Here is a 72,089-nt window from a genome sequence, read left to right on the forward strand (position 1 = left end):
TATAAAAAGGAAACAGCAGAAGCATCCTGTATTTCTCTGCAGTTCAGCAATACTCATTGCCAACACCAACATCATATACTTTCAAAGCAATGTTTTTCTTACTCTTACACTGCGCCTTTTGAGGTTACATCAAGCAATCCTGCTTGGTATCAAAGTCCTCCATACACGTTGGTGATATGAATTTGGATGTTTTTTCTTCCTTGTTTGTCCTTGTAAAAGCGATTGCAAAACCTTTATCTAGTTATCAGTCTTACTTGTAAAGAAAGGGACATGATAAACCCTCTTTTTCATCTTTTGAGGAATAGAGAACACCATAACATTCAGGTAGTAAATAATGGTGTAAGAAATCATTTACACACAGAAGTGGCTAATGGTTGAGAAGTGACAATAAAATGTTTCTTCCATGTGTGTGCTGCTTGTTTTGGTTAGAACACATTTTGAAATATGCTTTAAAAATCCCTCAAGGATGGATTTGTTTTTGATGTTGCAAGAATCCTCCGTGGCTGCCCTTTGCACAAGAACCTGATGTATTATTGATGATAGGAAATCCTTGCTTCTGAGAAAGTCTTGAAAGGACATTTCAAGTGTTGTTGTTGTTTTTTTTTTTTTTTTTTGTTTTGTTTTTTTGGCATTGGGGAGGAAGGTGATGAAATTAGAGTTTAGGTCATATGACCTGTGGAACATCTCTGGCAGAAAAGGGAGCTTTCAGAACAGAGATGAGATTGCCTCATTTGCAATGGCATTCTTCCATTGTTTTGCTCATTTAATTCTATTGAAATCATCTGCATGACATCCAAGAAACAAGATAGCTAAGCAAAGTGGCCAGTCATAAAGATCTAGATTTAAATTAAACAGAAGTAAAATTTTCATTGATGATGAGATGGAAAAGACCAGATGAAGAGCTCTTTAACATTAGAATTCAATAGTGCTTTATGTGAGTGTGGTGGGATTATTCTCAAGGGTGTGCAGGCAGATTGAGGCATTCAAAATTAAATGTTGTTTTTAATTTCTTCAAACATAGCAATTTTTTATTTATTTTATTTTATTTTATTTTATTTTATTTTATTTTATTTTATTTTATTTTATTTTATTTTATTTTATTTTATTTTATATTTTATTTTATTTTATTTTATTTTATTTTTTTTAAATTGTGACCGCTACAATTAATGCTTATTCAAATTATTAAGGCATTTATTTCACTTGGGTCATAAATTAACTTATTTAATTTTGTCTGGCATCTCAGAAATTAACTTTCCTTGCATTGATTTTTCAGTTATATCACAATGTTATATGCCTAATTCCACATTTTCTCTAACTATTTACTAGTAACTACTAAAGGACTCAGGTTTTTAAAAGCTTATCTCAAAATTATACCTGTGATATTAGGCTATGTTTTTAGGAAAAAGAGAAAATAGATTAAACTTAATTCTAGGCTTCTTTTCAAACTGCTACAACTTCATGGGTTTCAATAGACTTGTTCTGGATTAACACCAATATAACGTGGAGAGCATTGGGGGCCTTGGCTAACATATGGCTGTTTTGTGAATCTTGTAAACTTGGTAAACATTGTGAATCTTTGTAAACTTGGCTAAGTTTTGTGAATCACCAGAATTCATTCTTTCTTGAGGCAAATATTAACTTTAGTTTCATCCTGCATCAATATTTACTTTGTAAATCTATAAACCTTGATGTTCAATCACTCCAGTTAAAGCTAATGCCTGTAGAAGTCGAACATCTCATAAGACACTATCATTACCGTCAAGAGTAAATGTAAAGCCTCTTTTTTATTGAAACGTGACAAGGTGTCTTATGATGTTAACGAATATTTGGGGAGATTATTTACAATTAAATGTAGGCTTCATTAGTGATATTACTCTGCCATCTTTGTTTTTCTATAATTGATGGAACATGATGTAAAGATACATACAGAGGACTCTTGTGGTTTAGGGATAACCAGGTTTGACAGCTCCAGGAGGCTGCCTGAAGAGTATTTGCTAAGGTAACCTCAGCTTAGTGTCTGTAGCCTCTATAGGCTTTCTCCAGAATCCATGGAGGCAGATGCTTCCTTCAGTGGACAGCTGGATCTTCAGTGAACAGCTCTAATGCAGACATGCCAGCTTTGCTCTCAGTCATTGGTATGGCAGACTCTGTGGTAGCTTGATGTATCAGGCTGTCAAAGAATCGCAGAATCATAGAACAGCTTGGGTTGGAAGGGGTCTTAAAGATTATCTAGCCCCAAACCCCTGCTATGGACAGGAATGCCACCTACTAGATCAGGTTGCCCAGGGCCCATCCAGCCTGGCCTTGAACACCTCTAGGGATGGAGCATCCACAGCTTCTCTCGGCAACCTGTTCTGGTGCTTCATGTCCCTCTAATTGAAGACTTTCCTCCTAACATCTCATCTAATTTTCCCTTATTTTAGTTTAAAACTGTTCCCCCTTGTCATATCTGTCCATGCAAAGAGTCACTCTCCATCTTTTTTATAAGCCCCTTTTAAGTACTAAAAGGCAGCAATGAGGTCTCCCACAAGATTTTTTTCTTCCAGGCTGAACATCCTCAGCACCTCCAGCCTTTGTACATAAGAGAGGTGCTCCAGCCCTTTGATCATCCTTGTGGCCCTTGTCTGGACCTTCTCTAACAGCCCCACATCCTTCTTGTGCTGGGGGCCCCAGACCAGGATGCAGCACTCCAGGAGGGGCCTCACAAGGGCAGAGCAGAGGGGCACGATCCCCTCCCTCCACCTGCTGCCCACCCGTCTGTTGTCACAGCCCAGGACACAGTTGGCCTTCTGGGCTGCAGGCACACACTGCTGACTTGTGTCGAGCTTTTTGTCCACCAGAGTCCCCAAGCCCTTCTCTGCAGGGCTGCTCTCAATGAGTTCTTCTCCCAGTCTGTGTTCATGTCTGGGATTGACCCGACCCAGGGTCAGCACCTTGTTGAACCTCATTCAGTTCATGTTGGCCCACTTCTTCAGCTTGTCCAGCTCCCTCTGGATGGCATCCCTTTCTTCTGTTTTATCAACTGCACTACTCAGCTTGGTGTCATCTGCAAACTTGCTGAGGGTGCACTCGATCCCACTGTCTACATCGCTGATACAGATATTAAACAGTACCAGTCCCGAGACAGATATCTGAGGGACACCCCTTTACACCAGCCTCCACCTGGACATAGAGCCATTGACCACCACCCTTTGGGTGCAAGTCCCATGTTCTGTCATGCTCTGTCCTCAACCTTTGCAAATTCTCCTTCCTCACAGACATCTCAGTTTATAAGGGATATTAATTCTGGTATTACCCCCAGCTAAACCAGGACCAAGATTGCAAAATGTTCACATGCATCACTTGCGTAAGAAGCAGTATTCAGCCATCAGCTTATCCTTTACTACGTGCAGGAGAGAGAGAGAAAGAGGGAGAACTAAGAAGACAGCTTCCATTCTAGGACAGTCGAAATTTAGGTTAATCTCAGGGCATAACAGATAAACGCAACAGGAAATAGGGCATTTATACAAACGTAAATATGAAAGAAAACTGGTTAGGGAATTGCATAGAAATGTAAACATTTACTAGCCATTAGAGTCTACTTTGCTTTAACTCTTTATCTGCTTTAGGTTATATTTATAATTCTCTTAAGAACAGATTAAGAAAGCTAACTCAATGCTGTCTCATTTCACATTTCACATAGGAGACCACCATTTGGTGTTGTATAGGTGAGAACAAAAAAGCTGTTGACATAAAATATATTTTAATTCAATGTATTGTATTATACCCACAGAAAAATATCAATAATGAATATTTGTTCAGCCACAGATAAGACTGGAATTGGTTTATTTCCTGACAGTGCAAATGGAAAATTGTGGGGCCACACTTGTAGTGTGAATCAGCTATGTTTCATTCAGCCACTTTCAACCAAATCTGTTGCAAGTTCTTCCTTTCTGAAAATGGTATTTTTATTCAGACTACCTAGAAGAAGTCACAGTTCCCTCAGAATCAGAGACAAAGACTTAATCTTTCAAATCCCAAATACTATTTGAAAGAAGATGAGTATAATTGTTTCCATTTTGCAGATGGGAAAACAGAGAGATCAATTAGATTCCCCAAAGTCTCACAGCACATCACTAAGAGCATTTCTTGACTGCCAGATATAGACCCAAAACCTGGTAAAGTCACAAAATATTGCCACATTTATTTAGCTGTTTGAGGCACCAGCCTTGTTTTTCTTCAATCAACTAGTTTCTCTTCTATTTTTAAATCATTTCTACTTGTATGTGAGTGGTGTCATAAAGGCAATCCAAGGTGTTTGTCTCACCATCTAGACGGTGAGAAATCCTGTAAAATGTGAAACAAATGCCATGCTCCTGGGTAATCTGAAAACCTACTATATTTTCACTTTCTTCTCTCTCTTCTTAATTTTGTTTAATTTTCTTTTTCTCTCATTTCTCTTCATCTTCCTTTTCCTTCCTTCCTTCCTTCCTTCCTTCCTTCCTTCCTTCCTTCCTTCCTTCCTTCCTTCCTTCCTTCCTTCCTTCCTTCCTTCCTTCCTTCCTTCCTTCCTTCCTTCCTTCCTTCCTTCCTTCCTTCCTTCCTTCCTTCCTTTTTTTTTTCTCCTCTTTTCCTTTATTCCTTCCTTCCCTCCTTCTCCTCTTCTCCTTTCCTCTTTCTTTATGTCTTTTTCATTCTGCCCCCCCTTCCTCCCTCTCTTTTTCTAGTCCCTTCTGTACATGTGTGTCTCTCTATCCTCTTCCTTGTCTCCCTGTCTCTCTCCAGGCTAGCATAGTACAGCTGTTAAAAATAATACAATATTTGTTTGACTAAATATTTAAACAGGGTTTCTTTCCAGTAGGCAGAGGGAAGAACATTGCCTATGGGGCACATAATACCAGCTCTCCTAAGACATTCCTTGTGATTTTTCAGCAACCTGCACAATGATGTGGTTGAATAACTTTAAATGAACTAAGATAAATATCACAGTACACCTTTGTCTGAGTCACAGAATTCTTTTCATGACAACAAAAGCATTTTATAAAATTACTTTCACTCTCAAAATAACATGGGAAGCAGATGACTACTACTTCTTGTTTAAGTAGTTATTTTGTATGGTCACAGTTTCTTAATTCTTAATGATGTTGTGTAAAAAGTTCCAGATTTATTTATTTATTTATTTTCTTCCAGAATTTGCACACATATAAAAACAACAAAATATCAACAAGGCACAAACTGTCATTTTGAGAGGGAATAACTACAGACATTAACACAAATTTCTTTATAATGTTACAACCAAAATGTTAATGTTGTCATCCTTGCTGAAGTAAGCCAGGTGCTGCTAAGCTGCAGAGCTTTCCCTCACCGTCTCTGTCACAGCAGGGAGCTCTGCTAGCTCTTGAGCTGCTCTGAGCTGTAACTGCAGTGCAAAATAGAAATGTCGTACCCTGCTCTCAGTGTACCATGATTCAGGATTTATTCTGGCTCATCAAAAATGATGATTATTCTTTGTTTTATGAGATCTATGGAGGTGTTTAGTCATTTCAGACCTCTTGTATTAATGTTCCTCTTGCTGAAACCAATAGACACCTTTTATTGACTTAACTATGGGGAGACTAGAGCCAGTGGCTGTTTTCCTGCACTTCTGTTTCATTATCTTGACCAGTCATTTTTTCTCCTACTGATAAATGTTCCAGGTCATGTTAGTGACATCAAAACATTTTTCAGCACTGAGTAATATCAGTATCTGCCATCATTTTTAAATGACAATGTCAGAGCATTCAATAGCACCAAAAGTAACACTTAGTTGCCTCTTTTCTTCCTCTCTCTTCCACCCATTGGTGGCTAAAGTACTGAGACTTGGAAGTCTTACCACCTCCTGATATTGCTGCCTTGCTGCTTGCCAAAATCCATCCCATTTGCCATTGGCAAAGAAGGCTAAGGAACTTTTGGTGACTCATCTGGGGGTGGAGTGGATGATGGAAGTGAAGAGTGAGAATCATGGCTGTAGCTCAAACACCAGGCCTGGGATGGAGCTGATGTTTTATTTCATAGTATTTAGCATGAAGGTGGTGGAATTGCAACACTGACCATCTTGGCACCTTCCAACTCACCCTGAATTCTGTGGAATTTCAGTATCAATTTCTGTGGCATGCTTGCATGTGCTAATGAGGGTCTCCAAAACTAACAAGAAAGGAGTCAGAGAAATGGAGAAGGAAAAGACAAGCAAGAGGACCAGTTGAATACTGCTGCCAAGTTTTGCTAGAGCTGTGTAGCTGGCTCTGTTATTCACTTCCCGTGGCATTTACTGGTGGGCTGTGATAGACTACAGGGCTTAATTATTAGCACCAGCACATATGGTTTCTGGATGGCCATCTGGGAAATGTAAATGAAACACTAAAAATATATCAATTAGCACATTTTTCTTACCGCAGGATTCTCTGACAGATTGTATGGCAGGCTAGAACCAGAACAGGCTGTGGTATCTTCCCTAAGAGAAAGACAAAGAAGGAAAAGTGGATGATGGCCCTATCATTTGGTGCTCAGTTTTTGGGTTCAGCAAAAATAGCACTGTTGCAGGGGAGGGAGGTATTGAACCAAATATGTCTGGTTCCAATATACCTCCACCTATTTCTGTTGATGCCATCTGAGGTGAAGGCCCATGGCAGCGGTGGTGGCAAGAAGTGCCAGGAAAGTGGCAGTAGCTTGGCAGCAGGAGAATGCAGGGGGGCTGGAAGGAGCCAGGGGACAGGGGAGCTGGCAGGACCAGGGGCTGCACCTGTAACAAGAGCAGGGAGCTTGAGCTCTGCAAGCAGTGCCAGAGTCCTGACCTCTCTCAGCACATTTCCTGCACATTTAGGCAGCAGTCTGTGCCTTGCTTCTCTGCTCTGGACTCCTGTGTGCAAAGCTTTTCTTGGCTGGACATGCTACTGCATGGTTAGTGTTCTCTGGCCACATGGGCTTGGGGGATAGGTTCCTGGTGTGTAGGCTTTTCTTGGCCTCTGTCACAAGGTAATTATATTTTGACCCTGATGCTTTGACACACTTCTTGCCTTGGTCTGCAAAGGCCAAATAGACATGTATTTAACAGCTGAAACACAATATGTTCAGACCTGTTTAGGTGGATCTGAGCAGATCTTTTTGGATAGGTGTAGATTTTTTCCTATAGCTGGGAAAATGTTTTCCTACATGTCCTCTTTTCATTTTATTATCTTATCTTTATTATCATTCAAAAGCACAAGCATGCAGGCAGAAAGATATCATGGGCATGTGCTGGGCAAAGATTTTCAGGTGTTCAAGGCCTCTGCAAAATACTGATATGTTTGCAAAAATACTTAGGTTGGATATTATGAGAAATTTCTTTACTGAAAGAGATTTGCAGCATTGGAACAGGCTGCCCAGGGAAGTGGCTGACTCACCATCCGTGGAGGTCTTTGAGAAACAAATAGATGGAGAACTTAGCATGGTGTAGTGGTGGACTTTAATACTGGGTTAAAGATTGGACTAGATGATCTCAGTGATCTTTTTCAACTTAAATGATTCTGTGATTCTATGGTTCTATGATCCCTTTCTATGACCCCCTTTACTCATCTGAACTCCCCACATACCTTTTGTCCCTCTGTGCCCACTCTTTCTTGCTTCCTGGATGTGTCTTGATCCTGCAGCAAAATTGAACACTATCACACCTATGGTAAGGACAAACTGTGAGTAGTTCAGACCCACACAAGTTTGGGTACAGTGGCAGAGTGTAACCCTTAGGCAGGGTAAGGAAGTATGACACATCACTTGAAACTGGAGCGAAAGCATTGACTACATTCTATGGAAATAAAATACTCCAGAGTGGAGTCTGAATGTCTGCATGAGGATGAAGCTTTCTCACCTGCCTGCTCTGCAAGTGAATTTCCAGCCTGGTGGGCCATGATTCTCCTTGCTATCTCTTTATGAATCTTTCCAGGCAGATGTGCAACCAGAATTCCGCCTCCCCTTCTGGGTCTTCCAGCTTGTCCTTCTCTCTGCACCCCTGTAGCCCCAGATCCCACCTGCTTGGAGCCCTCTCCAGCAAGGCCTACTTGTGTGTACATCACCTCCTCTTAGTTCCCTACACTTCAAAATGATCTCCCACTTCAAATCATCATATGGCACACTTCAAATCATAATGTAACTCACTGGTAGCTGCATGAGGTGCATGCAACTCCATATGGTTCAGTTTCTGAGATCACACATGAGCTCAGGAAATATAAATAGATACTATCCCTATCAGGTCCTTGCTGCTCTGCAGTATTAGATATAGGTTTTTCCCCTGTTGCTTGATCTTTTAATTTTTCTCTCAACTTTTTCTCCATTACTGCTGATTAAGCAAAACCACACAGACTGTCAGAGAGAGGAAGCCACCATTATTTACATTAAATTTTGACAAAGTGAACGCCCTGATAAACCAGGTCACAGAGGACACAGATCCTGCTTGGTTTTTCTTGTGGATTTTCTTCTTTGTTTTGAAGGACATTTACAAATGTACTGCTCTTTCTACACATAAATGACTTTCTAAAAATCCTAGACCTGTTCAAATGTATGTCAGCAAAACTCTTAAGAGGAAATATTTACCAGACAAAGGAGATGGTGGAGATTTAAATGCTGCTTCTTATTAGCTCATTGGTTATTAGTAAAGGCTGTGGCTTATTTCAAATAACTACAAGTAACAACAGCAAAGGTGACTGGTTTCCCAGAACTGCAACAGTATTTGCTGAAGGAATAACAGGCAATGCTGTGACAAAATTAAGCCTTGTTAAATGCTTGTTAAGCTCTTCACTACATGGATAATTGCTTCATATTTCTCCTGTGCTAATATTAAAATATATCTTAATTAAATTTTTGTGTCATATGTGTAATTAATTTTTAAAAAGAATGTTTCATCCTTTATTCATTTAAGATTGTTACTAAATCAACAACACACACACATATTTTCACCTTTGTTAAGTAAAACTGGTCCATACATGGGCCACTACCAAGAATATAAACCTGGAACTTCTTGAAGCCTCAGACCCAGTAGTAACCTACAGCAGAACTGAGCCATCTGTAGGTCTCAGCTGGCCGTTTACTAATTGATTCTTGACTCACAGAAAGAGCAGAATAAAGTATTTAGCATACATACCCTCTCTCCTGTCTCTTATGAGGGACTGTTGGAGAGGGCTAATTTGATGACCAGGTTATAAACAAAACAACAGAATTGGAGCTAGGAAAAATACAAAAATGTGAAATACACATTTTGATCTCATCAATGTGTATAAATACCTGAGTTGTGGGAGACAGAGGGATTTGGCCAACCTCTTTTCAGTGGTTTGCGGGGACAGGACAAGGGGTAATGGCCACAAGATAGAGCACAAGAAGTTCTGCACCAACATGTGAAAGAACTTCTTCATGGTGAGGGTGATGGAGAACGGAACAGGCTGACCAGGGAGGTTGTGGAGTCTCCTTCTCCAGAGATATTCAAAGCCCATCTGGAGGCCTACCTGGGCAGCCTGCTCTAAGGAACCTGCTTTGGCAGGGGGGTTGGACGCAATGCTCTTCTGAGGTCTCTTCCAACCCCTATAATTCTGTGATTCTGTGATTCTGATTCTGTGAAAATATCTTCCACGTTGAAGGTTTTGTCACAGGATATATGAACCCATGGTGGGCTGTGACAGTGTTCCATAAATTATGTGATGTGGCATCCACACTGCAACAGTGATGGTGAATTCTCCTCTTCCCATCTTCTTTCTGTCTTGTTTGGTACTAAGAAATACTTTGGCTTTGGCCATGGCTTTAGGTGAGGCCACCAGAAAAATCCAAGACCTCAGAAAAAGCTGAGATGGTTTTACATCCTGGGGGGTTTCATCTTGAGACAGTCTCCGAATCCCAGAGTTGTCACAGGCTATTATCTGTGACTCTTCATGCTTTCCCAGTGGTTGGGCAGCCAAGAAAGCCACCCATATCCATCAAAAGAGTGTAACCGGCAGGTCAAGGGAGGTGATTGTCCTCCTCTGCTCTGCTCTCATGAGACCCCTACTGGAGTCTTGCATTCAGCTCTGGGGCCCCCAGCACAAGAAGGACATGGAAGTATTAGAATGAGTCCAGAGGAGGGTCATGAGGATGTTCAGAGAACTGGAGCACCCTGTGTAAACTGTCTGTGGGAGATGGTGTTATTCAGCCTGCAGGAGAGGTGTCTCTGTGGATGTCTTATAGTGGCCCTCCAGTACCTAAAGGGGGCCTATAGAACAGTTGGAGGAGGACCCTTTGACAGGGAACATACTAATAGGATACAAGGAGTAATGGTTTTAAACTGAAAGAGGGCAGATTTAGATTGGATATAAGGAAGAAATTATTTACTCAGAGGGTGGTGAGGCACTGGAACAGGTTGCCCAGAGAAGCTGTGGATGCCCTATCCCTGGAAATGTTTAAGGCTGGGTTGGATGGGGCTTTGGGCAACCTGGTCTGGTGGGGGGTGTCTCTGTGCATGTTGGGGGGGCGCGGTTAAAGCCCTTTCCAAACCAAACTATTGTATGATTCTATGATCTCTTGTTACTGGCTTTGTTATCAACCAAAATATAATGAGAAGAAGCTATCTCTTTCTTTCAAAGAATGGTATGCAGGATTTTAAATAAACAAGTGTTTTAAAGTGAAAGGACAGCTAAAACCACATCCAAAAATCTGAAGTAAAGAGTTTTGTCTATGCAGTCAGTATGCACAAAGAAAATGTTCTAAACATTTTCTGCAATTATACGACAATAATTTTATTTTGAACTTCTATCCACAGCAAAATGCCTGTTAAAGGACGATATGAAAAATGCTTATTGCAGTATACTGGTGAGTAGACAGATGAGCTGAAAAAATATTTGATTTAAGCTTGTTTTCCTTATGCACACCACTTGAGAATCACAAACCTAAACAGTTTGTGACTGTATCATGACAAAATTAAAGTCTTTTTATGTCAGTGCTTGTTAGTGGAGTGTTAATTTTTCAGATATATTATTGAGGTTTTCTTTTTCCTCTGAAAACAATTATTCTGGCCAAATACAGAACAGATAAAACAATAATTTCAAAATTATTCCTTAAATTATTCTAAGCAAAGTGGTTCTGTCTTGGTGATGGTAGGAAGAGCAGCAGAACCAAGTGAAATAGTGTTATGTTCCCTAATTTGGATTAATAACTTCTGAGCAATGAGGTATCATTAATTTGCCCGCCAATCTAGTTCTTGTATATTCCCTGCTTATATTTTTCTTGATTTTGCAAAACTTCTTGTACATTGCAGCTATTTGGAATCAATATGAAACCTACATTTCAGCTGCAATGGCATTTGTAATTGTGACTTCTTAGGAGGACTTTATAGAAAGCAGCACATGACAGTAAAACCTGAGGGCTTTTATATATACATAGAACCTGTATGCTGGTTTAGTAATTCCCAGACTATTCTGAACACTAATGTGTTAATTAGTGGCAATACTAATCAGTTTCTTAGGAGAACAAACATCTAATACACATAGAAAGCAGTCTGTGATTTCAGAAGATGAAGTCTTTGGCAATTATAATAATTTAATTATACCAGTTCATGCATCACCCCTTCAGATGTTCCAACACAGAGGTTTGTGCAGCTGCTGATGAATCAGACTAAGGAGATCATCAGCTTCAGAAAACAGTTTTTGGGAGTGTTTCTAAAAATGGGATCTGTTTATAAGCTGGTTCACAGTGCCTTATGACATTGCAGCACAAAGAGCTGTGCCAGCACAACTGGCACAGGGTAGGAATGAGTAATAGGTGGGATGGATAAGAGTATTTTACATTGGCATTACTGCCAAAGACTTTGTATTTTTACAGATAAAACATTGACTTTGTCCTTTACAGCCACATAGTAAATTGTATAAGGCACTGCAAAGTAGTATGCAGAATGTGAAGAATGGACAAACAAAAGCTATTAGACAGTAAATATACCGGTTTTCCCTTTTCTGTCTCCTCTGTATTGCTTCTGTTGTGCATATTCAAATACATAGTTTCAACACCACATTTATACCTTTGTACTTTAGCACAGATACCTACATTCCTCACTGATCTTTGTCCAGAGCTGGTGTCTTATTCTTGACAGCATGTCCCAGACATGTTGTATTTGTCATTACAGACAGCTAAGAGCTTTTGCAAAGGTCTCAGTTTTTTTCCTTTCCTTAGCAACTTGGCGACAGACACAGCCAGCAGCATTCCAGCCTCTGGAGTAACTGGTCAGTATAGTCACAACAGAAATCTGTAGTCTGCATTCAAAGTGGAGAAAATATTAGGATCAGCCCATAAAATATCCCCAGATTTTTTTTTAAGCTATTCAGTCTACAAGGCATTTTTTCCTCCTTAAAGGGCATCTTGGTGGACCAACCATTTCTCCAATGCAAGCTGTCTCAAGTCAGAAAGCCTAGAGGTGTAATACTAATCTAGTGGTGCGACAGTGGCACAGATTTGGAATTCCAGTTTCCTACTGGAGTTACATATAGTTTTGCATTAAACATCAGCTTTTGCACATGCACATGCACACACAAAAACACATACAAATACACTTCTCTCCTTCTGTATATGCAATCTAATTGGCTTGTTTAGAAGAAATCATGTCATATATGAGCTGCTTGCAATGCTACCTACTTAAGTGGCTTCCACACTTTCTACTGAACATGTCTAATAACTGCCACTCCCAAATGTAGATATTGCTGAACCTTCCTGAGTTGTTAACCCTGCCTCATCTTTCATCATATGTGTAGAGATGCAGAATATCCTAGCACCCACATATCCTCCTCACTGCTTTTCTCTTTTGTCCTCATGTTAGAAATTACATTTAATGTGGGCTATATACACAGAAAGGGTATGCTAGGTCAAGAAGTTTCCCCTTCCAAATAAACAAACACATTGCAATTCCTTCCTTTCTCTCAGTCAGTAGAAAAAGTAAACATAATTTGATTTCAGCTTGGAGGATCAGAGACTGAAGTATTAAACTCATCATTTGTTTCTCAGTTTGCTCAAGTCTCTTGTCTTCTGCATGTGAAAAGATGAGCAGAACTGCACCTGCTTTCCATAATGTTTGGACCTAAGAATAGTGTATGAAGAAAGAAACAAAAAATGCCATTGAAAAAAAAAATAAATGGAAAAATCAAAGCTGGTGTTGAAGTCTTTAAAAATATTAGAACATTTCCTTAATGAATATAAACATGTGTGAGCATTTTCTTTCCAATGCTGGATACACTTATAATATATGGTTAAATTACAGTCATATGGGGTTTGCTGCATTCTCTTAAATATTTCTATTATGTACTGAATGAAGTGTCAAGCTCTGTAATGAATTGGTTTGTTCTTTAGATAGTGTCGGACATACTCATGTTCCCCTGAACTCAATGTGTGTGGGAGACTCAGCTTTTCAGGTGGTGTATAACTTCTTGCAAGATGAGGGCCCCAGCTTCTCCTCTAGATGAAGTGTGTGAGCTACTTTTAAAATATATTTTTAGTTTTATGCAAAACATTCTTTCAGTGAGTCTGGTTACGTGTCAGCCTAATTCCCACACACCTCAAGCACAAATTACCAAAGCAGTAAAAGCATGTTCAAATTCCAAATATGTTTTAGTGCAGCACATTTTTTAAGAATTTCTTTTTTCTTTCTTTCCTTTTTTTGTTTTGTTTTGTTTTGTTTTGTTTAAAGCTGGTTAGTGCAGTATTAGGTAGGTCACTCTGGCCACATTCCCAGAATTTAACAGTGGGGGCCTTGTGGAATGCTAAACGATGTGTATAACAGCATTCAGGCTCTCTGTGAGCCAATCCGTCAAAACATTTGCTGCTTTGAAAATGTGTTCTTCAAAAAATGGGCATATGGAACTTATTAGACTATTTGATGGAGTTTGGGCAGCCAAGCCCAAGAGACGCATAAAAACATTTGAGGACACAATTCTACCTTAAGGTAATAGGATCTCTAAACTTTTCTTTTGCAATCAAAACCATAAAAAAAAAAAAAAAAAAAAAAAACAGGCGAGAAACATCCTGAATGGAGACGTCTGACATTCCAAACAGTCACAAGACCCTAAGTAAAGAACTTGTAATAGTAGTAAAAAAGTAATGTTTTGATTGTAGCAATGGCTGCTACATTTGGTTTGTTCCCTTGGTGGAGTGTATTGATTCTTGGCTCTCTAACAGTTTAAGTTCAAGTTGTAGTGAGGAGCTCTGACTCATGATTTCACTGCAGTGGATTCCTGTGTCTCTGGTGCATTGGCAGTGAGGATCAATCAGTCACCTTGGAGATGAAAAAGACAGTTCTGCAGAAGAGAGAAGCTGACATTTTCCATCACCTGCTGGTACCTTCACCCTCATCCCTTTGGCATGGGGAGTACAGAAAGACCCCAAAGTGAGTAGGTTTTTCCTCCTGCAGTGTTAAAAAATAAGGTGAACTGCAAAAATGAAACATTAAATTGTGGCTTTGGTAGCCACAGCAAGAGATAGCACTGGGTTTTGCTGCTCCAGGAGTAGGTCTGGAGTGGACTATTACATGGAGCCATTCTTTTGGGAGAGTAGGAGGAGGGTGGAGTAACCTGTGTCAACCTTGAACTCTGTCCCTTCCTACCTTCTGCACTGTCACCCCTCTGATCATGCAGCTGTGGTCTGTCCAAGCTCTTCATCATGTCACACTGATACCCTTGATCGCTGTATCAAAGAATTTAAAGGAAACCCTGTTTTTGTGTAGAGGCATCTTTGCTGGTTGTCATCACTTTAGCCTCCTTTATAGAACTGTGTGTTATAGGCCAGCATAGTATTTATGAACTTCTGACCAACTTTTCCAGTCCTGTAAAAAGACTGAAATCTAAGGTTTGAGATTCTATTTTGCTGATATACCTGTACTCAAGGATAGTTCTCTTGATGTGTGGCTGTTAGTGCAAGTGAGGCAAGATGTGTTTATGAGGTATTTTTCTGGACAAATAAGCTTCAAAATGGATTATTAGCTTTAAGTAAGGTTTTTGTCATTTGCTGCTGTAGTGTAGAGCAGTCTCTGTTGTCTTACTGCTTGAACCAGGAACTGAACTGCATAGCATGTTTTGAAAATTGTGGTGCTGTCATCTCACTTTGGTGCTCTTAAGAGGAAAGCAAGTTTGTAATCACTGCAGGAGTGATGGACTATAAACCCATAGCACCGAATACTGCATTATCAAGTGATGACAGTTATTTGCCATCAATATTGTTGACATATCTGCAATATGAGTCACATGCCCCACCTTGCACTTCTTGTCTTGTCTCGATCCAGTTCTGACTTGCAGTGCCTATCCCCACTGTGCCCCCTCTTTCAATCAAGTTTTACATCCTGAAGGGCAGGATGGTGCTGTGTGTTCAATCTTTCTTCCCAGGAAGCAGGGAGAGGGAAGGGGCTGGAGGTGGGCTGCTTTCTCACTTCTATGATCCAGCAGGCAACTTGCCTTTTGCTTCCTTGCAGCCAGACCAGACTGCTGCCCATGTGGTGCTCTCAATGATTGCATGTGAGGAAAGATCCTGGCATTGTCACTGCTGCATTTTTTCATTTTTTACAGTAAAGTAAAGCATCCCATAAACCAGGGCTCAGCCCTGAGGCATTGTAATGGCTAAGTAACAGAGTTTAAGGAGGGAGACTGAAACATCTCCACCTTCCATCACAGCCCCTTGGAAACCTCATTGACCCTTGTCCAACAAACTTAATATGGTATTTGGCAATATCATGAGACTTTATTTGTTATCATTATTATCAGGAATTCAAATGGCAGTACCCCTATCTACTCTGAAGAAATGCTGTATTGTTTTGTTATGTAAAGATCCTTGAAGTAAGCTATGGCATCCAGCAGAAACTTTCCTTTTTACTTTATTCCCTGTATTTGGATGAGACTCCCAGGACAGAAAAAACTTCCTGAGAACTGGACACTGCTCTATGAGTGGAAACTTTTGAAAAGGGAAATAGCCTGTAATGGGCTTGTGGTTGCCTCCATTACTAGGCTGCAGTGAATAAGTGAAACAAGTCATACAGCAGATATACTTCCAGATCCCTTTGTCACTGATTTTTCCCACTTGAGGGAAACCAATCTGCCACATTCAAGAGAATTTTCACAAGGCAGAGAGGCATGACTCTCAAGCCATGGTTCTGGATCCAGGGCAATATTTTGCCTGTGGTACTGGTAGGAAAGAAAATAATCTTAAAACTACCTAGATAAAAATTTCAGAAGGGCTGTGCTTTAGCTTTCTGCCTTCCCTTTTGAAGTCAGGGACTTCTCTCATTGTGTTAGACTTTAACAGACTCAGAACAATGTTAAACTCCTTTAAAAAAACCCACCCAATGTTTTCATTGCATGGCTTTATCAAATCAGAAGTGCTGAAAAGCATTGTGGGATTTTGTAATACCCAGAGGTGGACTCCCCGGTCCATTCGTGTTAGTCTTATCTCTACAGGATGTCTTTGATTCTCTTCCTGACACCGCAAGAGTAGAGCTGTGGCTGATCCTCTGTTGTTGCCTGCTTCATCCCACTGTGGCAAAATATGAAGGAAAGTCAGGAGCAACATTACCCCCTTGAGCTGCACTGGCTGTAATTGTGCTAGAATGGGTGGCAGTGCATTGTGTAGGATGGTCCTTTCCTTTCTGCCATCTTCTTTCTCTTTTCTGTCATATTTCTTTTCTTTTCTAATGTGTATCACTGTAGTTCCCAGCTGCTCATGGTCCTGTGCATATGCTTTTTCTGGAAAGTTAGTCATTCAGTACTGGCTTCTGTCTTCACAGCTGAGTTTTTAAAGACCAGGTTGCTCCATTTGTTCCTCCAAACTCTGTGGCAAAGTACATCATCTGGTCTTAGCTCATTGCATTTTATTTATTTATTTATTTATTTATTTATTTATTTATTTATTTATTTATTTATTTATTTTTGTCATGGTAAATATGGATTCATGTTCAAGGGATTCAACTATCACACCTCCATTTAAATTCCTTATCAATTTTTAGAAAGCCTTTAAAGTGAAATGTGTTTTCTTAAGTCTCACTGATTCGCCATTCAAAGTTCAGTCCTGGAGTAACTAAACAAATGAAACATTTGATAGTGAGATCTGCCTGCATTCAGCTTTATGTTGTGGTTGTTATCTATTGAGCCATTAAGGCTTGTTCTGCTTAAGTTATTTTATTTATATAATTTTAATTTATTTTACTTTGGTGTTCTACAGCCAGTTCCTAAGGGATTTGTGCCTGGAAAAATTAGAAGAATGAACCATGTAAGTCCATGAGAGAGGCTATAAAACAAACATTATACCATGTGTGGGGTAACATTTTTTACTGCAAGTGGCTGCTCTCACTTTCTGGCATTTATACACATGGCCATCTGTTTGAAGGCTGTTTGAAGTGGCTGAATTCCAGCATTTATGTAACTTGCCTTTTGAAAGGAAATGACATCATTTAGTTTCCTGAAGAATATTACCAATGCCAGAACTTAGGAAATAAAATTGACAATAAATAGAATATGTATTTTTAAACCTTTTTCCCTGTTAGAGTAGGCCACCTCTCCATGCCAGTCTATGCCTTCAAAGGAATAGCAAGCCCAGGAAAAACCATTCACTTCACAGGCTGTTTTGACACATGCTGCTAGCCATGGACTGCAAGACCCTGTGCCTTACGCATTTGCTGAAATGAGATCCATTGAGACAGAACTGAGCTAATACAATAGCAAAATCTGTCAGTTTCCCTGAATGTGACTCCATTGAAAGATATAGACATAAACTAACAAGCATAGCAACTTCAGAATTAGACTGGATGAAGCTTCAGCACTTTCAAGTGACCATGAATGCTGTAGCTATTTGTCATGCCTGGAAAAATACTGCAACTCCATTAATAGGAGCTAAGCAGTTTAATACAAACCCATATTAAGGTTTAAATTGAAAGAAAGTTTATGTTATTAGAGTCTGCATATGGGCTCTGTATGTTCTGAGACATTTGTTTTAAAACTTTGCCAAGCTATAAGGGCTCTCAGCTGGTGATTTCAACTGAGCCCTGTTGAGTTACATCACATGAAGGCTTCCTCCTACTCTGTCTAACCAGGAACTTTTCAGACTTTTGTCTTGACTGATAATTCCTGGTTTATTACATGCTTTGTGATTAGAAGTAAGCTGTCAAGTGAATTAAAAACCTTTGGATCACCTAGCTAGCAGCCCAAATAAAGTAACAAGGTCTTATTTTTTTATTGAGGGTTTTGTTTGGAGTTTGCATTTAATTTTCTTTGTCTGATAGGAAAAGCCAAATAGACAAACCATACCACAGGGCCAGAAAGGTGAGCTTTGATCACAATTTTGGTCTTACTACTGAAGGTATCATTTCAAAGCACTTTTACAGTTTCAAGGACCTTCATGTTTAACCCTAATGTGAACTAATGACAAACTAGCTTCGGTTTCCAGAAGTTTTGTTATTTCCCATGATTAACTGTTTATAAAAATACTTATTAGATACTATTCAATCTGTTCTATAAACTTTAGTGTAGCTGGATTTTAATCCATGACTGGTTTATTAAACAAATTCAAGCTATTTTTCACATTCTTATACTTCTGAAAGTTTTTCTTAACAAAGTCATCATTTCTGTCAAAAGGAAAAGGAAATGGGGAGAAAGGTTGGCTAATGATAACCCTTAATAATTTATGGAATTCATATAATCTGCTATTTTATGTTTATGACGGGCCTTGGATATTCTCCAGAATATGTGGAAATCCGAGAAGCTTACCCCTGTACATTCTGAGAACAGTACAAACCAGCACAAAAAATATTGCTACCCTCTTTGCTTTCCTAAAGAAAGTAAATATACTTAGTATCAAGGTAGAGATACTTGCTAACAGGCAAATAGTGGCTAAAAAAGCTATGGTTTTATATGATAATAATAATATGAAAGTCAAGTTTAGTCAGAGAAGGGAGCAATAAAAGAGCTTATTTCTATTTGATTAATTGTAGAGTTAATCATAAAGTTAATCATGTAAATGACTTCCTGAATGTAGATATCTGTCTAAATTAAAGTCTAACTGAACATTACTAAGCCATAGAATTGTTATGAGAGAATACTGAAAGTCACTGAAGTTAGAGAGCAATTATCTAGTGGATTACAAAGGAACGGTTTTAAATTCATTAATTGAAACTAATACCAAAAATATAGTCATAATTACAGCATACTCACTGTTACAGATTGTTAGCGTAGGAGTACTACAGTAAAATTGGCATTCTTTGCAGATGCTATTTGTATTCTTATAAACTAACAGTAAGTCTCTTGAATCATCAAGTCTCTCAAATCCTGTTATTTTGAAGTGTGATCATGATCATCATAAAGGAAATGTCTCTAAGTATGAATTTAAATTTGACTAAATCCCCAGAAATAAATGGTTGGATAAATATTAAGCTACGTATTTCCTCCCAGGTATAAATATATATTTTGGGTAGCCAGTGAGTCTGAAAAAGACAAGCATGAAAAACAAAACAAGAAATAAAAATCCTTTCAAAGGCACTTGCTCAAAGAACTATAATCTCAATCAGTTGGGTACACATTTTCTTTAATTACTTCATATTTTCAGATTCTTAACAAACTCCCTATCTGTTCAGTATAGAGGTCAGATACAGGATTCATCCTTGAATTTAGACCCTATTTTTAGTCCCCACAGGTACTATGGGTGCTCTTATATCAATCATATAATCACAATCACATATTTTTGTTGTACAGTGCACAGAACCAGTTTTACCCCTGCTTACATGAAGACAGAATAATGCTGTGACAGCCAGCTAAAGAAGAGCAAGAAAACATCACAGAAAAGGATGATTATTTCCCACTGATTTTTCAAATCAATCAGTTTCATATCAGGACAAAACAGAGTATGCATTTTCAAGTAAAAAACTATGCCATTTTCTCATCTACCAGAAAGAGCAGCACAGACCTGGTGGAACTTTGTTAAAGACTGTATAAATGGTTCTAAACTTTGCTTTTCCTATGCATTGCTGGGACATGCTGGCAGAGATATTTGTTACTGTGTACTTCCAGCTTCAAAGTTAGCCTTGTATGACCCCCTTCTTCCTTAATGCATTTTTTGCTATCAGAGCATCAACAAAGACACGCACCTAGAAAAACAAAGACATGTAGTCATTGTAACTGTGCAAACAGTTAAGTAACATCAAGGCAAGATCCAGCCAGCCCCTATTTGTGCACATGTGTAGAGCACTCGGTTCATAACTATTATTCCTGTGTTACGCATCTCTGTAAATGCTCGCAGGCTGTTAAACCCAGAAAATGGGATTATGCCCTCTCTTTTATCACTGTAAGGATGATTTCCATAGGGTCCCAGGTATTTGTACACCTGTGTTAAAACTTCTGAAAACTAACGATAATTTATCACCTACCTTTTCTATATAATGTACACAATTTTCTAGCCAATCAGCTTTTCTTAAAAATCCACATCCTTCTCAGAAATAATTATTTGTGCTTAGCCAAATGACATTTATTGTGATTTTTGTAGTTATTAATTCCATAATTCCTTTTTTTTTTTTTTTTTTTTTTTTCTAGTGCTCTGCATGCTTGTTTTTGGTGTGGTAGAACATGGGGGAATCTGGCTTAAATTGATTGAGCACACTGATGATCAGCAGGTCCAGACTGGGTACCTAAATATCAATGCATCTGCTTCTGTAGATTTTGGTTGCTTTTTTTTTATTTTTTTTATTTTTATTATTTTTTTCCCCATGTCTTCTTAAAAACAACAAAAGTCCTTCAGATTTCCCTGAGTCTGAAGCATATAAGAAATGAAGAAGCCCATAAGTATTTCATGTCCCTAGGAAATTATAGTAACTGAATATATATATATATATTCACATATGTTATATATATATATATTCATATTATTCATTATATATATAGTCATATATATATTCATATCTCTTCTGAAAGGAAAATTTCTGAGTTTTATATTTATGGCCAAACTGAAATTTTATTTTACTTTTTTTTTTTTTTTTTTCCTAAAGAATGAGGAGCAATTGGTGTCTCCCATTGCTTTGTAGTCCTGGTTGAGTAAGCCAGAGCTAAAGAGCCCTGTGATGAGAAGCAGAAACTTCTAACATGACGATCGTTCAAAATGTTTGGAAATCTTATGGTTTTCTAGGTTACCAGCTAAGGTATGGAAAGTCTGAAAAACCCAGAGCCAACAGGTGAGCTGGCAGGAAACAATGCAGGCTTCCAAAAAAACTCTTCTTGTATTTTTGGCAGGAATAGTGGTTCATGAAAACTTATGCAATTTTTGAAAAAAAAGAGCCATATGTATGTCTCCAAAACTTCCAAGTCTTCCTAAATGACGGCTTTGAATCAAAAAAAGCACACAATATCCAGAATTTTCTGGTGGTATCACCTCTGTTCACATTATTGTGGCTGTGGTTACAGCCTGAGCAGGGATATAAACAGGGCTTTATTCACCCTAAATCCTGAGCGAGGGTATGTTTGAGACATGAAAATCTATCCCACAGGAAGAAGTCTTGTTCAGGCTAACAGTGTCAGAGATGTACTGGTAGAATGGATTAACTCTCTATCTAACAAAATTAAATACCATGATTATGTGGTAGAAAACATGAAACAAATATGTGAATGCAAAACATGGAGCATAACACCATTTCCAAACAGTTTCAACATTTCTGCAGTAGTGATATAATTTTAAAATTTCTGTAAAGATACTTGTGGTGTGGAGGATTCAGTACTTTAAAATTTGTTTTCATTCCATCATGGGATGAAAACCAGAAATGCTGAAGCTCTCAGCAAAGGAGAAAGGGCCCTGGACTGTCTGTCCCTGTGGTGAAGACACTGCAAACCTCAACCACTTTCCTTGCTCGCCTACAAAGCAGGCCAATAGGAGAAAAGTGTTATGGAAAGAGATTTGTGTTTGAAGGCTTCAGTTTCCAGAACACAACTCCCTTCCCTGCTCATCTTGTCTGGGGCCTATGAGATGGGACTGCTGTTGTAAGGCCAATGTAAGGCATGTTATAAGGTCCTGCCTGCCTCATGGTCCCCTTGGCTCCCAGCTCACTTTTGCTTGCAGAGCAGCTCATCCAGGCTGCTCCTACAGAGGCAGGGATATTACTTGGAAATTGGGCAGCACTGAGGCCATCACAAGCACTTTGCTGGGCATTTACAGAGTGGGCAGGTGAACTGTAAGGAGTTGGGGCATGCTCTGAGAGGGTGGTCAGGCACTGGGACAGGTTCTCCATGGCAGCAGTCACAGCACAGAGCTGCCAGAGTTCAAGAAGTATTTGGACAATGCTTTCATACACATGGTCTGATTTTTGGGTGGTCCCATGTAGAGCAAGGAGTTGGACACGATTATTCTTGTTGGTCCCTTCTAACTTGGGAACATTCTGTGATTTTATGATTTCAGTGCCTGCCCTGTGTAAAGGAGTCTCTTAGATTCCCATTTGGGTTTCTTTGGAACAGGAATCAAATTGGTTTTGTGGTGTGTTTTGATATCATAAAAACAATCATGCTCAAACAAAAGTAGTAGATTTTTCATATTAACCCTGCATTTGTTTTCCTTTTTAATGACAATTTAGATAAAAGCATCAAGAACAGATAGTAAATACAAATAAGCAAAATTACAAATGAGAAATTCTGCTGAATTCCTGGGTTCAGCAGGGTTCTCAATGGACAAAAAAGTATTTTTTGGATAAAAATGGATAAAATGGATAAAAAAGTATTTTTAAATACTTCTGCAGAACTTTAAGCAATTTTCTTTAAGCAGTGTTTCTCTGAAAATAATTAAGGCAACGAGTGATACATGCTTACTCTGCAGTGTAGTTCCTGGCCTTACTTGATATGTTTGCTTTGACAACATTTTCCACTGTCAGCTTTTCAAAGCCAGCAGACCTGGCTTCCCCCTTATGCCCAGTGCTTATGCCCGACCTGACATTCTCAGATCATGGGTTGAAATTAAACATGTGTATGTGTTGCTGTATGAGTGGAAATGAAACTTGCAGCATTTCACAGAAGTGTGAAGAAGTATTTCAGAGCTTTCTTCTGCATTCTAAAGCACAGAACTTGGTCTACAAACACATGGAATTGTGAAAACATTCATGTGATGCCAAAATTTACTGCACATTCTTATCCAAAAGCCTGGACACAGCCTACAAAACAGGAATATCATTTACACTGACAGCACAGTTTTATAAGTAGCTTTCTATTAAGCAAGTATTGACTTAACCCATTGATGTCCCTTTCTCAGGCTATTATCAAACCCATTTCAGTCTGTTGTTCTTGTAATAAACCTAAAGGACTCATGCAGCTGGTGAAAATGCATTCCGAACATTAGGGGAACAGTATGGGGAAATTCTTTTGCAGCAGAATTTACTGGAAATAGTTAGTCAGATTTTTGTACAGGACAGAGTGGCAGGGACTGCCAGGGCACAATTTCTGGCAGACTAAACAGCATGCAGATTGTCAGTGAAAATTGGCTTCTCATGCACATGTAAACCTGTCAAAGAACATTTTTCTAATGAAAAGTAGCAGCCTTAGTTGTGATAAAAATCCTTTTTACATGTTCCAAATAGCATTTATATGCCTCTAGAGGAAGATTGCTTGTCATCCCTGGAAGTGTCAGGGTGTCTGGCTGAGCAATGCAGTTCTGTGTTCCTGCAGACCCCAGCCCCCTCGCCTCACAGCGCAGTCCAGAAGTGTATTTATTCTTTTCTAGGCTTCAAAAACAGGAAGTGACATTTCAAGTAATTACAGATTTACTGTGAGCCCATGGCTGGTCCCTCTGCATTGTCCCTGCTTTCCTGTTTGAGCTTGGAGGAAGTGGCCAGAGGGATGGGGGAAGGGCATTACTCCTCTGACTGCAGCCTACATTACTTAGGGGAAGAGTGATGAAAACATATCCAAACCCTTGCCAAAGGCTTGCAAGAAATATTTGACATCTCACCTATAATAACAAGCAAAAGTTAAAGGTTAAATCACACACAGCCCAAGCATTTGGGAAAAGGATATGTTTATGTCATGAACTTCTGCTGGATTGTAAGGGAGTAGTGTGGGACAGCAGAACAGGCTCAGAGTTATCAGAAAGATACACTGGGCATGGTGTGACTATCTGTCAATGTGCAAAGCATCGATACATTTTTAAATATATTTATATTTTCATATCCAAATGCCCTTTTCAACTCTGTGGCTGTTCAGATGGTTAAATGGAGAGTGGTCAGGGGTGGACACCAGTGGCTACTTGCTTTGCCTGTGTGCATGTAGACATGAATTATTACACAAATACTTAGGTTTTCCATGCAGTATCATTTTTATAGGTAAACGTCACTATGGAATTAGAGAATTATTGGTTATGGTGTTGGTTATTCCTCTCATGTAATTTATGAAGCTAAAGAATCCAAGCTAGCAATGTCTTTTCTAAGATAATATATAGGTATTCTGCAAATTAAATTAAGGAAATACTGTCTTTGTTGCTCTTTGTTGCTAAGTGTCAAAACACTGCAGAAGCTACTTCAGTCAATATAATATTAATATTTTGCTGATTGTATTTCAGGGAAAATGATTTTGCTAGCCACTCCTTCTCTCATCTGCTGAAAAACAAAACAAACCAACCAACCAAACAAACAAAAAACCCACCACCACCACAACCAACCAACCAACAAACAAACAAACAAAAAAGTAAAATTTAGTAGACTCTGCTTTGTTAACTCAAATATTAGGGTTCTTATATAATTTCTAGTCACTCACTGGGAATCTACCTATACAAAGGATGATCCCCTAAAATGAAAATCAACCTTATCCAAATGTAATGAATATAATTTTTATTTTGTTACTATTTTCTTGTTTTACGTTTTGCCCAGCTGTTAGTGGGCTGGCATCTCTCTCATTTAGCTTGATCAATTTAAACAGGTACTCCAAACAAGTTTTTCCCTCTATCAGATAGTGCAGATGCACAGGAACTGCTAGAATACAATTTACCTTACCTGCCTTTTTAGATGCATGTACCACTGATAAGGGGAAGCTATATCAATGGTTTATATCAAATTCCTAATCTTTGTATGACTAATGTTAAAAATAAATAAATAAATATACTCACTGTAAGAACTGAAATTCCTATATTTTGCACAATTAAAAGTAAAAATAAGTTTGGAACAAGAAGTAAAGGCCAGTATTAATCCTCTGTGAATGTGTCCCATTCATTAAGAAAAATTGCACCAGTATATAATCATTCATAGTACTCAGTATTATATGCCAACAAGTTGTAGCATGAATATAAACATTGTGCTGGCAGGGAAAGAGTGACTTTTGGAAATTTTCCTCTAAGAACAGGAAAAGCTGCCAACAGCACCTGCAGAAAACAAAATAAAGTAGAACAATATATCAAATTAGTGTGTGGCATAGGCTTTCCTATTCATGTTCTATCAGGCTAGAGGTTATCAACATTTATTTAGTTACATGTATTAAACAATATGTATTGAGATATAGACATGGTGCCAGTAGTCCTCATCTATGAAAGGGTCTGGAATTTATTCCAGGATGCTTGATTATTTTATTTTTAGATAAATCCTTTCTCATTGGTGGTGATATGTTCCTCCATTCATTGTTAAAAATATTTTGCCTTAATGATTTTCTCTTTCCTGCACTAGGCAATTGTGATTTTAGTCTCAAAGGTCAGAGGCAAAGACCGAGTAATAAGCTTGTAAAGCCCAGATCCAGATGCTTAAACAAAAATAGTTGATCTGAGATTAATTCCATGGTTTTACTTGCATTGATATCACTCCCCCATTTCCCAAGTTACATACATATGCACTGGTGTCAGTGTCACTATAGTGTCATTTGTCACCATGCACAGGTGATAATGGAACCTTCCAACAGAGTTAGGAAGTCTCTTGAGTTTGTCATGTCTGGCATTTGCATCTTCTTCTCTCGTACCTCTATTGACTTTCTTCTTTACTTCAGTCTCTTATTTTGTCAGCTTTTCAGTGACAGATAGAGGTATAGGCCCACTGTATACTGCACTGTTTAAAAAATAGGACACTCACCTGACAAGTCAGAGACCGAAATGTTCCTCCAAATTGGATGGAGGAGATGTGAATCTGTTTCTCTACCACCTGGGTTTTGCTTTAATCATTGAACTCACATAATGTGGTTCAGAGAGTGGAAAATACAACCAGCTGGTGGGAAGTTCTGTAATAAGATTTTTTAGAGATTACTCAAAACAAAATTGAAACTTCTTCCTTTGGCTGTTCTAACAAAATAAAGAAGCTGTTATCAGAACAGCCCAGTTCATTATATAGGTAAGACCTCCACCTTTTTCACTATTCTTTTGGCTAACCTCACGGACTGGCCCTTTGCTATCCCTCATTCTGGATGTTCATATTGCAGTTTTTGTTTGTGTTTGTTTGTTTTTCCCTTTCATCTCCTCATTAATTCCTCATGTCCAGTCAAGAGAAATAAAAGCAGGGTCAAGGTGTATGACAAAGCACACTTAGCAGACATGAGTTTGTGTGAACAGACAGTGACAATTCAGACAAGAATAAACATAGTAACAAATTGTGTTGGAATTGTGTATAAAGCCATAAGGCTAAGAAGTGTTGGCTGAGGGACCTAAGATGTTGACTAAGATGCTGGCTGAGATGGCCTATATATGTCATCTTGCTCCACTGGTTACTCTGACTTTCCTTCTATGTTCTGTCTTCTGTCTTCTGTCTCTATCTATGTTCTATCTTCTAATCCTTGATCAATGTTTTAGAAGTCTGAGAATGGAAGCAGAATCAAATACATCTGTTTTGCCTCTCGATTATGAGGAGCTTGAAATAAGGATTTAGTAATGAAATAAGCATGAATTGAATTTCAAGTTTCAAAGGTATCGAAACTTTGAAATAATCAGTGCAGTGAAATTAGAAAAGAGGATGTGCTATGAACAGAGATCTTCTGAGGCCTCCCCTTTTCTCTGAAGAATTCTAAAAACAGTGTTCATGGATCCATGATCCAGGAAAGCCAATGCCACTGATCTCTGTAGAAATCTGCTTCTGTCCACTAGCAACAGAGCTCTTTGAACCTGATCAGTTGGTATATTTTCAGGGAAAATATCAGTTTTCATTTACCACAGTTTATATAAAGCATAACATCATAATTATACCTTTTTTTTTTTTTTTTTTCCTAAGCAAGTTATTTAACTGACTGTTGCTATTTAAAAAATAATGTTCTTAAGTTTCAGCACAGCTTCTTGTTAAAACTGTTTCCTTGAAATTCTCCATTTGGAGTAGCGGAGGCTAATGTCTCTACCCCGAGTGCTGTCACATCCACTTGTACAATGTTACACCTTACAACGTATCATAGTTATCATATCAAGTATATCATAGTTAAAATTTGAAAACCTTGATTATGAACTATTATTTTACCATATTATTTATAATTTCTTTGCCTAATGAACAATCTGACATACAAAATGTTGGGCTTCTTTTCATGTTCATATGTCCCAACCATACAGTCAAACATTGTCATTGTGTTACAATTTTAGAATCTCTTACAAGTTCAATTCAAGCACTCAGCTTTGATGGGATACAGACATCAAGTGCTCTGTCCCTTGAACTGTGACCTTAAACAACCAGCCTTTTTCCTTCCCCTTGGGAACCATGTGATTGCACTCTCAGCGGATAATTTTTCCTGGATTCTTTTAGGTATTTCCGACACAGTAAAACCATCCTGTTATCTCACTTTAAAAGTTTACTAATGAGCATTTTCATGACTTTTAAAAAATGTACGTCTTCTTTCTTTTTATCGCTTATCTAAAACCCCATGCTTTAGAAGTAAGAAAGGATCACAGATGTATTTTTTCACAAAGGATAGAATATGGGCAGTAGTAAGTAGTACAGTGCAGCTGTTATTCAAGAACCCTGACTGTAATATAAAAAAGAAAAATAGTTAAAAGGTGACATTTTTCACCAAAACAAAAATAAACTACATTTTACAACCAGCACAGAAAACATTGCGTATTCTCAGATTGTATATTCCAACAGGAAACAGTTCTCAGGAAGAAACTGTGCTTTTTTGTTTGTGTGACAATGACAGAACTAATGCCATTATAGGCTCATATCTTTGTCTTGTAGTCAGCAGTGGGAGTAGAACTGCTGGTTGGTATATTTGGGTAAATATTGTGTATTTATTCTGATCACTCATAAGACTAAATGAATAGTTTTGAAATTAAATATAAATTGGTTCAAACAATTTCATTAAAGGTGCTAATAATTTTTATAGCTATAGGTGTGGTAAAGAAAAGTCATTTGTATATTTTATGCATTTAGGAGACTACATCTTCCTCATTGTTGGACTTAAAGAGTTGGCTTGTGGATTAATCAACAATTTATTTGTTAATTCTTTTCCTAATCTTTAACAAGCTATTTCTGAATATGCTTTTATATTTAGTTATATCAAGATTTATGATAAAAATATCTGGGAAAGTATTATAACAGACTCTTTAAATGGCCATGTAACATCTCATTCTAAGTGCAATCAGGCATATCTGCTTTAAACTCCTGCTACATCTCCCAGTCATTAAATGTAATTTGTTTTAGAGTGATTAATGTTCATTAGTCCTGATTAACTATAAAGATTAATTATATGTGTCCTGTACTTTAATAAAATTCACCTTATACTACTTTTTTGTCTTAAGCTTCCTCCAGCTGGAAAAAGCAGTTACATTTCTGCAGTTATGTTTTGCAAGAAAACAGTTCAAGCAGGATTCAAAAGGCTCATGAGGTACATTTAGTCCTCTGAAGTAAAAACACATTTATCTGAATACTGTCTTCATTTAGTTTGATTTGCAATTGGAGTAATCCTGAATTATTCCACTGTGTCTGATGTAAGAATCTGACTCAACATCACTCCTATATGGCCTTCTTTTCCTGTGCAAACAGCCTTATAGTTAAATGAAATACAGTGGTGTTATCAATTCATATTTTGTCTGGGGAAAAAAATAATATATATATTATATATATATATATATATATACATATATATATATATTTACATGCAGAGGTGGGACCCATTCATCATAAATATAATGTACTTTAAAATGGTAATTTATTTGTTTATAAAGAAACACATATTCCCTGTGCTGAAAAAAAAAAAAAAATCTGCATGAGTCAAATAATTCTGTGCATGAACAACCAAGGCCTCCCAGTAAACCAAAATTCTGGCTTTATCTGATTTGTGTTTCTGAGAATACATATTCACTACACTTTCACTGCTTGCAAAAATGATTATCAGATGAGTAGTTGCTGACATACATAAGTAAATTCAAACCATTCATACTTCGCTTTCAGATCCCAAGAGTGGGAAAGAAAGAATGAAAGAAAACATTTTTTACAAGATTTTCCTTTGTGCCATCCACAAAAGCCTACTTTCTCCTATGTTTTTTCCCCATGTATTATGATTACTTATGTTTCCAGGCATCTGACTGCAAATCTGAGATCCAAGGGCTCAGTTACAAGTTATAAACTAAGTGACTTCATATTCCTCCTTCTTGACTTTTCTATTCTTTTGCTATTATCACTCTAATTCAACTCCAGGGAAAATTAAGAAGTTTCATAGGATGATAGTAAATTTACTTAACCAAATATCAGTGAAGTAATGATACAGGTAGGGTAGGATGATTTTGCCATTACTGGAAAGTTAACAGCACTCACTTTGTAACATAACATTTTGTTTAAGCAAATGTACCTTTTCACCTAGTATTAACCAGTTCCAAATGACCAGAATATGACCACTAGTAAACAATTCTCCTTTAACTCAGGTACTACTAGGCTTTGTTTTTAAGAGGGGAAGTTCTGAATCTGATATCAATGCCATATAAAATTTATTTGTTATACACCAATAGTTCACTAAAATTCCCTTCCTTTTCCCAAGGTATGTAAAAAGAAACATTTCATAAGACAGATGATTGCTGATTTTTTTTTGTGTTTTCATAACTGGGGAAAAGGACAGCTTTTTCTTCTTATTATTACTATTTTTAATTACTATTGTTAATATTATTATTATTATTAATTTTTAATCAAAGCACACTCCTTTTCCTAAGCTAAAGAAGCACCCTCTGTCAGGAAGATCTTCCTCTGATACTTATCCAGAGTACAAAGAGTTTGCCTCCTGACTAGTTCTGGCCAAATACCCATAGATGCTTTTGATTTTTCAACAGAAATTTAGGAATTAATCAATGCTTCAAAAATTCTGTTTTCACAAACCTGGTGTTCAAGTCATTTTTTTGATGTACTAAATGTAGGAAGATGGCATCTTTTGTGACATACCACTCTCTTACACATATCTGATCATACTGGAAAGTTTTCTGCCCTATCTATTTTAATTATAAAAATTACTTGACCTTCCTCAATCTTTCACTGTAATTCTTTGAATCACTACTACAGGTCTATCTGACCAATTTCCAAGTTGTGAGCTTCCATATTAGAAGTGTTGATACGAGATCTGTTAAGATTATTTCAATGATAAGCTCTGTAATTTTTGCAATGAAATTACTTCCCGAATTCCCACCTTCAAGTTTCCTGCTCATACATCTGAGAATTGCATTTAGCGTTTTATACAGATAGCTAATATTCAAGTATGTTTCTTAGTGTTGCTGCTTTCCAGGATACAATCTTCTACTGTAACAGTGTACCCTACATCCTGTATTTCTAGGTATATGACATAACATTTAGCTATGTTAAAATCATGTTGATGAAATGAATATGCCTTAAGAAGTCGCCCCAGCCAACCTATATCAGGAATCAATTCACATATCATTTAACTGTCCAATGAATTATAGTGGCAATTGCAATGAGGTGTTTAAATATATTTTTTTCTTTCCCAATTTTGAAAAGGTATTGATCCTCAGATTGAACTGGTCTCATGAGAAACACCCATTTCCCCTTCACAGATACTTTTTGTTATGTAGCAGCTACCTAGGGCTTCCATAAGCCAACATTGTTTGTGTTCATTGCCTAACCAACTGTGTTACATTTTGATATTTCTCTGAAATCATTGTCTTTACATTATGTTGTCTGTGGTTGCAGTCAGCTTCTCATTTTGTGAGTTTACAAAAATGCAGCTTACAGTGTTTTTTTTTATTATTATTATTTTTTATTATTATTTATTTTTTTTAGTAAAAGTATGTAATTTTCACTGCAAAATGAACTTCCATATCCAAATTAATTCTACTGTCAATATGAAAGCATTGGTACATAAGTTGTTATGTCTATGACCCTCACCAGTCAACACACTCAATAGTTTTATTGTATTTGTTATTATTTATTGTTGTGTTGTTGTTATTGTTTGATATGTACAGGTCATTCCATCTTTTATCTGTAATCTTACTGGTCATGGTGTTTCATTTATTTCTTTAACTTCCCTTATTCTTTCTATGTTACTATCCAATGTTATTCTTCCTGGAGGATCAAAGTTTTCCATACCTATGTATATACTCAGCTGTTACAAATGTCTACACTCCTCTTGATCATTTTAAATTACAGACCCCTTCATTAATGATTAAAGATTTTCAGTATGGCATATCTAAGAAAGCCTTCTTTGCCAATTTCCATTATTTTTCACTTTTATTTTTCTGGTATCCCAAGGAGGGTTTAAAGGATTTCTGAACAATATTTGTCTTGGTTATTAAATCAAACTGTATTAGTCCCAGGCTACAGAATTACTACTGATCACCTTGTTGTGCAAGAGATTTTCTTCATTTTTTACTGAGATGCAAAAAAAACCAACAGAGTGCCTTATTGTAAATACTTAATGACTGACTACAACTACAGAAGGGATCATAGAATTATAGAATCATAGAACGGTTTGGCTTGGAAGGGACCTTAAAGACCATCTAATTCCAGCCCTTCTGCCATGGGCAGGGACACCTACCACTAGACCAGGTTGCTGGGTGGTGCAGTTGACATGCTGGAGGGATGGGATGCCATCCACCTGAGAGATGGGCCTATGTGAACCTCATGAAGTTCAAGAAGGCCAAGTGCAATGTCCTGCATCTGGGTCAGGGCAATCATAAGCACCAATACAGGTTGGGTGGAGAACAGATTGAGACCAGCTCTGAGATGGACTTGGGGGTGATGTTTGATGACAAGCTCAACACGAGCCAGCAATGTGTGCTTGCAGCCTGGAAAGCTGAACATATCCTGGGCATACATCAAAAGAAGCATTGCCAGCCGAGCAAGATAGGTGATTCTCCCCTTCTGCTCTGCTCTTGTTATATGCCAACTGGAGTCCTGCATTCAGCTTTGGGACTCCTAGCACAAGCAGGGCATGGAAGTATTAGAGCAAGCCCAGAGGAGGGCCAAAGAGCTAATCAGAGGTCTGGAGTACCTTTCATATTAGGACAGGCTGAGTGAGTTGAGGTCTGGCTGGAGAAGAGAAAGCTCCAGGCAGGCTTCAACTTACAGAAAAGCAGGGGAGTGTTTTTATCAAGGAGTGTAGTGACAAAAGGTAATGGTTTTAAACTAAAAGAAGGTAGATTTAGATTAAACTTTGAGAAGAAATTCTTTACTCTGATGGTGGTGATGCACTGGCACAGGTTGCCCAGAGAAGCTGTGTATGTCCTGTCAAGAGTTCAAGGACAGGTTGGATGGGGCTTTGAGCAAGCTGGTCTGGTGGAAGGTGTTCTTGCCATTGGTGGGGGGGGTTGAAATAGTTGATCTTTAAAGGCTGTTCCAAATCAAACCACTATATGATTCTATGATTAATGTCTTCTTAAGTACTCAAAAATAAATAAAAATTAAATTGATTAATTATTGCCAAATGAGGAAGTAAGTATACACATACATAACCATCAAATTGGCAGAAACCTTTTTTGAGTCCTGTAACACATGGACTGAGTGGAGTGGACATCTTGGTGAAACATGTCCAACTAATTTAGGAAGATGGTTAATGTGACATTGGAAAACCACACAATGTAGAGGTAATTCCTTACAGTTCTTTGGGTTCAGATATCTCATTCCATTTTTGTCTTCTGCTTTAAGAGACCAGATCTTTTGAAGCACACAGCATGTACATTAATCAGAACTGTACTCCATTTCTACTTGGGAAAGCATCAACTAAATTACATCTGCTTGGTCTACTTGTACTTAACACATCATCCAAACCTCCTAAATCGACATTCTGTAGATTGACACATTTTTTCTTGAATGCTTTAGCAACTGTTATTTCTATTTCCTCATCTTATCCAATAGCCTATTACATTGTCTTAGAACTATTCAATTTTTATGACTTATAATTTAATACATGAATAGTATACAAAGTTCTGTCTCTCTGAATTGTTTGTAACTCTAAGCTATATAACATCCCTGCTGTCTTTCTTAAATAGTCTGTAACCAATGAGTTTAATATCCAGTCATGTGAGTCATGCCACTGCAGTTGAGTAATAGCAGCTAGCTCAAATTTCTTTTCCTAAATTTGTTTTTCTAATTCCCTTACTCACAGAATGGTTGTAGGAACAAAGCTTGTTCTTCTCATTCCAATTATTGATGTTTCAATCCTTTTATTTTTGTTCCTGTGTACTTTCAGGTTCTTCTGCACAGGCCAGATGTACTTTTCTGTTTACAGAGATACAAGTAGTCCAAAAGCTATCCATTCTACCTTCATAGAAATAGTGTCCCTGCTATCTGTTTTTCGCTGTCTTTGTTGTTGTTTGGTTGTTTTTGTTTTGTTTTTGTTTTCTTTTCTTTTCTTCTGGTGTATTTTCCATGAAAAAATAATAATTCTCTTTTATATTACAGACAGAATTGATACTATTTCATTGGTAACTCCAGCAGAGGATTAACTATAGGTAGGGAAGCTAGCTATGTCTACACTTAAACCCAGAGTATGTACATGTATATCTTCACCAATGGTCGGTAGTATTAATGTGGTGTAACTAGCTCCCCTCCTGGATATAGGCAAGTGGTAAATAAGACTTTAAATTTATGCCTGGAATAGATGAAGCAGGGATCCCTTGCGAAATCAAACTGTTGTTATAGGAACAAGGAGACAAACATGTCTTAAAATAACCAGGCTGATGAATTGGAATTAATAATAGTCTTTTCCCACCTGATTTTCAGAGAAATGTAGTTCAAATGTATCCAGCTGGCATGCTCTGATGTGTTTCTGGTCTCTTGGCTGTTTAACTAATATTTTCAAATGTTGTTCCAAATGAGAACTCAGAAATTACTATTTCTGAATAAACCAGAGTGGGAAAAGCAGACTTTGTCATAACGAGCTGATGGAAGACATTGATTGCTGTATTTTATTTGCATTTGAAGGATCAGCAGAACAAATTTCTAAAAACTAGTAACTTTTAAACGTTTGCTGTAGTCAGACAGTCTCACTGTGTTAGATTTAGCTGTGCTAGATAGAAGCTGTGCACTTCCTACTAATTTAATTAAAAAGGGTGTGCTGCTACAAAGACATATTGTTCCTTTATTAAGCACAGAGCATCACATGTGGGAGATGATATGTACTGAGGAGGCTTAACACTTTGCAGAATAAGACTTTCTGTCTTCCTATTCATAGGTGCAGTCAGTGAAAGCTCTTGGGCTCTTTGGTTCACTGTACAGGCTCATTCCATAGGGGCTGGTATTGAAATCTGAGCACTTTCTAGACATGTTGTGAACAAAAATACGAACAATGCTGGAACAGAACTTGCATTTCACATGCAAGCCTACTCATGAAGGAAATCATTGTTGATTTAATACAAAATCATCATACATATGTTAAAATCGAAGTTATATGTGAAGATGAAATGCGGACTTTCCCACAGCAGGAATGCTGAATCTGATAGTGAACAGAGGAAAGAGGTGTTCCTGTGGTAACATTGTACAAGCTCTATGCAGGCCTGAGAAGGCAGAATGAGGGGGTGGTGGCATATGTGTGCAGCAGGGGTGATGACATGCACTTTGATTTTTATGGAATGCCATGCAGGAGTTCTCCAAACACTGCAACTGAAGCAGCCAAAAGGAAAAAAACAAAAAAACAAAAAACAAACAAACAAAAAAAACCCCACGTCTTCCTTGTCAGCAACATGAACCACGAGAAGGATCTTGTTCATTGCTACTGCATAAATGGAAAGGGAAAGGAACTGGATGTGAAACACTCTGTAGCAAAAAGGAAGAGCACCTTGTGCACATAACAGCTTTTAAGGAAGGTATTATGAAATAAAAAATCGAACACTTTTATCTGTGTACACATCACCACTGTATTGCAGGATCTGTTACTTTCAGAAGGAAGCTGTTTGGATGAGTATTGACTGTAAAGGGGACAAATGGAGCCCTAATGGATCCCATACACAGGAGGGAGGAGAAAACCCATGACTGAAGCTAGTGCAGAGATCAAAATATCATTTTATTGGATGTCAGGTGGACTCCAGACACCTGCATAGTTATCAAGAGAGACAAAGCATTCAAAGAAGTGATTCCTGTTTCCTTCTGTCAATGATAAAGCTTATTATTTGAAGGTGCAGTTCATAAGACTGTTGAACAGTGTTTCCTTGGTCTGGGATGTTTCACTTATACAGAAGTGTATTGAAGGTTATTTCTTCATTGTTTTGTGTGCATACATAATGATGTTTAAAAGCAAGTTTTTCTGTTTTGTTTCCCAAAGTAATAATTTCCTTGCTATACAGATGTGATTACAGCTACGTGAGCCCACTATTGTTCAACTAAGTCTCTTTCTTGCAGGTGGAATTAATCATTTTTAGGAAAAAAAAAAAAAATAATATTTGGAATCTACTCTTTAATTTACTTAAGTAATACCTATATTTACCAGAACTTAATTAAACTGTGATAACTCCATATACCAAACTGGATAAAGTTGTCCTTTCTAAGGGAATATTATCATGAGTTTATACAAAATTTCTCTTCTTTAATTTTATGTTTCATAACCAATAAACTAGATGGAACTACAATAAAGTGTGCTCTTTATTCAGGGATCTGGTTGCCTTTTACTCTTGCTGAATGGTATCCTTATACTACAAATTTTGTTGCCAATATTGAAGAAATGTGACTAAGAAGGCTGGTTCCATTTAGACCAGAAGGGCCTGGTACCTTACATGGAATATAAGTATAAATACAGAATATGTATTAATTTGTTTATCTTGCCTCTCATTCTCTCTCTCAGAAGAGTCAAACTCCATTGTCTCTACACCTTCTCATTAGGGAGCTGTAGACAGCACAAAAAGCCAGACTAAACTTTTTCAAGGGTGGGCAAACATATCTTCTCAATTTCTTTCTTGTACTGACTATAGTTTTAGACTCCTCAGTACTGCAGAAGTAGTCTGAATGAGGAAAATAAGCACTTTCTCAGCCTACTGTCTGTGCACTTGCTCATACAGCCCAGTACAGAATAAACCTTCTTTACTGCAAGGGCACACCACTTACCACATTCAACTCTTTGTCTACTACTACTCCCAAGTCCTGCTGAGAGAAATTGTTTTCTGCCCAGTTAGTCCCCAGCCTATACTATTGTGAGGGGTATTGCATCCTAGATGCGGGACATTGCGTTTGCCTTTGTTGAACTTCATGAGGTTTCTGTCAGCTGATCTCTCCTACCTGGCAAAGTTCTTCTGAAGAGCAACTCTTTCCTCAGATATCTAAAGTGTTCCTCCTAATAGCATGCCCCAGAGTTGGGGGACCATGACAGGGTGAGCAGTGACTTTCTGTCTGTGGTTGCCAGAATTGTAAGAGAACAGTTGTATCAGCTCAGCATTCAGAAGCCCATGGGGCCAAATGGATTTCATCCCAGGGTGCTGAGGGAATTAGTGGGCATTATAGCTGGACTCCTCTCAACAATTTTCCAAAGATCATGGAAGACTGGGGAGGTCCCTGCCAACTGGAAACTAGCCAGCTTTATACCAATTTACAAAAGGGACACAAGAGAAGATCCAGAAAACTACAGACCTGTTAGTCTTATTTCAGTTCCTCAAAAAGTAATGGAGAAAATTGTACTTGGGAGATATTGAAAGTCACTTAAAGAGTAAAGCTAATATAAGGCATAGTCTACATGAGTTCATCAAGGAAAGTTCTGCCTTAGTAATTTGATCTCCTTCTATAATCAGGTCACCTGCTTAAGTTAAATGCAGTGGACAATATCTTGTGTTGTTTTTGTGATTGACTTGCAAGAACCTTCAATTTCTTACAGAACAGTGGATTTGCTTTAATTTTAAAGGAACCTAGGCTTTAAAACAAGGGTTTCTTTACAAGCCGACCTTCATCCTGTTAACTCTGTTGCTAAAACAACAAAGCAGCTCATGGTTGATTAATATACAGTGTTTTGTTCAGGTGTAACTAATCCAGCTGTTAATTCATCAGTTCCTAGTTAAGCTGTTTAACTGATAAGATCATATTTAACAAGATCTAATTGAAAATAACAAACATTGCTTGGAAAGGAGTCATATTTCACAGATAAACACAATTAACATAATAAACACGTTAAGCACCAATAAACACAAATGCTTAGTAAGCATTGCATAGTTATGTGCAAATTGAAATCGGGCTCCTACATCCTATGTGGATAGAGGAGCTACCTGGGGCCTTTACCAAGATCTCCATAGTACAACATCTACCTAGACTGAGACATCTGCAGGACAAGGGCTCTACTGAGAATTTCAAAACATAAGTGATCTTGTTATAAGTTCAAAGTATTAGACTGTTACACTAGAAGCCTGTGCTGAAATTGCAATAGTTGCTTTCTTTTTTTTTGTTTTATTTTCAGCAGTGTGGCTTGCTGAGCTTCTTTACTTGCAGGTGACCTTGAAAGGCAAGCATCTGTTGGTGCACACAGATTGCTCTCCTGACAACAAGCTCCAGCTGCCTCCTCTGCATATTTAGTAAACACTTCAAACCACTTCACTGAATTGGGGAATTCTCATCTGCAGGCTCTTGTCATCAAATATGCCAGTTCAGCTCTCTCTCTGTGTTGCTAACTAACAGGTAAGTCTGCTTTGTCTGGATGTTTGTGCCCAGACTGAGACTTAGGCATCACCTCTTACTGGTAATTACACCTTTCCTTTTGCAGTGTGGAACACAGGCACATCTGTGGGGAATAACCCATGGGACTAGAGATGTTATAACAAGTGATAGTTGAACAGTTCTGTACCTGACAATTTGCCCCACATGGTGCAGCTGTGGCCTCCATGCCCATGTTAACTTCTGCACTTCTTTATGTGACTCCTTTAGATGGTCAAGCACCATGTAGTGACCCTGCACTTTGCTTATCTTTCCTCTAGCTCTGTTTGAAGCAGCAGGTGGGAAGTCATGCTTGCTGTGTCTATCAGTCCTAACAGGAGTGTTTGAAGGACATAGATACCTTACAATGCTCTTTCCCAGCTGCTAGCTGGGGGAGGCTGTTACACTACCTCTCTACTTACTCCCTCCCTTCTGTAGCCCTCAAACTGCTTGTGAGAGTGGAATGAGGGAGTGCTCGGGTCTCCGAAGGCTGTTGCAGTAGAAGTTAGATCCAGTAAATCTCTCAATACAGAATATTAAGCAATTACAAGAGCTGTTATGAAGAGTACTTACCTTTCAGGCCCTAACACTCTTACAGGTATGGCACCCATGGAATGACTAATTTATAGATTTCACATGCAACAGATAGGGATATTACCCCTGTCCCATTGTAAAAATGCAAAGGCTCTAGTAAGCTTGCTGCTTCCTCAGATGACACAATTCAAGGACATGATATATATATGTATATATAAAATAGATACGTAGACTGAGAGTCTAATTTTCCAAGGATACTAAGATTTTAAGTCAGCACTGTTGGTATCTGAGAAATAAACATTATGCTTTTCTGAAGGTAAACTGCTGCTAATTAGAGCAGTTGAATTTCTTTAAATTATGTAGATAGCTTGTTGACATTTCATGTTTGAACTTTAATAAAATTCAACAAAGAGACTGGAAGATAAGAAAATAAAAGATTTTATTTTATTTATTTATCCTGTGTAGGTGAATAAACCAACATACGATATTGTTTCTGATGTGCAGGCAAACATTAGCATTTTATTAATATTACTGTTATTTTTGCTGAACACTCGCAGCCCATATAAAGTCCTTCAACGAGTCTGTAAAAAAAAAAAAAAGTGAAGATGACACAATTGACTTATGCACTTGTACAAAGATAGACTCTTTTTACTCTCTGCTGTGTGTCAATATGTTATGTCCTCCATCCCTGCCCTGAGTCTTGTGGCGAACCTGACTGACAATTTCTCCTGTACACCACTGTACTTCATGGAAATGGACGCTGTTCTCATAATGTGAAAAGCGGAATCTAAGGGTAACCAGTTGCTTTCTGAATAAGGAGCACACGTAAATCTGTTTTCTCTGACAACAGAAGATGGCCACCTCATATAAGGATACTGGTGTATCTACCAGTGTGCACTAATGGCCATTTGCAGGCACTAGAGAATGTGTGAAGAGGTAAGTCAAACATACAATGAAACCTTCATACATGTCAGTGCTTTGTGGTGGTTCTTGAACTGGATTTGGTCTCTTCAGATCAAAAGTATACTCAAGCTTTCATCCAGATAAATGTCTCCTCTCTGGAACAAATACTTCTGTATAATGAGATGTGTCACCTGCCTGCTGCTGTCCTGCCTGTGCTGGGGTGCCTCACAAGGGGCACTCCTGTAGAAAAGTAGTGTGGTGGCATGCTTAGCAAAAATGTTTGATCCACTCCTTCCCCTTGTGAGTAAAAGTGTTGGAAACTTGGAAGCTCAGCTTAGTTTCAGTGAATTCAGTGGGAATGGACAAGACAGTGGCATTGTTTAAGCCATGTACAGTAGTAGCAAAGAACAAATTCTTTGATACAGTATGGTTTAGGTTTACAGCTTCTACGATCCTTGAAATTCTTACCACAAATTGAATCAACAGTTGTGTAGTATGGGTTATGTCACATACCATCTCATAGTTTTCTAGTGGAAATAAGGAATAGACAGTCTAGCCAAACTACTATTTTAGGCAGAGTGAGCAAAAAGAACTTCTTGCAGATCATCTGCATTATTTATGTGGAGTAGGAGGAATTATTTTGGAGACGTCTGTAACAAGCTGCAGAAAGCTTAAGAATCAGAGAATGAGAAACTACAGCCTGTGCAGAGAAAGGAGGAGAAAAAAAAATATCTGCTATCCTGGATGGACTAACCAAAAGGTTGAGAGTATGGTTTTGTTGCTTTTCACAGAATTGCAACAAAATAAACACAAATGCCTACGTTCAGAAAGTACCTAGCAGGGCCTCTAAGGCACATGTTTCCACCTGGTTATGCTGTAGTGGTAATCAGCAGATTCAGAAACAAAGGTTGTAACAGGGAGGTTGTACATGACTCTTGGGCTTCATGTGAGAGCCCTGTGAAGTTTTGTTTCTGAGAGGTACATTTTTAGTACTTTGAAACTAGAGCTAGTTTCTGGGTGTAACCTGGGGCCAGATTTTAGAAGATTCAGCACTTAGGTAATTTGGAAGAGGGGATGCAGAAACTGGAGGGGGTACAGGAAGTATGAGCAAGTCTCTATTCATTTAGTTCTGTGTAGGTAACTTCCTTACAACAGAATATTTCCATTATGAATATTTAGAATTAGTGAAGCCTATTGTAAATGTAGAATTAAAGCTCTTCAGGCTACTGTTGCTGTGTCTGTTTGACCTGTCTGTAAGAAACTTAGGGACTGTAAATCGCAGTGCAGTCAATGCACTTAGGGCATGTAGCCAAGAAGCAGGACTCCATGCCAGGCATTGCTAACATCTGGGTTATCCGTGGGCATCATCTATCGGTACTGCCACGGAACTGCAAAAGGAGCAACTGCAAGCAGCAGACATGAAAATTGATCACCGGTTGGCTCTTTACACTTTCATACAGGGCTGTCAATCCATACCTGCTGTCAGTGTGCTACTGCAAGCCATAGCTCTCCCTGCTCTACTAAAAGACAAGCAAGCTTTGAGACAGATACATCTCCAGAAGAAGCTGAGAAAACTGAAGTGCTAATCTGTTTGAATGCTTGTGTGATGGGACATGTCAAGCTGGTGGAGAAGAGGAGGGTAGTGAGAAAAAGGAAAGTCTCAGTAGAAACATCCTCTTCTGTGACTTCTATTATTTCTGCTTTGCATTCCTGAAAGAAATGAAAAAGCAACTACTCTGAATTGTGTTTCTATTAGAGGAGGCAGGAATATTTTATAGACTCAAAAGCCTAGAAGAATAAGACCTAATCTATTATTATTTTTTCAATATATTTATCAGTTTGTTGCCCAGGATATGCATGAACGTGCCACAAAATATCTAGAAAAGATGCTACCCAAACACTCCTGAACACTGTACTTGCAGAACAGAAGAACTTACAGAAGACGAAGGGGAGGGAATAGCACACAATAAATGAGTTACCTTTCTTGATTCATGAATCAAAATAATAAGATACTATTTAAATTTTTCCCTCTGCACTTATAGGAGATAAAGTATATTTTGCAGAAATTAGTATTTACTTCTCTCCACTGAAAGAAAAGGGTTATAAATACTGAAAACTATCTCTTCCTCTAGTAAATTTGTCTTATTTAAGAAGTAAATGGGTACATATTCTTTAAATCTCCTAATAAATAAAACCTTTTTCCAACAAATAGTCATCCAATTACAAGAATAAACTTGTAAGTACATTTTCAGCTGCAGATAGAATACTTAATTTCAGTCCACAATATTGCAGTGAAATAATGTATACAAAAGAAGAATGAATTAGTGTTCAAATCTATATACATTTATTCAAACACTTAAAGAAAAAGAAATGTACCAAGAAATGCACATATTCCTTTTGAGTATCAAGGTTGCATAACAGATCTTTGTAATAAGATTTTCATACTTTCTTTTATATAAACCAATCTTGTTAGTGTTACAGCCACTATTGAGTCACTCTCCTTTAAAATATTCTTTAACAATGGAACTTGTATAGTCTGCGATTACTTTTGTTCCTTTCTGATTACAATGTATAAGAAGAATCTTATTGCTAGTATGGATAAGAAAATTGCAGATAGGTTCATGGTGACTTGTAATTTTAATACATCTCATTTCTATTTTGTATGAGCATAATGCATGATGTTCCAAATAAGAAGGATCAAGTCAGCTGATTAAAGGCCCATTACTTTATGTAAGTGATGAAACTTGGTTTGTCTGGAAACTCAACACAGGAAGAGACACTGCATCACCTTATTGAAAAACAATTTCAGCAGAGAGAAAATCAAATACATTAGAAAAATCAATGGTGCTTGGAAGTTAATAAACAGAAGCAAGGATTTATATGCTCACTGTAGTTCAGATTCATTCTCTGTAACTGGAATTATTCTTTCCATGGCCTTTTTTGGAGCTGAACTGCAAAACTAGAATGAAAATGAAGGCTCTGGAAACACCACACATAAAAAGAAGAGACTTCCTGAATCAGCGGTTCCAACCTCCATCTACTATGGACAACTAACTATATTTTATGAGCATTTTCAACTCCATATTAGTGCTAGTTAAGTTGTTTCTCATTCCACTCTTATGAGAAGGTTGTCCTAAAATATAGTCCTCTGAGGGTTAAACCCATTCTTTTTCATAGCTCATAGCACAATCATTTCTGCACCTATCTGGTTACTTGCCATCCCTGTCTCTTTTAACAGCTTTTCTTCCTTTCAGGTTTTAAAGCCCCTGACATATTCATGAAGAGCTACTTTATCCTATAATATTGTCATTTTTGATACTGCTCTTTATTTCTACTTCTGACTTCACCCTAGCTCCAATCTGTTCCAGATTTAAGTTAGTGTTTTCTTGAACAAAGTGGTCAGAATTACATGCAGCTTTTGAAATGCATTTCTACTAACACTTCTACTGTTTTGCATGTTTCATACTCCGCCATCTCTGAAAAGAAATTTGCCATCATCTGTGATGGACCACAATGGTGTTTTAGTCATACTCTGACAATATATGTCAGTCTCTTTTCATTCTTGGTTAAATCTATCCAATGATTCTCCAGCTCTTTGAGGATTTTTGGGTATAGTGTTTGTTTGTTTTAAGTCTTAAGTAAAAACCTTGTTTAACTTAGCCCATTCCCATCAGTTCAACTTTGAAGCCAATTCAACATCATATTCCAGTCTTCCTCTACAGTGATTGTGCTGTCTGCAAGGCATCAATCAACTGTGTGAAAAATGGAAGATATGCTGACAATTGTGTTATAACCAATTTTCACTAGCATAGTCACCCTTTTTATGGAAAGGTTTAAGATTGAAACTAAACTCAAAGTTTGCTTTTCAACAGAAATTTTTCTCTCATTTCTACCCAATTGTTATCCATTCAGATCTAGATCCATTTGTTAATTCTTTTGTCAATGTGTATTTAGACTAAATCTTTGCAATTCTCTTGTGTGTTGTCTTCAGTATGTTTGAGCATTTTTAAAATTTATTTATTTTTTATTATAATGGGAGGAGAGAAGGGAACAGGGTTGAGTGGGGAGGGTGGGGTGTGCATGGGGAAGGGAGGCGGGGGGGATTTTTTCCCACCTACCTTCACTAAAATTTTACTGGTAATTAACAGTCCTTTCTTATGAAAATCATATTTCTCTCAGGTGAAGTAACTCAGCTGCTGTCAGAAATCCCATGGAGCTTCCTGCGCTGTGAGATTTCCTTTGCTGGATGGATACTACTATCATTTGCAAGTGTAGAGTCCTGCACCTGGGAAGGGACAGCCGCGTGTATCAATACAGGTTGGGGGATGACCTGCTGGAGAGGAGCTCTGAGGAGAAGGACCTGGGGGTCCTGGTGGATGACAGGTTGGCCATGAACCAGCAGGGCCAATGGGCCTGGCATGCATAAAAAGGAGTGTGGCCAGCAGGTCAAGGGAGGTGATCCTCCCCCTCTATTCTGCCCTGGTCAGGCCTCACCTGGAGTACTGTGTCCATTTCTGGGCTCCCCAGTACAAGAAAGACAGGTATCTTCTGGAAAGTGTCCAGTGGAGGGCAACAAAAAAGAAAGGGCCTGTAGCATCTTCTCTCTGAGGAAAGGCTGAGAGACCTGTGTCTGTTTAGCCTTGAGAAGACTGAGAGGGGATCTCATCAATGTTTACAAATATTTTAAGTGTGGGAGACAGAGGGACTTGGCCAACCTCTTTTCAGTGGTTTGTGGGGATAGGACAAAGGGCAATGGTCAAAAAATAGATCACAGGAAGTTCCACACCAACATGCAAAAGAACTTTTTCTTTTGTGACGGAGCACTTGAACAGGGTGACACAGCACTGGACCAGGCTGCCCAGGGAGGTGGTGGAGTCTCCTTCTCTGGAGATATTCAAGGCCTGTCTGGACGCATACCTGGGCAGCCTGCTCTAAGGAACCTCCTTTGGCAGGGGGTTGGACCCGATGATCTCTAGAGGTCCCTTCCACCCCCTACAATTCTGTGATTCTGTGATCATAGCTACAGACTAAAACTCTCCTGACACCGTTCAACGCGTAGCTTGCAGTTGCTGCTTGTATAACCATTGTTATTCCACTAGATGGTAGCACTGTCATTGCAGACAGTGGGATCTGAGTTTTTGTTCTCTAAATTGATAGTTCATTCATGTCATAATTTTAATATCTTACTTTAAGTCCTACTGAATAGGAGCTTTTGGGAAATAACCGAAGAGAGTGTAGACTCAAGTCCTACGGCGACTTGCAAATGTATATATTTATAATAAAATCATAATTCTTTGAGAATTTTTGCGTTTTTAGTCTTACTGCTTAGTTTCTCTAATTAGAGGCAATAGAATACACATGCAGCCCCTGAAAATTCAGCATCTGCACCAGATTTTCTCAGTTTCTGAAACAGTCAAGTGCTGCAAAACAGTGAAGATCCAGCTATTGCTAGCTAAATGTGCACGTTTGTTCTTCACAGCAGAAAGGTACAGTCTCTTCACCAGTTCTTGCTGTCAGAGATGTTAGTGTATCTTGCATATTGACTCTTATTTATGATACTTTTTTACCTGTTTCAGAGTGGTTTTTCTCTTTAAAGTGCATGAAAGGAGACAGATGTCATGGGATTGGGGAGTAATTCATATCTCATCATCTCCAAGTTTTTTTAAAAAACGTTTCTTATTTCAGAATTGTCACAAAGTAGATGTTTTCAGCTACTTGAAAAGGTGAGACTATCAAGAGCAACCAAGGCTTGCATTTTGACTTGCTATAATTCTAGAGTGATGGGTCAATAAGGAATAGGAGAAAATTTAAATGTGCATACTAGCACTATCAGCATTGGTTACAAAAATGTATCTTACTTCCATCTTTTTTTCTGATTAGTCAGAACTGGTATACTATTGAGAAAGTTTTCAGATATTTCTTATTTCCAAATGAAACTCTAAGAAATACTTACTTTTGCCTTACTAGGAGCTGAAATTCTAATGAAGTTGTTGTAAAGGTAAGACTGCTTTGTGCCCAAGAAACAGAATAAATAGGTAGGAATATTTATTTGAAAAAATATAAATACATTTTTTTAAGTAATTATTTACTTTATTTAAAAGTTGCTCATGCAACTTTTCAAGACCTCTTGAAAGGGAGTTTTAGGTTGGATGTTAGGAAGAACTTCTTTACCGAAAGGGTTGTTAGGCATTGGAATGAGCTGCTCAGGGAGTGGTGGAGTCACCATCCCTGGAGGTCTTTAAAAGATGTTTAGATGTAGAGCTTAGGGATATGGTTTAGTGGAGGACTGTTAGTGTTAGGTCAGAGGTTGGACTCGATGATCTTGAGGTCTCTTCCAACCTAGAAATTCTGTGATTCTGTGAAACAAACAAATGAAAAATGTAAACACTGCCCATCCTTTCATTTAAGCAGGAGAAACTCAAAAGTACTTTTTTTTTTTTTTTTTTTTTTTTTTTAGTGAAATTGAGATGAACTTAAATTGGTAATGATTTGTTTACACATTTTTCCCACACTTTGGCCTGTCTGTTCATTCTCCTTGAAAAGTGAACTTCACGGATGTGGCATTTTCAAAATAATATTTGTCCTTAAGTGTAATGTAATAATTGTTTCATTACGAATAGTGTACACAGCATTATGTGGTTTGTACCACAGATAAGCAAAGTAGTAGCTTTTTGATTCTGTCTAGACAAAGCAACTTCTGGATTTTGGTAAACTGTGCTTGTAAACACTAAAACTTCTGCACTTAGAATTCAAATGTGCAATGGATTTTATCAAGATTTCTCTGTTACCTTGACTGGAAACAGGACCTTTTCTAGTCCCATCCCCCCTCCCCTCCCCTTTTTTTTTATTGTCAGTTTTTATGTGGGATGTCCAAAACTTGTATTGGCAGGTGGGTGTGTATATAAAAATAAAATAAAAACCAGCATGTTTCTATGGTTATCCTCTTGGGTCTTGGATTCAAATACAATGAGGCTACAGTCCTTTTTTCTCATAAGCAACAAGAGAGATCTGATTAAGCTGGGAGTTCTGGTTTTCTGTTGGGTTTTCAGGGCTGGCTATATTCTTACCACTATCTGTGTAACTGTAGTTCTGTGACTACTGAACCCTTCAGACTGCTGCTGGAGTTCTGAAATATTGCTAATGAAATATAAAGTGTCTGAAAGTGGTCTATTTATGCATAAAGTTGGGAGGGATTGTCACTTTTTGAAGCTAGCAATGCAAATGAATTTTATGTAAAATATGACCTCTCAACCCACTCCATTGACATGACTTAATTTGATCAAAATCGGCAGGTTGCAGAAATTTGAATTGAAATTCTTGCTAATTTTTTTCTTACACCTTTTAATTTAACAGCTACCTACTTATTACCCTACCAAGCCATGGACCTCTTTCTCACCTTGCTAAGATGAGGCCTCCAAAGTAAAGAAGCTCTGGCAGTCTTACCTTATCTTCTTCACAGTAGTATCTGCAGCTTGACAGTGCTGCTCTGCAGCAAGTGATTCTGAGCATGAAGTGCAGCCAGTGTGCACCCAGAACAAATCATAATTGGCAGCACCCAGATTCAAATCATCATTGGTAACTGTTGTCTACAAGGGGGTGGCTGCCCTTTGTGATGACCTCCCATTCTTTGAATAAGTTTTTGTCCACTGTTGTCCATGTCTCTGTTTTCCAGTGAAAGGTTCAAAGTAAGCTGGAATATCTATCACAGCACCATAAAATTTTGATATAGAAAACTGTATGGGCTAGTTTAGGTTCTTTCTTGAGCATGCTAATATTATTATGCTTGTTTTTGGCAGTGTAGTGTGGATGCAATTTCCTTATTCTTCATTAGATGAATTATTTATCTTCTAGCTTCTAGTCCCCTTTTTCCAACTGCACATCAAACCTTTCTAGCAATTATTTTGCTTAGCTGTCTGTATTGTGGCAATATATTTTAAAAATTGTATTTTAATTTTTATGTTAATTTCTTTTCCAAAAAATTGTCAATCTCTGTCCACCTGAGTCAGTCATCTTTGTTGTTAAGGTTTCTTGTTGTGTTAGAGTATCAATCTGATTAAAAACAAAAAATGATGTTATTCATCAATGTGAAAAAGGAGATAAAGAATAAAACTTCCATCTCAAAATTGCACAGGAAATAAAGATTGACAGAATTTATTAGCCTACTCTGAACTTGGCCAATAACGCTATGACAGTCCTTTATTCTTACACACAGATGACACTTACTGATATCTTTGCCATCATTTTACTCACTGTTTTTTCCCCTAGCCTTTCCAAGATCTATGGCTTGAGAGAAATTCAAATGAATCTCAGTGATTTATTTCTCTGTAGTTAGTACTTCTTCTCCCTTGACCTTCAAATGGGCCCTGAGAATGAAATTCTTTCCCTACCAGTTTATGTTTTTTCCATTGTGATAAAGGAAAAATATTTAAATTTAGTTAATTTTCCTCTTCAAGGTCAAGTCTCTTTTGTCTCATCATTTCCAATCCAGAACTGACTTTTTTTTTTATGACGATGACAAAAGGAAAATTATTAGCTTATATGTGCATAGTCGTGAGATAATGTTGTCAGGTTGCTTATATAGGATGTTTGTACATAATACAAACTGTTAGAGTTACTGTTAGAGTTAGCTGGAAACCTTTATTTTAAGGTTACTTCATTCTTTGTTTTCATATTGCCAAAATTTAAGTGTGTTGACAGAAACTTTTCATGTCTGATCTCTTCCAGCTTGGTTTTATTTTGAAAACTGAAAGAAAGGTCTCCACTGGTTCCGCTCTATCCTCTTAATTTGACTGAGTGAAATAAGGACAGCTATTTATTCTTGCCCCTGTGTCAATTTGCTTCTAGTTGAAGCTTTTGACAAAGTGTTCTGTCATCTTAGAGATGCAGAAAATACTGGATTGTGTTCTTAATAGCCAGAAGTAATCCAAAGGAAGATTTATTTGGCTGATGGATGGTTACATATCTCTATTAGTACTACTTTCTAGAATTCTGTCTAGTTATACCATGGATAGTACTTAATAGAGTAATAGTATGTGTTAAATGGCAATGGTTTGGTTTAAGCTACCCATTTAAGTTCAGTCAAGGTGCCTACTGGAAAATCGTACAGTTGCATATGAAAACATCCATACTTTTAATTTCAAATAAAACAGAAATACACACATCTAGAAAAAGCAGCATTTCATAACTTACTTTGGTATGTAACCCTCATTTGTGTAGCTCAGGCTGCTCGATTTCTTTCCCTTTTCATCTTTAATGTCAGAATACATTTTTATGAGAATCAACTCTTGTCTTGTCTGTGAAATTGGAGTTGATCAAGGTGCAGTAGTATGCTGAAACTGGAGTTATGGATTCCAGTCTCACTGCTGTGAGAATTGAAGGTCAACAGTGAGGAAAGCAGAAGACAGGAATTAGAGAGTAACACTGAAGCTGCAGACCAAATATGGACAACAAGGTCCTTCTGTGTCTTTTCTGGAGTTGCCTTGTTGTGGCCTATTAATCAGCAACCTGTTGTGCTCTAATTGAACTAAGAAGCTTCTGTTACACATGGCCTGTTCTTTTATGTCATCCTCTGGGGAAAAGGTTTATTATCACTGTTTTGTTTTGGAACATTGGAATATACGTATTGCTTTGTCTTAGGGAAGGCTGGTCAGAGATATTTGCCCTTTACTCTGTGTTGAAGTTGAGTTTACAGTAATTTTTAGTTCTATGGGAACAACCTCAATTTTTGTGCCTGCTTTGTAAATGTCCCTTTACACTTCAGACTTGATGTTATTAGCTTTTAATAAAGTAAGATCATCCTAACGGTACTTCTACATGTCCTTATGTTGTATATGCAACTCCAGGGTAAAATCTGTACTTCAAACTTTTGTCCTGATATCAGTAGATGTATTCACTAACCAACATGCTATGGAGTCATTCTTTCTTGTATAGATACCTATGAACTTTATATAAAATGGAATGACTGGGAGAGGCTGACCTACATATGAAAATTTTATAGTCTAGAGGTTAGATCACCCTTCCCATCTGTGGGAAAACTAGATTAGTTTGCCTGTTTTCTTTAGAAAAGAAGAACCTGTGTCTTTCTTTCATAGAGGATCTCTAGAGCTACTCTATTGTAGAGTAAAATGTGGATCAACCCCATTTTTTTCCCATAAAAAAGAAAAAAACAATCAACCAAAAATATTCCCCCGCTCCTCTGCCCCCTAAAACAAGAAAACAGAATATGCAAACAACATAGGTTGGTGCCATATTGGAAATTGAGTAATTTGGTGACCTCAGGATTTGCTATGACTGCTTGAACCCTTAGAATTAGTGTTGTGTTTTTTTTTGTTTTGTTTTGTTTTGTTTTTGTTTTTGTTTTTTTTTTTTTTTTTATGTAAGCAGATTCACAGGGAATTAAGGTTCTTTCCAGATTGGATGTCATCTAAATGGTAAGTCTGTGGCTGAAATTTTAGACTTGGGCTATAAAAATGAGATTGTGAGTCTTTATGCATATGCTTAAATTTGTATCTATTTCACATCACAAGCATGTATTGCTAACAACAAGGAAGCCAGGAGAACATAGATGAATAGACTGTTCTATTATGGCAAACCTTAATATAGCCTCAATAGACTTGGGATCCATGCATAAATATTAGCTACATGTCTAGAGCTCTGTACCTGAATTGCATCAGAACCTTATTTTGTGCTTAAGGAAATGCAAATTTCTCATCATTATCATCCGGAGTTAGAACAAACAAGCTTAGAGTAAGCAAATACTGCCTGCCTGAGTCTGCACACAGTTTTGCAGAAGTTCAGTCCTCTCTCATCTCAAATGGATATTATATCTTTGGTAATATCCAGAGTCACTGTGTGAAGTAGGCTTGGCCAATGTCCACCATTTTGTCTGTAGGAGGCAGAGCACAATAGAGTGTGTATAGAAGTACTGGAGTTCTATCTTGTACTATACTTATTTCTTTAGAATAAATCCCTGTTGTCTCTGTTATTGCTATTTCTGCTGCTTCTGAAGTTTGGATGATTCTGCTTTACAAACCAGGACTCTGGATCCTGGGCCGGCCTTGGACAGTATTATTTATGCCAAGGCAGGTGTGAGTGATGTGCTGTCTTTTTCAAAGTTAGAGCTGGCTCAAATCTTCTCTACACATGTGCTCATTCACCATGTATTTGTGATTAACAAACACCTCATCATTGCCTACATTATACTCTTCTTCCGCTAGTCAATCTTTCTTCTGTTTCATGGAAACAGAACTATTCTGGGGCACAAATGGAAGTCCCAGAGAACCAAACTTTCTAAACCTCTCATTGCCTGCTAAGGCTAGCTACTGTCTCTGCTGAGAACCAAGAAGTGCTACGAGCTATGGCTTTTTGGCAGGAAGAACAAGAACAGGGGCTGTGCAGGCAGGCAGCTGTTAAGGCTAGACACCTAGGCCACAGATAAATGATGTTGTACCTTGCAGTCTGCCACAAAAGCCAGTCTCCATCTATGTGTTCTGATAATGAAAAGGAAGTGGGATATTAGGATCAGGTTGCATACAAGCATAAGTGTGATTGGGTTACAGTTACGACTTTCTTAGTACTGATCGTTTAGTAATGCGATTTAGTCAAAACAATGATATTTTATAGTTAGCTTCTGACTTACTTTAAAATCTGCTGTAGCTATATAAGGTATACATACATGTATATATATATATTAAAAGCAAACAAGCCAGACTCACTATATTATAGCTTCAACATTAATTACAGAATTATAGAGGATCTGGGAAGGTTTTTCTTAAATAAGAAAAGGTGATTTAGATGAATAATAAAATATAAAAATATAAAATGTTTTGTTGAACCAACAAGAACTGATTAAATATTTCCAAAATATGGAAGAGATTTGGCTTTTTTACTGCTAGCACAGAGCAACTTCATTTTTGTAATGTTAACTTTATTTGGAAGGGGAAACCTTTCTTTCTCTAAATATCTTCATGCTTCATGTTTCAGTTTTTGTAGCATCTCAATTCTGTGAAAAACAAATAATTAATGTAGGAAGAGTTTCAACATGCAGAATGGTGTTTATCTGCCTGAATGGCATCGTGCAGGGGTACAGAGACATTTGTCAGGATAGGCAGGATTTTTTCTGTTTATTCATAGAAAAATGCAGTTTTACTTCACTAAAAGTATTCACATGCTTAACTAGGCCTTGTGTAGTGATTTTGCCCAAACGACTGCCCTGAAATTTCAACATTCCTAAAATATTTTTCTTCTGTGTGTTTAAATTACTGGTGCTTAGCTAATAAAGTGGGTTTATTGCTGTTGAAAGAAATGGCAAAGAATAGATTGTTCTTGTACCAATTCTTGTGTGTTGAAATGCCTATGGTTAGCAGTGTCCTGAGAGGTGTCTCGGAGACCAGCCATTCAAATTCTCTGAGTCATAAAGGGCTTGAAAATTATATATACCATTGCTCAGAAAGTAGGGCTATATGGCATGATCTGGATACAGGCAGTATGTCCCCCATGGAGCCACTGGGAAACTAAAATTTTACACAGAAAAATCCTGAAGTGAGACTACTCATTTCAAATATCAGATTCTATGCAAAATATATATATATATATATATATTTTTGTAAACAGTTTTGTAAATATTTTTTTTTCTAATTTTTTTGGCAAAAACTCACATTAGTTTGCAAAAGAACACTTTAATAATGAATTTATTTTCTATAGCAAATGAAAAGCAATTATTTTTCCTCAAGGCTGCTAACACTTAACAGTAAAAGTGACAGATATAATTAGATTTGAAACAGCTTCAGTTCTAACTCTCTCTGGTTTGGTTAACCGGAAATCATTTTCTTACAGGAAAACACAATACAATGCAATCTTGAAGCAATACATTCCTTGCACATATTCAAAGCTAAGCATATAATCAGAGCTACCTGACTCCTAAACACAATTTGGAGACGAGTAATAGGAATTAGTTTAGACTTAGTTTCAGGAAGCTAATGAAATAAACATCAGACAGATGTTATTCAATACCTTCGCTGGAAATAACCTCCCAACAAAAAAAAAGTATATCATTCTCCTGGATAACTTAAGAAATAGATATTTAACCAAATGTAAGTAAATTTTCACATCCATTATTTTCATGGGGTATCACTTGAAATTACTGAAAGGAAGTATACACATTAGTTTAAATGTATCTGAAGAGCCTAACAAATGTGAAATCTGCTGGAAAACTTCAACCAGTTGGTAGGTAGGAACAAAGTTAAAGAAGAAAAGGAAATATAAAAGTCATCGCATATTTAAAACAAACAAATAATCACTTATTTGGTAGTACTAATGTGTGTGAACCTGATTAGAGACCAGTAAGCATACACAGGATCATTTTAAAAAGTGTTTTTATTTATTTATTTATTTTCTATAACAATTTATAGTAGTTGTTGAGTTTAGCTAACATAAGGAAGAAGAGATTTTGCCTATATGTTTTGTACCATAAATAAAACTTCAAGGCTTGCATATCAGTTTGTAACCTAAATTACAAAGAAATTTGATTCAGTATTCTCATATAGCTGGGTCCCATGGAACAAAAGCAGTGTGTTACTTCCTCCAAATGGAAGAACTCAGTTTCCAGAAAGGAACTTCCCAGAAAATTTTCATGGGTCCACATGACAAATTTAGCTTTGTTTACTTAGAATGTTAGTAGGCCAAAGGTCCGCTAAAGATATATTTATTAAGCTATGTAGTTAACTTGGGATAAGTAGCTGCATAGGATAGAGATGTGTATCTTTTTTTCAGTTTATTAACTTTAGAGTGGTTTGTGAAAAGTTCCTTTGGCCTAGTTTTTCATGTCTGGAGTTTGTTTGTTTGTTTGTTTGTTTGTTTGTTTTTTTTTGTCTTTTTTTTTTTTTTTTTGGTGGTGGTGTTTTTTATTTATTTTCTATTTTTAATTTTATTTTATTTTTCCAGTTTCCACTTCTGATTTTGCTTCTTCCCCAGGCTGTCGTACTTGATCTTAACCAGGCGTGAGTGATATCACCTGTCTGTGTAGATAACTGGCCAGTTCTGCTGACGTGACTTTCTGAATTAATTAAATGTTCATTTAGTGTGCAGGTTGCAACTCTGTATCACCTCAGTCTTAGGACTGGGAAGTTAGGTTTTCAAATCTGTGATTGAGCTATAACATAGCTTGGGCTTACTGAGCAGCAAACCTCTAAGACTATTGACTTGACTAACAGAGACAAAGACAAGTGAAGTTTCATATTTTCTCATTCTTTCAAAGCAGTGAAATATGATATGTGTTCAGTTCAATGATGATTAAGTCAGCAGAACCTCATATTAAAAAGTCTGAAATCAGAGGTAGTAAACAAACTGCAGAATCATTTCACAAGTTGGAACATTGCATTTAGTTTCAAAAATCCAAATGTGGGATAATGTGGGATAACAGTACTTTCAGATTACTTTATGAATCCTTAAATTCTAGCTGAGGTGTTTTCAGATAACCTCATCAGATTCACCACTTTAATATACATTGTCTATATGAGATAGGAAATGACCAGAACCTGAAGAAGATAGGAAACAGGGATATGAAAATCATTTCTTAATGAAAAACCACAGCTCTCATCTCAATAATATAAGCTAGTTTATCTCTGGGTCTAGTATCACATATAAATTGATTCATTAGAGTAGCAAATGATAAACCAGAATGGTTACTTCCCTATCTACCAGGAACACTGGAAAGATGCTGAGCTGAAGAAGGAAGCTTGTACTGATGTTTTGTTCCGTTCTATGAGTTACTGGAACGGAAGTGGGCACATCTGGGTGGGCTTTGTTTGGACCATGATTGGAACTCTGCCTGGTCACAAGATCTGTTTCTATTAAAGATGCTGGGTTCATCTAATTCATTTCAGAGAAGTCTTTCATAATTAGCTGACTCATACACCAGTGCTATCCAATCCAGATGAGGGGTGGGGGAATAGTGAAATAGCTTGCAGAGTTATAGCTTCCCTCTCTCATTTCTATGTTAACTCTTAAAACCCTTTATTTATTGTGTTTGAAGGCATGAGTGAAGAATCTAACTTTAACTTTCTAACATTGTAATTTGGAAAGAAATACATTTGTTATTGACTGATGTTGCAAGAAATATTTTGCAACTAAGTACTGAAAAGACAGCAGAGCAGTGGCTATTGGGAGCTTAAATTATTACTTTTTTAGTTTATAAACAAGCCATACAAGCTTGTATGATAAAATACATTGTATGTTTGCATTTTCTTTATTATTATGATTATTCATTTAATCAAATTAAACAAATTAGACAAATGAATACAATAGATCTCCCTAAAACTCACTGACTAATCAGAATGGGATGTCAGGTGAATGACCTGGATCTCTGGACATGCTTTATCTTCCACATGGTGCAGTCTCTTTACCATACTAATTGCTTAAGTGTCTCATCTGGTACTTCTGCCTTCAAAGACATGGCTTGAGCCTAGTGAACTCTGGGGAAAAAAATGTCATTTAAATTTTGATGGGTTCATTTTCTTCAAAACTAGTAGAAACAGAAGGTAAGTCTCTGAACTGCTGTTCATTTACTCTTGCAGTTCTCATAAAGTTCTCTTAACCAATTTAGAAAACCCCATTTCTCACACAAGACTGATGCTACAGTGGGAGATGTCTGTTTAATCTCTTATATGAACAGACGTGGTCTTTTTGGATCCAGAAGTAAAAAGCCCTTGAAATGTTTCTTGCATGGATAAATGAGAAACTATGATAATTGCTGGTTGCAGTCTGAATGATGCTTAAATAGTACAATTCTTTTTAAATTCCTGATACAATAGCCCTTATGTCTGTCTTTGAGAATCACTTAGTTTACATATATGTTGTTGTCAGATGATAAAAGATTATACTGCATCTGTTAGTTTAATTAAACATCTGGTGTTCTAGAAAGGAAACAAAAAAAAATGGAGAAATGTAAACAGATACAGTACTTCTGAAAGAGCAACTGGAGGAAGCAACAACATTTAGGGGGAAAAGAATGAGAGAAATTTTACAATGATAATAATAATATATTTGTATATAAAGCCATGGTTGATTCCTACTGCACTCACCACAGTCTTTCACAGAAAAGATATTAGACTGCCTTGAACTGAATGTGGTTAACACACATCTTCCTGTTGCTGACTGAAAAAGAGGCTGAGGCCTTGATAAGGTAGAATCTGTCCCACTAGTCCTATCTTCAATCTTGTGGAGTTTTGTTCTATGGTAGGGCAAGATTCAGTTATTTAGGGAGAAGGAAGAAAGGGATGAGTAACACGGTCATTGAAATAAAAAAAAAAAAAAAAAAAAAAAAAAAAGCTAGAGAAAGACTTCTCTAAACTTGAAGCGTCATGGAAGAAAACTAGAAAAGCTAATTCCTAGAGGCTTAAATCCTTAAATCCAGATAATAGGCATGTTCTTGGGTTATATGATATTTGAATACTCGGAATTAGAAGATGGTATCTGACAAGTTCCTCTTTTCTATTTGACAACTAAGTATAAAATGCTGCTCTTCAAAACACAGATAAGAGAAGATAGACACCCCTCTATTAGCTCTTTCTCAGACTGTATCTAGTTTGTGAGCTACTCAGTTCAAGTGTAGCAAAGATAAAAAACATTTTTCATGTTTAAAATTTGAATGAACTGCTTTTAATAACTAGTAAATATATTTGTTTTATTTTTAATTTTTTAAAATATATTTTAAAATATTTTTATTTTTAATTTTATTTTTTTTTGTTTTTATTTTTTTATTTTTATTTATCCTGAATGTGTCTATGTAGAGCATATCCTTATCTTTCTCTGGTACTGCAAGTTCTATAAGCTATTTCTATGCTGAAGTATTCTTCTTGCAAAGAATTGAAAGGCCCCATGTCAGAATAAAGAGGCAGTCTAAAATCCCCTAGAATACTCTTCTTTAGGCAACAGCCTGTGAAAGACTATCAAATGTACATGCTTTTGAATTAAATAGAAAAGCAGGACAGCTGTCAAGCAGATGTGGAACTTCAACTTTAAATAATAAGCAAGTATTTCCACTGGATGTGTCCTAATCATTTGTATATTTATTCTCTTGTCTTCCTAAAAGCTAATATTAAAAAAGGCTAGTGTTTACCGATTGTCCAAGAACAGAGGACAATCTAAAATAAGGGATAATAAGATTCATGTAATCAGGCATTGTTTAGAAAATCTGTTCCTATTTAGGCCTTGGAGTATCCTACATCTGTTTTACTTTTTTTTTTTTTTATAATTTAATTGTTCTCCCATTCAATCTTAAGTAAAATTTCTGATTTGTGTCTAACTATGCTTGTTAAAGAAAAATCTACCTCAGTACTAAGTTTATTAGCCAAATTACTTCATAAAATCATAGAATCGTTTGGGTTGGAAGGGACCTTAAAGATCATCTAGTTCCAACCCCTCTGCCATAAGCAGGGACACTGCCCACCTGATCAGGTTGCCCAAAGCCCCATCCAACCTGGCCTTAAACACTTCCAGAGATGGGGCATCCACAGCTTCTCTGAGCAACCTGTTCCAGTGCCTCACCACCCTCTGAGTAAAGAATTTCCTCGTAACATCTAATCTAGATCTCCCCTCTTTTAGTTTCAAACCATTACTCCTTGTCCTATACTGCCTGATAAAGAGTCCCTCCCTGGCTTTCCTGTAGGCCCCTTTAGGTACTGGAAGACTGCTCTAAAGTCTCCATGGAGCCTTCTTTTATTGAGGCTGAACAAGCCCAGCTTCCTCAGCCTGTCTCCATAAGAGAGGTGCTCCAGCCCTCTGATCATACTTGTGGCCCCCCTCAGGACTCACTTCAACAGCTCCATGTCCTTGTGCTAATGGCCGCAAGGATGAACACAGGACTCCAGTGGGGGTATCATGAGAGAAGAGCGTGGGGGACAATCACCTGTCTTGACCTTCTGGCCACTCTGCTCTTGATGCAGTCCTGGGTATGGTTGGCTTTCTGGGTTTCAAGTGCACATTGCTGTCTCCTGTTGATCTTCTCCTCAACCAATGCCCCCAAGTCCTTCTCCTCAGGGCTGCTCTCAATCCATTCTCTACCCAGACTCTGTTCACACTTGGAGTTGCCTCAGCCCAGACGCAGGACCTTGCACTTGGCCTTGTTGAACTCCATGAGGTTTGCACAGAACCACCTCTCAAGCATGTCCAGCTCCATCTGGATGGCATCCCTCCCCTCCAGCATGTCAACTGAAGCAATCAGATGGTGTCATGAGAGAAGTTGCTGAGGGTGCACTCAAGCCCATTGTCCATGTCATTGACAAAGATGTTAAGCAGAACCAGTCCCAATACTGACCCCTGAGGAACACTGCTTGTTACTGACCTCCGCTTGGATGTTCAACGGTTGGCTGCAACAGTTTGAGTGCGACCATCCAGCTAATTCCTTACCGTCCAAGCGGTCCATCCATCAAATCCATGTCTCTCCAATTTACAGAAAAGGGTATTATGGTTTATCACAGGATATCTGAAGCAAGATTTCAGATAACGTGAGTCAGAAACCTTGCAATCTTAAATCATAAAATTTACTAAAATCTTACTTTTGTAATCTTTTTAATATTTTTCTAGGTTCTTGAATCTCATGAGTCCAGATGATCTTCCTCAAACATTTCTGTCTGATTAGAGGCATGAAAACAGTATAAAAAAATAAAACTATTAAATTTGTATAACCACATGTCTTCAGGTAGTGAGTTTTTAAGAAAACTGTCAGGTAATATTGTCACAGAATGACAAAATTATTGAAGTTGAGAGTGGTTGGAGATCAAGTCCAACCCACCCCATGCTCAAAACAGGGTGAACTAGAGCTTATTGCTTAGATCCACACACAGTCAGGTCGTGAGTATCTCCAGGGATCCTGTAACATAAGTCAGAAGGATTCAGCGTGGGAGCTAATGCCTTGTTCTGTGGCACTGACATGAGGTAGCATTGTTATTTTTTATTGTTATTTGTTACTTTATTGTCTGGAATAATAAAGCATACTATTTTTGGGAGTTTAGATATAGTTAATTAAGATTAATTTAGGTCTATTACTATAGATAAATGAATTGAATATGAAAAGGAACTGCTGAGTTGGATCTCCGAGGTCATCTCTAGAGGTTTTACTGTTTTGTTTGTTTCCCTCAATAACAACTGAGAAGTCATTTTTTAGAAAGCTCAGTATGACTTGCTGGTTTGGAAAACATGGTCAGAAAACTACTTTTTTTTTTTTTATTTTTTATTTTTTTTAATTTTCCTGTGCTTCCATAATTTTATCCTAAAAGTGACAAAAAAACTTCTTGGGTCCCTGAGGAAAGCTTGAACTGAGTAGTCCTTTGTCAAGAAATACTGTCATGGAGTTTTTCATAGAACACTGCAGTACGCTCCATGGTATGTGCTGGCTTCCCTTCTGTGGGGAGGAGGGCTGGTACCAAGTATAGATTTTACCCTCTTAGTCTACAGAAGCCCAGTTGGGCTCTGTGTATGGTGTTACAAGTTGAACAACTGCTGAAATATTCCTGAAGATGTTTTAAAAACTCCCGCAGTCAGAATACAAAAGATCAAACATAATTTTAAATACTTTAAATGGTTAGCTGTACATTTTAAAAAACCTATTGTGATCGGGCAGGGTTTTGAGACCCCCCCCTTGCTGGGCTCTTCATATTACACCAGCATGTTGGTTCTGGGAGCAAGTGTGTCGCTGCCTGAATTGTGGTCATGGTTTTCACGTGCACCCAAGTGTGGTGTGAGTGGGAGTGTTGGTTGCCAAAGAATTATCTGTGCTTTTCAAGAAGAAACAAAAATCTTCAGTCCCTTTTTGCATCTTTATATCCATTCCTATGATGCCTTTAGGAGGAAAAATATAGAGTTTTGTTGTTGTTTTAATCTTTACATTATTGTGTCTTTCAAATCAGAGATTTAGTTTTAATGATAATTACTATATTTTTTAATTCTTAATTGTTAGTTTAGCACCTTGAACAGAGCTGAGTCATGCTGCAAGCATATTGGAGCCGAAATTGACATCTGGGCTGACTTCAGCACAGATGAATTGTGAAGCAATAGGGAAGCAACATCTCAGTCAGAAAATTTTATCCATCTTTCAAACCTAACCAGGTTTGAAACTCAATCTCCATGGCTAGTGTTGTTAAAGCTTAGCTAAAACCAACTTTCTCTAGCTAAGAGAGATACTGATTAAAGTATGTCTCTGACTATTGCCAAGGCATTGCCAATGAACTGTCTGGAAGCAGGCAAATGCTCCTGTGGTAAGGAATGACTGCACAACCTGCTTCTGTTTTATCGTCCCTTTCTTGTAAATGGCCAGCATTGTGTGTTCATCCATTGCTAATATACACTGTGTTGGGATATTTCACTGTCCAATAATAAACTCACAAATTCTGAGGTCTTGATGGGATGCATTTCAAATGTTTTTCCAAGGTTGCATCCAATTTTTATTTATTTTTTAATATTTATTTATTCATTTATTTATTTATTTATTTTGGTATTTAAATGCCTTGTAAAATGAAAAAATGTTTAAGCAGTAATTAACAGAGGTGATACATTTTAGATATGTATGTAGTGCCAAAGGAATTCTGTGGCACAGAGAATATCTTTCATAGGGAAGATATCTTCTGAATGTTGATACAGGCATGCTTTCTAACCTGGCACCGGTAAGTGCAATGCCTTCAAGATCAGTAAATCATGGACTGCAGCATTATTCCACTGTTCATTCAGACTGCTCCTCCTGAAGAAGCATTTTCAAGATCTGTCCTGCTATTAATGTGACTAATCTTAGCTTATGCTTTTAATTTTACAGCCAGTTTCCAGCAACACATTCAATTCCTTTTAAATACTGTGGGAAGAGATGTCATAGGAAAGCTGAGAAATGTCTTGTATAAATAAAGCTTCCTAGGTTCCTTATGTAGAGTTTGGCCATACAGGCAACTGAGGGAGTGTAAAGGGAAATCATCCCTGGTAACTGATAGAGTTGGGGTAAAGACAAGATGAGCACAAGACCTGGGGACATTTTCTTCACAGCACCAGCACAGAGTAGAGGCAGCAGACTACATTGTTTCTGGAGTAGGCTGAAGAAAACTAGTAAAATGTACATTCCTAAAGTGATCTGCTGAGGAGACACTTTTTCTTTTTCTTTTTTTTTTTTTTTTCCCCTTTCTTTTTTCCTGACACTACTCAGGGAGAAGTACAGCCATACAGTAAACATTTCATAAAATGCATTAGGTTCTTTATATCAAATAGCGGTTGGCTTGCAGGAGTTTCAGGAGGTAAAATATGATGAGTAGTGTAGGGAAGTACTTATCCCCAGACAATTCACCAAAAATATAGTTCATGCATGTGAATAAATTGTGTTTCTGCCGACATTTTTTTCTGCAGGTATTTAAGGTCAGACTGAATGCATTCTACTCAGTATTTAGGTGTGCCTCCCACCCTGTCTAGTCTCTTGACATGGATTGCATATTCCTGTGTCTCTTAAAGCTCCATAGATTTTTTTTATTTTTATTTTTATTTTTATTTTTATTTTTATTTTTATTTTTATTTTTATTTTTATTTTTATTTTTATTTTTATTTTTATTTATTTTTATTTTTATTTATTTTATTTTTATTTATTTTTTGTTTCTTGTGGCAAATGTTACCTGTCTTATTTTACCATGATATCCTATATGGAGGGGGAAAATATGTAATCCATCATACTTTCTTTTCCTCTACAGGAAATGGAGAAAGACATTACGGACACACCATCGTTTTATGTTGTTGAAGAAACACCTCTAAGTCTGTGAATTATGTTTACATGTTACATGAATAAGGCCTATGCACATGACCAAATTTAATGGATTTTCTGCACAATCAAAGTAGCCATAAACTTGTATCTTAAATGAAAACCAAATTTTTGACAGAAGTAGGCTGGAGGCTGCGTGAGATGATGGTATGGGATACTGCCAGCTCCAGACCTCCATGAATTCAGTTTGTGAGATGTGGAATACTGCATAAACACACATATCTGGTGTAGGCTTACAGTGATACTGCAAATGCTGGGAGAAGCTTAGCAGTTCAAAGGATTTAGTGTTTTGCTAATTCGCTAGTTCCTCTGGAAGGTAATTTGTCCTAACAAAAAAAATTAAAAAAAATAAAAATAAATGAGTGTTCTGTAGTGAGCCAGTGTTCAATATTATACCACAAATAATTTTTCTGCTTTGACAATTGTGTTTTTTTTCACTGCATGAATATAGTTAAATTAAATTTATTAATTAGGAAGCTTATGTAGAAGCTCTTTTTTAAAGACCATGACTCAGTGGTCCAAATATATCAATAGCGTGGGTGTAGCGTACAGAGGTCTATTGCAGTTAATGAAATTGTGTCTGCTTTCATATTTTGCTCAGTTTCTAAGTCAATAATAAATTAGAATATTTAGCTACTGGATATAAAAATAATAATAATAATAAAAAAATAAAAGAGGCAGTGGATTTATTAAAGAACAGAAAAACAATAGCTCATCTGGCTCATAGTTATTGTGCTCTGCCTGTAATATAAATGCCTTGAAAAAGACAAACTCTCTATTTTCTATTAATCAGAGTTCAGATTTTCATAGGAGAATGTGCACTTCAAGAGACTCAGTGTTATGTAAGGACAGCTATAAAATTGGCCTGGAATAGTTTGCATCTGTATCTTTACCTATGCTGCAGATTTACCTTAGCCAAATTGCATATTGGATCATAATATCTGGCCCTTGTTATCTCCTGAAGAGTACATGGAAAGTCTATGGGAAAGAGGTAACCAGGACAGGCCAAATTCATGCCATTTGGAAATATACAATGGTTGAAAATACTCCAGGAGTCAAACAGCATGGAGACTTCCCTCTCTGGGACTTCCAAGAAACAGTAGAGGAACTGACATTTAAACTAGCAAAAAACAGACTTCACACATAGGATCTGGAATACAGAAATTGAACCCCTTACACTACAGAGATGTTTCACGCTTGCTGAAAAGGCAACAGTTGTGGGTTTCTGACCTGCAGCAACAGTGCAGACAGCGTTGAGTCTCCAGTGAAAATAGGAAAACAGGGCAGCAAGTGCTTCCTTATACAAACACACACACACCAAAGAACCTCTCTTTTATTGACAAACAGTCAGTACTGTTTTGTTCCTTCTGCTACTAAAAAAAGTCTCATCCATCCTTTCAGGCACTGCTGCATGAACCTGTTTCAACTGTACTTTTTTTTCTTTTTTTTTTTTCCTGTTTCTTCATAAAGAAATGAAGGAGTCTGAAATGTGGTTGTATATACAGAGGAGTGGGGGTAGTGCATTCAGTTGATCTGGTCTGAACTTGAAGGAAAAGGATGATATTCAGATCTGAGATGAGTGAGATGCTAGATCCTCATTCATATAGGTAAATTTAGTTGGAGGAGAAGGGGCTAAGGGTACCTGAGAGATTTGGTCACTTCTCACACAGAGCTCCAGATCATGAAAACATCTCTAGCAGAAGAATGGAACATGTAGGTTCATTTGTTAACATGTACAAAACAAAACAAAACTAACATTTCTAAACTCATTAGAGGCAGAAGGATTGAATCAACATTTTGTTATGTTTAAAAGAAAACAAACATGCCAGTTGGTACACATATGAATATTTTTTTTTCATTACTTCTGTCTTACACAAGTAGAAACTGCTGAAGGAAAGAGATTTGAGTGAGATTTAATTTTACTGAAACTCAAGCAAATATTATGTTTCAATACTATTTTGTTATTTTATATCTTTAGTTGTTCATATCCTCTTTTATAAGCTTCAGTGGTAAATGTCTTTTCTTCCATTGTTTGGAATAGGCTCATTTACAGTTTGCTACTAATAAAATTATGTTTACTTTTTTTTTTTTTTTTTTTTTTTTTTCCCTGAATCAGACTTTTCCCTATACACTCTCAAATACTTGAGCAAAACCCTATGTAATGAGACCAGGACAGGATTTGGAGGTAGCAGTTGTAAACAGATGGAATGTGTTATTTGTCCATGCTTGGATTATAAAATATTTTTCATTCTTCTTGTTGTCAACATGAGAAAAAATGAAATTATTTCTGTTCAATATTGCTGTCTGCCATGCTAGATGGAAAACATCTCTTGTGTTACTTTGCTGCCATTGATACACAACACTTAAAGCATGAAGTATTTACTGCTTGTGTGGTAGAGGAATGTGCAAGCACAGAGCTATGTGTCTGCTACCCATTGAGGGAAGGAGCCAGGTTTTCTCTATTACAGAATCACAGAATGACCAAGGTTGGAAGGGACCTCTGAAGATCGTTTAGTCCTTGTCAAGCAGGATCACCTAGAGCACATTTCACAGGAAATTACTTCTACATAGAATCATAGAATACCTGTCCTAGGCTGAAGGGGACCCTCAAGGGTCATTGAGTATGATACATGTCACCTAGCCTTTTGCAGCAAGCTTGTAGTTCAAGGTTTGTATCAAGCAACCCGTGTGTCACCCATCCTGGGTGAAGTAACTAGAACAGATATCCTCCATAGTTTTCATCCTTGAAAATAAAGTTTCTATTAGAAAACAGTGCTGTGGTACTTGTGGAAATACTGCACTACTGTTCTTCATGCACAAATAGTTCAGTAGCTTTAGCCAGTGTGACAGAAATCCCATTCCATAGAAAGTCTGAGATTTGAACTGACTTCCACTTCTGTTTTGTGCCATTGACTCATTGTTGATCTTTGTTTTCTCATGGTAGGTCACAAAAAGTGTCACTATCAATATTGTTGGAAAAGTAAACTCTTTATTTCCCCCCCCTCCCCAGGTGTTTCAATGTTAAATATGTATAGGTAGGAGAATGTCAGAAATGTGCCATTCAAAACCTATGGCTGCAGAATTCCAGTACATCCCAGAATCAAGCCCAGATAGAAAAATACTTTGCTTCTACCAAGAACAGTTTGTTATTGTCTAGGGTTGAGAGAGAGAAGCTTTCTCTTCCTCTTAAATTTCTATTCTGACTGCCAAGCTTTTCAGATTCTACCATTGTTCTCACAGTGCTAAACATCCAGAAAAAAAGAGCTTGGCTAATTCAAGACTGTGGTTTTAACAGTTGTGCCAATCTCTGCCTTAATATCACTGCTGCACAAAGGAAGCACATTTAGCAGAAAAGTAGCCAGTGTTGAAGATATGAAACTGCCTCTTCAGTAATTCTTGAAATGATGTGATGTAGTAAGGAACAATCGCACAGAAATAAGTACCATGTGGTGGTAGGACATACTACAAATATTTGTCCAGAGAGTGGTGCTCTGATCTCAGTTAAAGCACCACACTACTGTTTCACCAACCATGTTGCCCTGGGGCTCTGGCAAATTCCTGTGTTAATCTTCAACCTCACCTGGAGACACACCCCAGTTTGTGGAGATTTGCAGGCAAGGAGTGGAATTTACTCATGAGGAAACAACTTGAAACGTCCCATTTTAAAGTGAATGCAGAGAGAGGCCAAAGAGGATGGGATATGCTTTATTATCAAAGATGAAAATCAGATGACTGAAATTAAGTTGCAAAGATAATCTTACTGGCTTAGTAGGAGTGGGAGTATAGTTATGAATGAGCACTGAGTTGCTCCTGCTTTTGCTGAATAGTACCTTTAGAGGTTTGGCAAGTGTAAGTTGTTATATATGAAATTGTCTTATGTGTTCTCTTTGCATTGACGACACAAATAGGGACAACACAGATGTGTAGTACACCTTGAAAAAATGAATAATATTACAGTTAGAAGACTTAATCAGAAAGTTGTTTGATTTTGTTCTATCAACACATATATGTGTATTATTTGGCAACTCACAGCCTTTTAATATTTTATTTTATATTATCTCCTTGCATGCAGTCTTATCTCACACACTTGTGGTTGTTTTTTTCATCAGGTCTGGGATAGCAAGCTTTCTGGAAAATAACCTTTTCTCCACCTACCCACCCATTTTAAACAGGGTTCTTGGCAATTTAGTGGTTTTGATAAAATATTTTAAAATACTAGGAACAGCTTTATTAAACTTGATGCGTAATTTGATGGTACTTTTCTACAAGTACATCAAGAAAATGGCCAGAATCTACTGTGTGCTCTTATAACGCAAAGACTACATGTATATTTTAAAGGTGCTGAGCTTAAGAGCTCTTTTTCTGCCTTGGAGCACTCTTGCAAATTAGGCCTTGTTCAGGGTTTAACACCTGAAAAGAGTCTAATCTGTATTTCAAAATTAGCTGTTATTAATCATGGGGTTGTAACCTTCAATTACTCTGCCTACTGAAGTTTGCTGGGCACAGCTTCATCAGTGACAAAGTGTGTGTTTTTTTTTTTTCTTTTTTTTTTTCTTTTCTCAGAATCTCTTATTTCCTAAGACTTACCTTTTAGTTACTCACCAAAGGGTTTATTCAAATCGACTAATGGTATATGTACATTGATTTTGAAAGGAACTGTGCTTTTCTTTTCAACCAAGGTTGCTGTTTGGTTAGAGATCCATCCTTGTTCCACACGAGAGAGTTTAACTGAGCTGTGATACTCCAGTATGTCACAGAGCTGGGAATCACATTGCTCTGTCATTTCTTCTTTTTCTGAGAAGAAATATCCATGAGAGCTACATTTCACTCCTTGTCTAACCATTCTGCCTGATTCCCTAGCTACTTCAGCCCACTGCGTTACATGACAATGTTGGAACATGATTTAAAATCTAAAACAATTGGTGAACTGACTCATAACTCTAATCATTTTAGGTCTGAAGTAATGTTCTGTTGTGCCATAATGAAGATGACTCAACACAGTTTCTCCATGGAGAGCATTTAGGAGGATAAACTTTTACCCTTAAAGTTTCTGTACTTTGTTCTTATTTCTTAATTTAAGTTCCATGATACAAAAGACATGGAATTTAACTGAATGTGTTTGTGGTTTTCTTTTTATCCAACTATTTATAAGGCAGAAATAAAACAAAAGCAACTCAAGATACCAGAAAAGCTGTCCCTAAAGTCTAGGAGTACCTTACATTTTCATACTGGGAAATCACATTAAGCCACTCAGATTGCCAGTGTCCTTAGAGTCCTAATCAGATCTGCAGCAAAATGTTATTATCTCATGTTTAATATGTAGCTACATCCAACCCTCATCCTGTCCCCTTTCAGTGAACCAGAGATCTTTCTTAACTACAGGCCTTTCTTTCTCCTCTATGAAGGGAGAAAGAAAAGTAAGTTTCAGCAGAAGGACTGCTGTGTAGCATTTATCACCATGATGTTTAATATTGGAAGGTCTTGGATGTGCCAGTTGATGTTTAGCACTTGGTTTCAAAGAAATGTATCAGCTCTCACAAGTCTGTGCTTGCAGAGTGCACCCCAAGCCATTGCCTTGCTACTCATGGCTTGTGGTGAAGCAACAGAGCAATATAATAGGGTTCATGAACAGCAAATGCTTTTGTACCTATACACTTGCTAGAGATTCAGACTGGGACTAAAGGGCATGCCTAGCCCCTTTGAAATCCTTAGGAGCTGTGCCTTCAGTATCACTGAAATTAAGCTCTGGGCTTCCTTCTGCATTTTGGATTCTGTGCATTGGTCTTCTTGTAGTCCTTATAAATTCTTTCCTACTCCCAAAGGTTATGATCAGCCCTGAATCTTTATACTACAATGTAGCAATTTTTTAAGCTAACCTGTTTGTCCGTGTGACAGAAATTTCAAATACAGTAATCAACCCTATAATCTTGTGTTTTCAAAATCTTCCTTCCAAAACTTTTACTAGATTTTTTTCTTTAATCAAATAAGACAGCCTCTGAGAATTTGTGCACTTAGTCACATGGTCTAAAATTTTGGGTAGACCTGTGTGATGCCAGGAGTTGGTCTTGATGACCCTTATGGTCCCTTCCAACTCAGGATATTCTATGATTCTAATTTAAAACTGATGTGTGATTTTGTTACAACTTCCATGATGACCTGATGGAAAAATCAGTTTTTCCATCTACTTCTCATTTTCATTGCTGATTGGCACATGCTCCGTAGAATAACCTACAGCCTGAATTTCACACTCCTGGTGTACTGCTGACCTCGCCTTGGTTACTGTTAGATGTCCTTCATATCTATGAATGGCTCACTGCTATTCTTAGCTAAGCTTTTGCCACTTTTGCCACTTGTAGCCTTGTCCAACTGAACTATTTCCAGAATATACAGGTTAAGAACCACGTCTGCCTTTGGCATCATCTAGCATGGAAGTGTGTGTTTACACAATTTCTCCTGTTGCTGTCATTCTTCGTAGCACAATGCCTTTCTAGCTACAGTTTAGATTGGTCATGTACAAATATATATATATTTTTTTTTCTTTGCACAGAAGAAATCATTTTGAGTCCTTATACAACTATAAACATTCTAGATGCAATTGCAAAGTCATAGAATTTTGTCAACGGCTTTTGTTTTAATAAATGTTTTGTCATGAGAAAACAGGAATATAACTGTGATGCTATCAAGATGAAGGAGAATAAAAAGAACAAAAAGTCAGTGGCAGTGTGACTTGAGAGAATGAACAGGAGAAGAAACATTACCACATGGCATTTTGAGCTGCATTCTTAGGGAACAACTGGTGGTCAGTGTGGTTTCTGACGTAGACATGTCTGTGACATGAATGTGCTAGGGTGGCTAAGTATATAGTTTTACTTACACGCCATGATTGATATGGTAATTTCCTGTTCTTGGTGTTTATATTTCTCTAATGTTAGTCTTTATTAGTACATATTTTGTTAATTTGCCTAATTTTATTAGAATTGATCTTTCACTCCTTGGGTTGCACAATATTTAAATAACATGTTCAGCACAAAAAGATACAGAACATATTTTATGTTAGCTGAGCTTGGTTTCATCTTTCTAGGATGTAATTTCCCACTTGGTGCGTGTGATCTAACATCATTGGGTTGGTTTCCTTTCACTCTTCATCCATGCCTCTGATGAAGTGCAGTTTTATGGGGGTAAGAGTGCATTTTCCTAAAGGATGACGTGTTATATCATGGTTAGTAAGGAACCTCGAGGCAGCAGCCCAGTTGGCTTAGAAATACTTAGCAGCTGTGGTGTAATGGCTCACCTCTCCCTAGTCTTCACTTTCTTCTGCATGCATAGAGTCGAAAATCCCATGATGCAGATGACTGTGAGCCATATGTCCCATTTCTTTCCTTTTGGCCCCTTGTCAAGAGATTCATGATTATTTTCCTAAAGCTGACCTAGAAAAGTCAAGGAAGAAGGAATAAAAGTATTGAATTCAGCTGATCTGTTGGGAGTATCCCATCTCTATATTTTCCGGCTTTGCACGTAACCAGGTAACATAACCAGGGTAACCCATGCAGACACTTTTCATATTACATCCTTAAATCTGTAGACTGCTTTGTGTTTTATAAATAGAACAGGTTCAAGCATCAAGGAACTTATCATCTTAAGGCAGACAGATAGGGCATGGGCACTAAAAAGGAAAAAAGAAAGGAAAGAAAAGTAAAGAAGGAGAAAGTAAAGAAAGGGGGAAAGGGAAGGGGAACGGGAAGAAGGGGAAGGTCGGAGGGCCACAAAGATGATACATGGCCTGGAACGTCTTCCTTATGAGGAAAGGCTGAGAGACCTGGCTCTGTTCAGCCTGGAGAAAAGAAGACTGAGGGGGGATCTCATCAATGTGTATAAATACCTGAGTTGTGGGAGACAGAGGGATTTGGCCAACCTCTTTTCAGTGGTTTGCGGGGACAGAACAAGGAGTAATGGTCACAAGATAGAGCACAGGAAGTTCTGCGCCAACATGTGAAAGAATTTCTTCACGGTGAGGGTGATGGAGCACTGGAACAGGCTGCCCAAGGAAGTTGTGGAGTCTCCTTCTCTGGAGATATTCAAGGTCTGTCTGGACACCTACCTGGGCAGGCTGCTCTAAGGAACTTGCTTTGGCTGGGGGGTTGAACCCGATGATCTTTCGAGGTCCCTTCCAACCCCTTCAATTCTGTGATTCTGTGAAAGGAAAAGGAAAGGAAAAGGAAAGAAAAAGGAAAGGAAAAGCAAAGGAGAGAAAAGACACCTAGAGAATAGAGCTGAAAGGAAAAGCCTTGCAGAGACATGCTTAGCAAAGCCTTCCTAGTATTGCTCCACCTGCTGATCTTATTGCTCAGTGTTCAGACCTGTTCTCTCTCGAAACATTGTGATTTGGTGCCAGTTGCAGTCATGGGATGTGTTGTGAAAAAGAGCACAGTTCAAAATTTTGTGTCACCACAAATCCATTTTTTATATTTAGAGTATTCTTAATTTCTTGACATGTCCAGTTTCTCTTCATTATGCTTTTAAACATATTGAACATCTATCACAGGTAGATCAAAATACACATGTAGAAAATTAAATAATGCCAAATAGCTGCTCCATCAGAACCATCTGCTTAAAGATCATAACACTAAATTAACAATAATGGATGTTATCCACATCTAACATTCACATATTCTGGCTGAACTGCTTGGTGCAAAGACTGCTGTGCTTGAGATCTTGTAAGAGAGTGGCTTCATAGTATAGTCACGAGGTTTATGAATTCCACTCTTGGTGGACTAAGGTAAAGAGTGACTATTAGAAACTAAGACACCATAAGATTGATATCACTTTTGTCTTTAGAAAGTAATATTTCTAGCGAAAGCTACACTGCCTGTAAATAAATAAATAAATAATAATAATATCTTTAATAAATGAAGTAACTTAACAGTTATTTAATATTTGTGAATGGTAGACAGTTGGAATATATAACCAGAATTCTAATTTTACTGATATCAAAGCCAGGATTTCACTTCAGAGCTGCAATGTGAAAAAATAAGGGCATGTGTGATGATTTTCTGCTACAGTGAATTCTGAAACACATCATCCAGCAAATTTACACTTTTATTCTTAGAGCTATTTATCAGGTGTGTTAAACAGCACATTTAGATGGATGATATTTCCCTCCCAAAGATGAATAAAAAAAAAGTCATAAAATTCTCTTTAAGATGTGCATGCTCCATAAATTTTTTGTAGAGCTGAGGGAAATATTAATAATTCTAACCTTTTGATAATGTTTCAAATCAGCTTGTTTAGATTTTACCCACTGCACGAGTATTCTCAGCCACTGAGAAATTTTAAATACCTAGCACATCTAAAAACATGATATTGCTGATATACGTAATTAAGTCTTAACTTAAAAAAACATCTTAACAAAATTGTAATGGTTGTAGTCGTCCTCTGGAAAATGTTTGCTTCATCTTCAGACATCATTTAAAACAAAACAAACCAATCAAACCAAAACAAACCAAACCAAAACAACAACAACAACAACTTTCCTCAAAACTAAACAAAACAAAATATAACAAAATAACAACAACAAAACAAGAGAAACCTGACACAGAGAAAGACACCTTAGACTTAAGAGAGTCAGAGAGTGGAACTGTACAAGGATGTAAAACAAAATCAGTTCATCTCAAATACCTATCAGGTATTCAGATATGCATAATTCACTTGGTACCTCATCTCCCATTGAGTATTGCCTTGTGCAACAAAGATATTTTGACTATATTGGTTTAGAAATCCAGGGAAAAGGGAAGGAATAGCCAGTTGAGTAAGCTGATAAAATAATAATAGTCAAATAAATGAAAACAAACAAACAAGCAAAAACAAGCTGTAAGAGTCATAGAGAGTAATAACAAGCTATCCTGGGTTAATGCATAATTAACTGACTGATTTTTATTGCATCAAAAAAAAATCAAGACACAAATTTATTTGTTAATATTTTTGAAATATTTTTTAGCAAATGGGACATGGGTTGGTTGTCAATCTGACTTCTGTCTTTGCCCCTAAACAGGTGTAAGCTTATTTGGATTTTTTAAGCCAGTAATCACCTCCATGATATGTCAATGGCCCAATTCTGATTCCATGGGGTCAGTGGTGGTGTTGACGTATCAGAAAGCTGATTCAGAGAATTTCAGAAAGTACAGATTCAGCTTGCTAGTACCTCATTTTTAAAGCTGCTTCTTCAGCACTTTCTGTTATGTATATGAACCTAGAAATATGGAATTAGTAACACTCATTCATAAGCCTTCTTACTACAAAGAATGCCTATTTTATCACATCTGACTACGTCTTCTTTTTGTGCTTTACAATATTTATAACTTTAGCTTTTAGCTTTGCAGAGGACTTAATCTAGCCCATGAAAACTTAGTACACTGCCATATATAAGAATTTCGATCCAGTTTCTGTTGTGGATATGTAAGTACTTGTGGATATGAGTTTACACTCATCTAAATAAAATCTTAATTACAGAATTTAAAAAAATATATATATCAAAAAGCCCCCAGCTACAATTTTTACAGTGTGATTTAATACAATTTAAGGAAAAGAAATGGGCCACATTCTTAAACTTTGTTGCATATGGAAATACATTTATAATCTGCACTGTGATGCACCAACTAGAAACGCTGATTGGTTGAAAAGTGATAGATGTTCACAGATATCCCACACATTAGGAAACATAGTGATTCTCATTCTTTTCAAGAGAAAGAAATAAAAGTCCAAAAAAGCAATCTTTAGGATTGCTCATCTGCCAAATGAGCCATGCTTGGTGAAAGGTCTTTAAACTTCGAACTTCCCTGACATATCCTGGAAGCACAACACAGCCCAGAGAAAGCAGTCTAGGAGGTTTCTGGAGAGCGTGGAAGATAGCTTCCTGACGCA

Source organism: Anas acuta, chromosome Z (genome assembly GCF_963932015.1).
Source record: "Anas acuta chromosome Z, bAnaAcu1.1, whole genome shotgun sequence".
Taxonomy (NCBI): Eukaryota; Metazoa; Chordata; class Aves; order Anseriformes; family Anatidae; genus Anas; species Anas acuta.